Genomic DNA, 72,089 nt, shown 5'->3' on the forward strand with positions numbered 1-72,089 from the left:
TTCTATCCATTTCAACATCTCTCCAGCCAAGCTCATCGGCATGTGTAGCCCTTGCAATACAGTTTAGTAAAGCAGCTTGATTACTACTACCACAGCATTTAATGCAAGACAGGCTACACATCAGGGACTTGGAAATCGTTCATTTGCCTCTGATTCACAGGTCGCCATGCAAAACAGGTCGATGTAGGAAGCTGTCAGTATTCCTACACAACACACCTCTTATACAGGACAGCCTACATGCTGGGGGCCAGAAAACCTTTTCTTACCAGTGACATGTAGGCTGCCTGCAAAGCAGATTGATTTGACTGGACAATGCTGTTGCCACAAAATATGTCTATTGTGCTGGGCAGGCTATACATCATGTGTTGAAAACAAACACTTTTTTGACCGTATTTCTGCACATATTGGAGCTACTTGGTTATAATCCCCACAATGTTGATACCTATGAGGGATGCTGTTTTTGTGCCAAATTTGTTTGAAATATATTCAGAGATTTGGGATACAAACATATGATCTGCTTTATACAGGTTGGGTAGAAACTGTCTTAAAAGCTTGTAAGGGTGTTGCAGGGTACGTTGTGCTGAAATAATTGTTAAGAAAATTCGATAAATTGTGCTGTTACTGAGTTAATTAGCATTAAAGTTGGAAGTTGGCCAATCATGCTGTTGCACACACAAATTCAAATAATCTACTAGAGACAGTGTTGTCAAACATATTCTTTGTTTGGTTTCATAAAACTGAACAAGAGAGTGATACAAAAATTGAACATGGAATGGTAGTCAGAATCGCACCCAAAAAAAACACTGAGCAATCTCATGAGCTATCATCTATGCTTTTAGGACAACTGAACATATTGTATCCAGTGGTCCACTTGAAGCTGGACACATAACAGCCTAACTGGCTAACTTCAATGCTAATTATTATTATTATTATTATTATTATTATTATTAACTCAGAAATGACGCAACATATGGAATTTATAAATATTTCTCCGCACAATGTAAGCTGCAACACCATTACAAACTTTGATGTTTCTTTGTCAATCAAAGCTGCGAAGACAAAATGTGGTCTGTAATGTTCACTAACAGGTAAATTGAGGTGTGCAGGGGTACACAGGCTGGTCTCCCGTTTGAGAGGAGGGGAAGAAGGTATGAGGGCTCAACACTTCAACATGATAGTGTAGGTTTTTCATGTGTGGCTTAAGTCTTGTCAGACAAACCTTGGTGAGCCTGGAAAGCTCCCATCTAAAGGAAACGGTCGCATGCTTCCTCCACCCTACACACCCACAACCAAGTAAAGATCCTCAAGTCGACGAGACGGTAAATTTTGACATTTTTCTATTCACACGTAATTGTTGTCCTCAACTTGCTTTTCAGTTGTAAGTGCAAGTTTGTCTACACATATTCATCCTGAGGGTTTCTTAGTGCAATAGAACACTGTTTACACCAGTGTTTGTTTGAATAATTAAAAATATATATGTTTATTTGACCTTTATCAGAACACAATCTCTTATTGTTCACTATTTCACGTTAATATTCTAGTGTTGTTGTACGATACTCAATGGTAATGGAATTACTAGTATCAGAGATATTTCTTCTCTATTTCAGTTACAGTGGTTCATGTACGTCTTCTTGCAATATGGTATTATTATTGCATTAACTTCTTTTTAGAATTCAGGTTTCATTAGGTCTTAACATGTCTCTACGAAAGTGTTTCTGGTCACAGTACTTACTACTTGGTATGAAATTTTCAATAAGAAAAACATTAGCCTAATTACCCCCATTTTAATGTCATTAAACTCTTTCATACTGTACAACACACCCGTTGATATAATGTTTACAGTGCTCTTGTCCTTTAGCCATCTTGTTTTCTGTTTTCATTGATAGTTTTTCGCGGGCCGGAGTGGCCGAGCGGTTCTAGGCGCTACAGTCTGGAACCGCGCGACCGCTACGGTCGCAGGTTCGAATCCTGCCTCGAGCATGGATGTATGTGATGTCCTTAGGTTAGCTAGGTTTAAGTAGTTCTACGTTCTAGGGGACTGATGACCTCAGAAGTTAAGCCCCATAGTGCTCAGAGGCATTTTTGGTAGTATTTCGAACAGTGTCTTGACAGCAGAGTGTGATGTGTGTGTGTGTTTCTGTTTTTGTCTTTTATAGCACTATATCCTGAGTACACCAAAGAGCTAAAGATTTTTATACTACAGCTGCTTGGCCTTATTGATTAGCATCCGTGAAGAACTGTTACTATATTTAACAATTATCGATCTAAAAGCCCTCTACCTTCGTTATTACTCCAAATTCGGGGCTCACAGTAGAGAGAATCTCGCAAGAAGCCGAAAGTAGCTTCAAACAGTGTTCTTCGCTTGATTGACTTCAAGTCAACACACACTTCCTTGGAGTTGTCATCATTAACTCATATATGTAAACTGTAAACTTAGCTCTCATTGCATTAGGTCACCATCGATCCCATTTACAGGATGAGCTCTAGACTTATCATTCAAACTATGCAGTAAGGAAAAATGTGGACTGAAATACGACGTAATATACGTCTGAGGCTACATCCGATAAGGTGCCTGACACTGCCGTTAGGTTAAATGTTAATGAGAGGGTAGAACAAGTGCATTCTCCAAATAAATATTTATATCGAAACTGTGAAGTCTTCCCAGGGAGAAAACGGCGACATGCTTCATTTAGAATGGGCACCATCCGCAAAATGGAACAATGTATGCTGTGATGAAAACTAAGACCGCAGACTCGAGTAAAAAAATTCACTCTACGCGATGGTCTAACGGTTTTGGCCAAACATGTTTGCAAGTTGTCGATCTGAATTGCAACGTTTGTTTAAAATTAAGGAAGGTTTAGTCTTGATGAATCTGAAAATCATACTGCAGCGCGAGCGGATATAATTATCGTAGCTTTTCGTTCAGTGACATAACAGATCCACTTGATTGAAAATGCAATGTACTGTTGTATGTAGTTGTGTAACGCACGAAAGAGTTGTGTAGCAGCAGCAGTAGATATGAAATTTTGTTTTCTTGTCCGCTTATAGCCGATGATACACGCTGTAGCATTTCTACGAAGAGAACTTTCAATCACGAGGTTCACTATAGAAAGTTTTCACCAAAAATATTTTTCTTTATATATATATCAGACTTCTTTGTCAGCATTTATAAAACTTGCAGGCAAGTTAGTCTATAGGAACTTATGTTAACTAACCCACAACTTACCTGTGCACAACATTCTGTCGTACTTGTATTGGATCGTCTCTGTGAGAGCAATGCACCACATTCGCTGACCCATGTGGCACCTTTGTGTTAGGGATTACATCTGGCGCATTGCCCACCATAAACATAAACCTTTTGAGGCCGAAGATACACTGTCTGAGAAGTGATGTGTGACGTAGCATAGGCTTAAAGGGTTAGAGCCAAAGTGGATGCTGTGCTGGTTGTACATCTAGCGCTTGGTCGTAGTAAGTTGTTGATTTTTCCTGTTATACGGTGGTGATTGTTTCCACTTCCAAAAAGTCTTCTTCATACACACAAAATGAACGGCGAAATGCAGCTCCAACCCTATCTGCCGCGCGGGTTGGCCGCGCGGTCTTGGGCGTCATGTCACGGTCCGCGCGGCTCCCCCCGCAGGAAGTTTGCTTCCTCCCTCGGGCATGGGTGTGTGTGTCGTCCTTAGCGTAAGTTAGTTTAAGTTAGATTAAGCAGTGAGTACGCTTAGTGACCTATGACCTCAGTAGTTTGGTCCCATAAGATCTTACCACAAATTCCCTTTCCATCTGCTTCTATAACAAAAGTGTTTCCTTGTATCTCCTCCAAACACTCTAAAATTTTGTAAACGTCGATTTTGTACAGCCTTCATAATTTATCCACCACGTCGCGTGCTCGCAACACCTCCAGACTGTATTCAGTCTCGCTGCGGCCAGAGGTCGCAATTTTTCGGTTCATCGATGTGTGTTACTTGTCATATTCTAATTCACTATGAAATTATACACAATATGCAGCCTCAGCAATCCAATCAAAGACTGCTGTCTACTCATCTTCCTTCAGGCAAAATAAGTGGTCCTATGCTGTTGTATCACGAATACAACGTGCTCTGTGGAAGGAATTACCGAGACAGTGTCGCCATGACGCTAGAAATGGCGTGAGGGTATCTAATTCTCGTCAACCATTTACAAGTAATTTTCTCTGTGGCTACACAAAGAATATTTTTAAATTCTGGGAACGTCGCTCAAAGTGGGCAGATGTAAACTCCGTCCCTAACAAACTGGTGCAGGAAGAAATCTCTGTGGGAGATACAGGAAGCACTGTGAGTATCAACAGTAGGAGTCCCCTTTGGTCGATGTTTGACCACTCTAATAAATGAAAGAAGACGAGCTCCTCTGTTCCTTCCATTTGATCGTGTGGCATTAACAAATGTTCTCTGTTCAGATACTTTAGTCCCATTGCAGTTTGTAAGAAAAAGAATGCTGACTGAACTCACGTCGTTGGTAAGCAGTACAAAGCAGTTCTAGATTTTGGATATCACATGCAGTATCAGAGGCTACATGGGGTTTCTGGGCTCAGTTCACCCAGGATCTGTAGCTGTCTGTGTTTCTAGATACATGAAATAATACTACTTCCTCCCTCATGATGTTTCATTGTTACATACCATCATCCGTTTCCGCAACAGCTATGATTATTAAAAAAGCCTTAAGGGGACAACAGACCGAATTCCTAAAAATCTGGCAATTAGTAGGAGAAGCTGTGCTGACAGCTGCAACTGTTGGCTGACTCTTCACATAGATTTCTGTGATCATCGTACGAACTGTCACGTAGATCATCATTTACAACAGGTCGCTTTGGCGACCTTTTTTTGTTCGCAAATGCATATTCCGTATCAAAATTCTTCTAACCATCGTCGATTTGGTGTTGCGGTGATGACGTCCAAATTCCCTTGTATGTACTGAAACAATGGTGCTAGCTCCCATAGCAGCAGCAGTGAATCGAAGTACCGTGAACTGACACAGCTTCTTATAAGAAGGAGCTTAGTAGCTTTAGCTTCAACCCCTGTATTTCATGCCGAGATGTTGGCCGATTTGGTGACCCTTCGCTCACAGGTGTCATTAAAACAAAGGAGCTTTCCGCCTTGGCAGGATCTTCTCGTAAAATTTCAATCACAAACTTTCTCCTCAAAGTGTGAAAATGTTTCACTGGCGCCCACATGCATAGAGAGAGAAATGATCATCATAATAAAATAAGCGCACGAAAAATTTAATTGTTCGTTTGCCCCGCGCGTTGTTCGAGAGTGAGCCGTAGAGGAGCAGTTTAAAGGCGCTACGATAAACCCACTGCCAGACACTTAATTGTGAATTGCAAAGTAATCATGTATATGTGGCTGTAGATGAATTTCAGCAATATCGTCCTTTCTGACGAATTCATACTCATTCAGAACACCACTACATAGAGCGATCAGATGTTTTCCACTAAGGACACAAATCACTGTAGGCGCTAAAACAAAATTCGATCCTTGATCCCTGTCTCTGGTAAGCCATAGGCTACCAATTACGAAATGATAATACACGCATAAACTTACTCGTAGTCTAGGACTAGCATCTTTAGTTACTAACCAAAAAATCATCGGTCCTGGGTAAATTCTGACTAATAATCAGGATTGGCTAACGAAGACTTCCGGCATAAGAAGTCGCCCTCATTCTGGCAACGGCCTTATCAAAGAGAGCGGAGGAATGGACGGAGGTTCAGAACACTCTGTTGTCCTTGGGGTAGAAAGCTGCCCATAAAGGCGGAAGAATCAGAAATGATCAACTCCATGAGTATGCAGAGGGCAATGGAAACCACTGCATTAAAGACAAATAACGTGCATCCACAGGATATGTGGTCTCTAAATGAAAAAGTGTCATGATGATCTCTCCATTGGCAAAAGATTTCGGAATGGACCTTATTCGCATCTCAGGGAGAGGACTGCCAAGGGGGTGGTGACCATGAGAAAAAGATTGGATAACCAACGAAATGATAATATCCTACTTGTCGGGGGGTCGGAGGTGGAAAGTCAGAAACTTGAACGTGGTAATGCAAAGGCTCCCTCTAGATACGGTAGGGGTCTGTAAAGTGAAATGGAAAGAAGACAAGGATTTCTGATCAGATGAGTATAGAGTAATATCAACAGCAGCAGAAAGTTGTTTAAAAGGGAGTGGTGTTCGTTATGTATAGGAAGGTAGGGCAGAGAGTATGCTACAGTGAACAGTTCAGTGTTAGCGTTATTCCTTACCAGGATCGGCAGCAAACCAACACGGACGACGATAGTCCAGGTTTACATGCCAACTTCACAAGCTGAAGAGGTAGAGAAAGTATATGAGGTTATTGAAAGGGTAATACACTACATAAAGTTGCAGACCCTCATGAATCGAAACATGACTGCGTCGCGTCGTTTCATGATTCGAGGGTCTGCAACTGATAAAAAAAAAGGGGCCCCCGGGGTCCCAAGGTCGCGATGGCGGCGTCACTGTCCCGCCGAGATAATTTGTCCTTTTAGGACAATTATCTGAGCAAGCACCCACGCCAGCAAAAGGTTGCCCAACACGTGCTGTTCGGTAATGTAATCTGGAGTGATAGAAATGTAAGTATTGATAACTGAAATGCAGTTGTTGAGGAAGGAGAAGGAGAAAAAGTTACAGGAGGATGTGGGCTTGGGATAAGGAATGGGACAGAAGAAAGACTAACTGGGTTCTGTAATAAATTTCAGCTAGTAACAGCGAATAATCTGTCCAAGAATCACAAGAGGTGGAGGTATACTTGCAAAAGGCCGGGTGATACGGAAGATTTCAGTTAGATTACGTCATGGTCAGATAGAGATTCCGGAATCAGATACCGGATTATGATCTGTACCTATGAAAAGATAAGGATTCAGACCATAACGTATTAGTATGAACAGTAGGCTGTAGTTCAAGACAATAGTCAGGAAGAATCAATGCGCAAAGAAGTGGGATATGGAAGTACTAAGGAATGACGAGATACGCTTGAAGTTCTCTAAGACTTTATATACACCACTAAGGGATATCTCAGTAGGCAGTGCAGTTGAAGAGGAATGGACATTTCAAAAAAGAGCAATCGCAGAAGTTGGAAAGAAAAACGTAGTTTCAAAAAGAAACAGTGGGCAACAGAAGAAATACTTCAGTTGATCGATGAGAGGAGGAAGTACAAAAGAGTTCAGGGAAATTCAGGAATACAGAAATGCAAGTCACTGAGGTACGAAATAAATAGGAAGTGCAGGAAAGCTGAGACAATATGGCTACGTGAGAAATGAGAAGAAATCGAAAAAGAAATGATTATCGAAAGGACTGACTCAGCATATAGGAAAGTCTAAACAACTGTCGATGAAATTAAAAGCGAGGGTGGGAATATTGAAAGTGCAACGGGAATTCCACTGTGAAATGCAGAGAAGAAAGCGGATGGGTAGAGAGACAGTACGTTGAAGGGCTCTGTGAGAGGGAATATTTATCTCATGTGATAGAGAAGAAACTGGAGTCGATTTAGAAGAGATAGGAGATTCAGTATTACAATCAGAATTTAAGAGAGCTTTGGACGATTTAAGATCAAATAAGGCAGATGGGATAGATAACATTCCATCAGAATTTCTAAAATCATTGGGGGAAGTGGCAACAAAACGACTGTTCTCGTTGGTGTGTTGAATGTATGAGTCTGGCGACATACCATCTGAGTGTCGGAAAAATATCATCTACACATTTTCGAAGACTGAAAGAGCTGACAAGTGCGAGAATTATCGCACAATCATCTTAGCACCTCATTCATCCAAGTTGCTGGGAAGACTACTATACAGAAGAGTGGAAAATAAAATTGAAAATGTGTTGGGTGAAAATAAGTTTAGCTTTAGGAACGTTAAAGGTACCAGAGAGGCAATTCTGATGCTGCGGTTGATAATGGTAGCAAAACCAAAGAAAAATCAAGATACGTTCACAGAATTTGTCGTCCTGGAAAAAGCATTCGACAATGTGCATGCTGCAAGATGTTCGAAATTTTGAGAAAAATAGGCTAAGCTATGGGGAGAGACGTTAATACAATATATAATACCTGCAAGAGCCAAGAGGGAATAATAAGAATGAATATGCTCGGACTGAACAGGGTGTAAGTTAGGTGGTAGTCTTTCACGCCTACTGTTCAATCTGTACATCGAAGAAGTAATGATGGAAATAAAACAAAAGTTCAGGGGTGGAATTAATATTCAAGCTGAAAAGATATCAATGATACGATTCGCTGATGATATTGCTATCCTGAGTGAAAGTGAAGAAGAATTACATGATCTGTTGAATGGAATGAACAGTCTAATGTGGATTTAGAGTGATTCGAAGAAAGACGAAGTAGCAGAAATGAGAACAGCGACGAACTTAACATCAGGATTGAGAGCCAAAAAGTAGATGAAGTTAAGGAATTCTACTAGTTAGGCACCGAAAAAAACAATGACGAACGGACCAAGGAGGATATAAAGAGCAGTCTATCACTGGAAAAAAGATCATACCTGTCCAAGAGAAGTCTACTAGTATCAAACATAGACCTTAATTTGAGGAAAAAATTTCCGAGAATGTACGTTTGGAGTACAGCATTGTACGTTAATGAAACATGGGCTGTAGAAAAACCGAAACAGAAGCGAATCGAAGCATTTGAGATCTAGTGCTTCAGACGAATGTTGAAAATTAGGTGGAGTGTTAAGGTAAGGAACGAGGAGGTCCTGCACAGAATCGTAGAGAAAAGAATATGTGGAAAATACTGACAAGGAGAAGGACCGGGATGATAGGACATACGTTAAGATATCATGAAATGACTTCCATGGTACTAGAGGGAGCTGTAAAGGGCGAACACTGTAGAGGAAACAGAGGTTGGAATACATTCAGCAAATAGTTGAGGACGTAGGTTGCAAGCGATACTCTGAGATGAAGAGGTTTTCACAGAAGAGGAATTCGTGGCGGGCCGCATCAAACTAGTCAGAAGACTGATGACTCATAAAAAAAATAGTTCTCCCCACCATGCGACGTTAAATGTTAACTTGTCACAGCCTCATTTCGTCAAATACCATACTTGCAGTAAAAAAATTTATCATAAAGCAACTAACACATTACTCGTTACACACTATACGTGACTCATTTGTCGTTAAACGTTCACTGTGTACATTGTCATCGATCACCTTCCATACAGTGCCGACTTTACCCCAATTGATTTTCATCTGTTTCTGAAACTTAATGGATATCTTCGACGACTTCACTTTGCTACTGATGAAACTTTGCAAGCAAAGGTGAGGTTAGTGGTCCGTCAACAAAGTCAAACATTCTACAGTGACAATATCAACAAACTGCTCTCTCGCTGAGAGAAATTTGTTCTTCTTCAGGGGGTCAATGTTGAAACATAAATATGTAGGTATGAAGAGTCAAGATTTAGACAGTTAATAACGTTTGTTTTATTTAAAAACCTTCAAGATTTTTCACTTAAAAAATTCGGAGACAGTACTTTCCAGCACGCCCCCGTACAGTTGTTTATGTACGAGTAGCTAATACTTATGCTTCTGTCTTAAAAGATCAATTTTACTTAAAATTCTGCGTCCTAAATATAACAAACTAGCTTCTGTCCACAGCTTCACCTGTTACGCATATGTAGCAACCACGAAGTTCATACATATTCGTATTTAATACATGTATACATATTTCACCCATAATTGTACACATATTTCATCTGTATCTGTAGCGAATTAAGTTTCATGTGAATCTTCAAGAAATTTTTGCGTATACCTAGGTAAGCGTCACTCTATCTATTCCACACCTCCACCCCTAGAGGTAGTAGGGATATCTTACTGCAACAGTATTTTTATACAACCCCCTCCCGTCTTCTAGATGTGAAACATCTTGGGGACTATCACCAATGAACATATTAACCCCAAAAACTATGAATTTGATACTTCCTTATATCGACCGTTATCCAATATTATGGTGGACGTACATTACTCTATAGTCTTTTTATATGAAAAATGTGTGAGGTGTATCAAGAACGTTGACGTTCCTTACTTGTGCCTCTTTGTCACTTCCTTTTGACTCCCACCTCCACCACTATGAGAGGTAGAGCGTTTCTATCTCCACAGTATTTCTTTCCACATAGCAAGTGATATACCGTATATATCAAGTTTGGTTGATATCGATCCAGTGATTTACATACATGCAGTGTATTTGATAAGTACGAGTATATAGGTTTCTTTTTCTGATCCTGAACTTCCGAGGGACTAAGCCGCTATTATTCCTCTGTACAGGTGGTGACTCAGCAGAATAAGCCGGACTCTTATGAACCCGACCCGCACTCCCATCAGGAAGAGTACGGTGGTGATTCGTACTCCAACGTCGGTGGTGGTTATGATGGTGGTTATGGTGGTGGCGGCGGCGGCGGCGGCGGCGGCGGCGGCGGCGGCGGCAGCGGCGGTGGCGGCGATTGGGGGCGCAACGGAGCAGCACACAACATGGCCTACAGGGCTCAGCGTCGCAAACAGAACGGTGAGTGATAGACTAGCAACTAGCATCACGCTGTGAATGTGCTAGAAGCTGCTCTTCAGCTTTACGAAATGTTTTTCAGGTTCCCTTTACAATACTAATACGTTACCCCATTTGCATGTCGTTCACTATATATCTCTTCTTCTGTAGTGAAAGAAATGCCTTGTTGTTACCTCTTACCACCGATTTTTGTTATTGTTGAGTCTATGAGTTTTTGACTTAAAATAACTGTTATTTTTACTCACGGTGTCAAATTTGTTCATCTGGTTTATCCTCGAAAAATGACCAATGGCTACCGAAGATGTCTGCCATTAGCTACAATGCTGCCAACCCAAGACAAATGCCGAGCCTTACATCTTACACTTACTGAATCTTCTTCCCTCACTTTCCGGTATTGCTTGTTCATCTTGCTAGTGTGGCTCTGTACAGGGGTTATTCATAAGTGCCGCGCGGGATTAGCCGAGCGGTCTAAGGCCCTGCAGTCATAGACCGTGCGGCTGGTCCCGGTGGAGGTTCGAGTCCTCCCTCGGGCATGGGTGTGTGTGTTTCTCCTTAGGATAATTTAGGTTAAATAGTGCGTAAGCTTAGGGACTGATGACCTCAGCAGTTAAGTCCCATAAGATTTCACACACATTTGAACATTTTTTTTCATAAGTATCCCCGGAGTTTATGAAAACGACCCCTTGGAAACTATAATACATACAGACAACAGACAAACAGCAGTGGAAAAAGGCGTCACTTAATGTCCGCACATTATAGGCTCTCAGTATAGCTACTGTTAGCCCGCCCGGTTAGCCGTGCGGTCTAACGCACTGCTTTACGGGCGGGAAAGCGTACCGGTCCCCGACACGAATCCGACCACCGGATTAGTGTCGAGGTCTGGTACGCCGGCCAGTCTGTGGTTGGTTTTTAAGGCGGTTTTCCGTCTGCCTCGGCCAACGCGGGCTGGTTCCCCTTATTCCGCCTCAGGTACACTATGTCGGCGATTGATGCGCAAACACTGTCTCCACGTACGCGTAAACTACTGTTGTGAGTCGTTCCCGTGGAGGGAGGGGGGGGGGGGGGGGCTCCACTGGGGGACCGAACCGCGCAATAGCCCTGGGTTCAGTGCGGCGCGGCGGTGGGGTGAGTGGACTGCTGTAGCCTGCTGCGGGGTTGTGTACCACTGAGGACTGCGACGGGGACAAAGCTTCTTCGTCGTTTGTAGGTCCCCAGTTCAATACTATACAATGGCTACTGTTTGTGGCGTACAGAAGCAAATACGGGTGGAAAAACACTCTCGAACGGCGCGCGGGAAAAACGGACACTAAAATATTTCTATAAAAACTCTGATTTGTTTTCTTTCATTAGTTGATGATAATTTCTCTCTTTGTCGATGCGCGCCAACAGAATATTTTCTGTCAGTGGAGAAAGTTGGTGACTGAAATTTCGCGAAGAGATCCTGCCTTTGTTTTAATGATTGTAGTGCAATTCACGTATCATGTCCGTGGCACTGACTTTCCTATTTCGCCATAATACAAAACGAGCTGCCCTTCTTCGAACCTTTTTGATGTCCTCCATCGGTCCCATCTGATACGGATCCTTCATCGCACAGGAATACTCCAGAAGAGGGCGAACAAGCGTGGTGCCAGTAGTCTCCTTAGTAGATCTGTTGGGTTTTCTCAGTATACAATTCATAATTACGTTATTACTCTCTAAGAGCTACCGGATAATACGACTCTCTTATACCAAAATACTCACTGAACGACTTCCAAAATTTTATCGATCGAGCTAGGGTTCATCATTTATATATACTCAATGATACTATGATGTCTTAAGGAAAGGAATTCAGTTACAAATATTATGGGAGTTATTCGTGCAGAGGCAATTCTGATCGTCGGGAAGTAAAACAAATGCACATAAAAATAATAATTTTCCTTTCTAGAGGCATGGAATTTTTTTTTAAAGTGCAGTATTTAAGAAGGAACAACACTTGGTAACAATTTATGTAACGTTTCTGTTTGTGAAAGCACTTAGCTCTCGGATAGTTGATTCTTTTCTTAGTTGGAATTCAGTTTACTTGGTCGAAATGCGTACTATATGTTACTCATGGTTGTTAGGAAGATGCTTGGAAGTGAAGCCAGAAAAAAATCTGAGGCATCGTTCGAAACAAGTCACGTCCAAAAACAGAGCTTATGTTTAGAGGTAATATGATTTTTGTGTAGAATACTTTGTCGTAATGTATAAATAGAATCACCTGTGTCACTCGACACGGCTACAACTACAACTTATTGGAAACTACGATTTCTATCAGCTCAAAGTTAACTGTCTAGACTTTAACATATTTTTTTATACAGAATTCAATATTTTGTATGATTCTACAGAATTGCAGCACTCGATGTTATGCTATCTTGCTTCTTGAAAGGCTGATACAAACCAAGTTTCGACGAAACAACGAAAATTCTTAGATAGGGATTCGGCTAAAGTAGTTGTAGCTGTCATTTATCTAAATATTTGTCAAATATACCACGGACTTTGCAATGAAATAAAATAAAATGAAATTTTTTTAAAATGAAGCGCTAGATTCTGAAGCGATGATAATTTTATATACACAGAACTCAATCTTTTATGTCATAAATGGATTGTAACGTGCCCCAAACAGCAACATATACGTCTTATAAGCAATACACAAGCAAGTGCTTCCGCTACATAGATGAGTTTTTAATCCTGACATTATAACACAATGTCAGCTGACTACAGAAAGTATAATTTCTGGAAACAATTCGACTGAAAACATATCCTCTGGTAATCAGCACAATGGCATATTTCCCAATGATTATATACTTGTCTCCACAATACAATTTCCCAGAACCTTGTTTCCAATGTGGCGTTTTCATACATTTAGTGTGTACTAAATTATATAGGTATATGACTGGAATACTCAGACACAAATAAAAACGACGTCATTGGGTCATCAATTGTGAATCCAGATAAAGATTAGGTTATATGTCTATTGTAACCTGATAGAGAAAAATTGTTTTCATCTAACTTTGACTTACAAAACTTAAGAAATACTGAAAAAACAAAGAAGTTACACGAATATTTGCGAAATAGAGGTAATTATTCATCCTTAAATGAAAGACGAACACATCTTTTTATTCCAGGTATTCTTAGCTAGGATGTAGTTGCAAAGTAAATAATTCACCTGCTTCTGTTTCTTCCAGGTTAAATCGTCGACCATGTATCAAAGAGTAATGGATGCCGTTTATTGACCGAAGATCTCATTCCAGTGACAGAATCATGGACCTGTTCACAAGGTAACAACAGATAACACAGTGTTTTCCACCAGTACACCTCTTTTGTTGAGAAACAAATGAGCGTCAAAACATATTTACATTACAAGTGACTGTCAGCATTAATACAGCTCCACATGGACAATGGTGGAAGCCCAATGGAAAGATTGGCTATTGAACTAGACTCTCAATTCTCTATGCACATTCGAAGCAAACCTACAAGAAAGTGTGAAGTGACTGTCAGAGTGGGAGCTGTGAAGAAGCAACACTGTATGCAGAGGTATATTGATCTTCAGTTGTAATGTGTGAGTGTTTATTCATACACTCATATGGTAGTTGACACTGAAATGTATCACTCATCGCCACATTTCCATTGACATCATTATTTATTTATTCATTTATTTGTTATGAAACAGTTTTATATTAAACTGAAAAATACAAAGCATTTTAGTTCTTTTGAAAGAAGCAATTATTCACTGTACGCCGCATTTTGATAGCTACAATTATGTACTCTTGAAATTTGTAACATCTAAGGAAGAATACCACTGGAGAATGTTGGAATGTAAGCATAAAATGGCTAATCATACCGTAAACATTTACGTACCTGGTATATTTTTAACAGAGAACACTGCACCATATTTGCAGCTACAAAATATATTAGCTGACACGTTTTTAGAGAAACAAGAATGACTATTATTAGCGCAACGGAAAGCATATGACATGAAAAGCTATAAGAACAGTCTGTAAGTTGCAATTGTTAGAAACCACAAGGAATCATAACATAAAGTTACTTTTTAAAGGTAGCGGTGTTGCCTACGAAAATTACTACCACAGAAGAAATCGAAAGTAAATCCTGAACCTCCTGCAATTGAAAACGAGTTAAATCTCGTCTGTAGCTAGTAGTGCTTAATAAAATACCTATTTTAACGAAACAGTCTTGTGGAAATGATAACTTTGTCTGCTTTTGTGAAATGCGTCACTATTTGTTGAAGGACATTGTAATGGCCCCGCCTCAACTGTTGTTTACATGTATTCACTTGGTTTAGTTTCACATGAATGACCAGTTTGGACCATACAAGCCATAAAAAGGGTTATAGGTGCCAACATGTCTTATATCAAACTGTTTAGCGGCGTGCATTGAAGTTCCGAAATCGACGCATAATACATGCAGGCGTCAGATTTAAAATAGATTCTTTACTGAATACAGTAATGATCATCACTGTATCTATTACTACCTTCTGAGACACTGCATAAGCTCACTTTCATAGTTACAGCACTAAAAGTAAAACAAAATTGTAGTTGTGTGTACTAAGTAAAAAAAGCCATAATTCTTTTTCTGTATTCTCAACGAGCACTAATTAAAGAAACACGGATATTATTAGTATTTAGCGATGGAATTAGATAATTATTGAACATTATTTCCCTCAAACACGCACTAAGAAAATTGCTTGTTTATTGAAAATTATGTTACAGTAATTAGTCAACGGCACTGGTTTTGATTCTTTCAAACATATTACAAGTAGTGAACAAAGTTCAGTATCAGACAAAGACAATACATGCTGTATCCAGACGAAGTATGTAGTACTGTACTAACGAAGGCCCATACTACGTAATGACTCTTCGAAGTAGCTGTTTCGTTGCTTCTGTTTACTGGAATTAAATGTTATCTCAGGCCAGCTTCTGAACTGTGAGATGAGAAAAAATTACTCGATGATTAAATAAATAAATAAATGTTTAATCTAAAGACACTAGAGTGCTGCTCTTAACTGATGGCAGCCCGCCCAAACAACATAACGACTCTTTGAAGCAGATGTTTCGTTGCTTTAATTCCCTGGAATTAAATATTATCTCAGGGAAACTTGCTGAAATGTGAGGTAAGAAAAAGTTTACTCGATGATTAAATAAATAAATAAATTAATTAATAAATAAGTGTGTAAACGAAGGACTCAGAGCGCTGATGGGTCGCATCACGCAGACGTGTTCTCAACTGGCGGCAGCTCGTCCCGTGGACACCACCTTGCGGTAGACGACCACAGGCGCGTGGTGTGACTGGCTCTTGACCAGGGTGATGCCACCTGTAGGTACCGGCCGCACTGAAACGCAGAAACACACGTAATAATTTAGTGAGGGAACAGCATGTTTCCAAAAATCTAAAGGGTATTCAGTCTGTAAACTGCCCAGTAAACTAACAATGTTATGGCTAGTTGACATTACACCTAAGACATCTCTGAGGTACCCAGACAACCTTTAGATAGGGCAACCACAGTTATGCATAATCATCTTGGGTATTCAAACAACATACGGGTTTGCTGCCGGGTGACGTCGCCGACCACCGCCGATATTTCGACAGGAGCGCACCCTGCCATTCTCAAGGCACAACTGTAAGCAGGAAGCAATGTGCAAGGGAATTTAATTTGTTTTAATGCTGCTTGGAATCCGGCTCTGTCTCTCATCAGAAAAGAGAGGGACAGAATTAGTGCTACCTCACCTGTTGATTAATAGTCACTATCGACATTTCTGATGTTGGTTATCTTTGCTTGTGTGTTGACTCTGCAGTTACTTGTTCTGTGTGTGGTATCTTCCTTGTTTCTCCTCTGTGACCCGACGTATTAATTTCCCTTGCACAATGCTTCCTCCTTGCAGTTGTGCCTTGAGAATGGCAGACTGTGCTCCTGTCGAAATATCGGCAGCAAGCCCATAAGTTATTTGAACATTCAATTCGCCGGGAAAACTTAAGGTCTCACGTCTTGGGTATTACTAAACAGTTTCAGCTGTATTTAGTCCTTTAGTTTTAGATAAATAACGGTTTCGTGGCTCTAAGAATCACATCTTCTGGTGAAAATCTGCATAATAATAAGTCAAGAAGAAATAACTACCCTGAGACATCTTCCGATACGATAATTTTCTAAAATTGTTTAAAGATTTTTAAAATTTCAAAAACTTTAGAAAACGTTTGCATAAGAATGTTAAAATATACTCAAATATTTTCAGGTTCTACTTTCCGTCAAAAGCTGTTTGCTTGACTCAGTTTATCCAGATTACTTAGAATATCCCTCAATTTTGCTGTAAGCAATCTTAGATTTTTTAATCTAGTTTTTCACGTATTTTCACCTTAACAGTGGGTCAGTATGGTACAATTTGTTTAGGGCATACCCATCGTATTCGAGTGGAATCCATGCATCAGGCTGTTTTATTCATTGACATAGGAGTGTTTATTTTGACGGACAGCGAATGTTAGGTGCGAAACTCCAGGCTTCTTATCTCTAATGTTCTGATAATGTTAGTAGAGGTATTTTAATATTCTTATGCAAAAGTTTTTTAAAGTTTTTAAAACTTTAAAGATCTTAAAATAGTTTAAGAAAATTATCGTATTAGTGGATGTCTCAGGGCAGTTATCCTTCTTGATTTACTGTTATGCAAATGTTGACCTGAAGTTGTGGCTCTTAGTACCATCTCCGTTACCTTAAAATTTTCAAAGGAAGTACACTAAGCAACACTGCCAAATACTTTCTCCAAATCTGTAAGTGCTGTAAAAGTAAGCTGTGTTTCTTCAACCTGTCTTCGAAGGTAAGTCCTTGGTTCAGTGTTGCCTCACATGTTCCAACAATTCTCTGGAACCGAAACTGATTTTCCCTGAGGCCCTTCTTCTGGTATGTTTCTTCATTCCTTCACTAATATCCTGAAAAACAGATTCCATTACGAAGTAGACCGTTTCGCTGAAAATGTCTATACCTTAATGATGGAATAGTGAGGGTTCAGAGAGAATGTTGCGTAGCAGTTTTAGCAACGTTTATGCAGATATACGAGAATAGTCACCAGTAAGAAGTGGAAAAAACTGTAGGTCTCCCTTTACATGGTTGGTTTAATCCAGGGGCGGGAAAACGTTGCACGCGGCTCATGAGCACACAGCGCTGCACGTGTGCTGCTCGCGTGCAATCGTCGAACGGGACAGTGCCGACAGCCTGCAGGTTGCGGCAGTGTAGTACCAGCCTAAGCTGCGGACATTGAAGCGAAGCGACCACTACGTAGTGAACGTTGAATTTCAATAACCGGAAAATGCAGAGTGAATCAAGGAAACGGAGAATTGGAGATTTGCTACCTTTTAAAAAGGAATGGGAGAATCATTTGTTCTCTGTGGAAAAACGTGAAAATTTGAAATGTATAATATGTGGCAGTATTCTCGCTGGTGAGCGGAAGTTTAATATTGAACCCCATTATAATAAATTTCATTATGTTTCCGTTTTTAGTGCAATAAAAGAGGAATTTCTCAAGCGATTTGGGGATATATCTTACTTACCCCAAGGTTTTGAATAGTTCTCGAGAGAATCTGGTTTCTGTAGATGATATTCATCTCAGTTTGCAAATGGAATTAATAGATCTACAGTGTAATTCTCGTCTGAGAGACAAGTTCCTTTTGGCAAGACGTGTAATAGATTTTTATCACGACTTTCCACAGCAAGAGTTTCCTCGTCTCCATCGTGAAGCCATGAAGATAGTCAATGTTGGGCTCGACATCCTTTTGTGAGAGATTTTTTTTCTGTTATGGAAATTAATAAGTCTCGGTTAAGAGCAAACATCAGTAATGAAAATTTACGAAACTGTTTGCGTTTGTCTGTATGTAGAAATTTTGTTCCAGGCATTAAACGTATTGTAAACTCCACCCGTGATAATTAAATAAAACGTATCGTAGGTAATAGGTACTCTTTCAAACCATGATTACTTTCAAGCACTCCTACTAACCTTATTCCTTCATTTAATAAAGCAGGCCAGGAAACAAAACGCATTACAGGGGAAGAAGCGGAGAGATGGTATGGAGGGAGGGGTGAGAAGCGGGTGGCCAGCTTGCCCCTGTGTGCACGCAGAACACCTGTTAACTGCACACGTGCATGTGCACCGCACACGTGCAGAATTCCTGTCCGCCCCTGGTTTAATCAATTCATAGGTTGCAGGAAGGCAACCGCATACCACTAATAGAACCAATAAAGGACTGTGATGTTCAAGTGAACCTCAGGGCCAGTGATAGCTTCACTCTGTAATTGATGAAGTAGTGGCTTCTCTTTTTGTGGTTAAGGAATAAAGAACACATGATGTGGATCTCATGAGGAACTCATAGCGGTGACAGAGTGGTAGGAGCAAGCAAAGAAATGTGGGGATGGTTTATAGCTCACTCACCGTCCATCCTGGAGGTTGCATTCCGCGCTCCAGCGGCAGCTGGCGCCGTTGCCGCCACTTGATTGGAATAGTGCGCTTGAAGGTCTTCTTGCTCCACTGGAACTGCCTCTGGTGATCTTCCAACTGCGTGGTAGCCATAGTCGGGATAGCCCTCCATAGAGGGAGCGAAGTGGTGTTCAGCTGCGTAGGGGTTGTGGTGGTAGGGCGAGGGCTCCACCAGCGGCGGGTGTATCGGCTGCAGGTGCTGCAGGTGCTGCAGGTAGGGCTGGTGGGAGGGGTAGCCACCCCCGCCCACGGCGGACAGCAGCGACTTGGCGGCCAGCAGCAGCGCCGCGCCCAGCGCCAGCTGGCTCAGCAGCAGCGCCTTCACCAGGAACAGCTTCACCGCCGTCACGCCGCCCATCACCACACTGGCGAGCACGAAGCCCAGCACCAGTGGCGCGATCACCTTACTTGCGCGCCGCATGTATCCTGGAAGCAGCCACGCAGCATCAGCATTGAGGCAGCAATGGAAGTTAACACACAACTTGCCGAAAGAAGAAATAGGCTATATAGAGCAAATAACAGAGACATAAAATATACACTCCTGGAAATGGAAAAAGAACACATTGACACCGGTGTGTCAGACCCACCATACTTCCTCCGGACACTGCGAGAGGGCTGTACAAGCAATGATCACACGCGCGGCACAGCGGACACGCCAGGAACCGCGGTGTTGGCCGTCGAATGGCGCTAGCTGCGCAGCATTTGTGCACCGCCGCCGTCAGTGTCAGCCAGTTTGCCGTGGCATACGGAGCTCCATCGCAGTCTTTAACACTGGTAGCATGCCGCGATAGCGTGGACATGAACCGTATGTGCAGTTGACGGACTTTGAGCGAGGGTGTATAGTGGGCATGCGGGAGGCCGGGTGGACGTACCGCCGAATTGCTCAACACGTGGGGCGTGAGGTCTCCACAGTACATCGATGTTGTCGCCAGTGGTCGGCGGAAGGTGCACGTGCCCGTCGATCTGGGACCGGACCGCAGCGACGCACGGATGCACGCCAAGACCGTAGGATCCTACGCAGTGCCGTAGGGGACCGCACCGCCACTTCCCAGCAAATTAGGGACACTGTTGCTCCTGGGGTATCGGCGAGGACCATTCGCAACCGTCTCCATGAAGCTGGGCTGCGGTCCCGCACACCGTTAGGCCGTCTTCCGCTCACGCCCCAACATCGTGCAGCCCGCCTCCAGTGGTGTCGCGACAGGCGTGAATGGAGGGACGAATGGAGACGTGTCGTCTTCAGCGATGAGAGTCGCTTCTGCCTTGGTGCCAATGATGGTCGTATGCGTGTTTGGCGCCGTGCAGGTGAGCGCCACAATCAGGACTGCATACGACCGAGGCACACAGGGCCAACACCCGGCATCATGGTGTGGGGAGCGATCTCCTACACTGGCCGTACACCACTGGTGATCGTCGAGGGGACACTGAATAGTGCACGGTACATCCAAACCGTCATCGAACCCATCGTTCTACCATTCCTAGACCGGCAAGGGAACTTGCTGTTCCAACAGGACAATGCACGTCCGCATGTATCCCGTGCCACCCAACGTGCTCTAGAAGGTGTATGTCAACTACCCTGGCCAGCAAGATCTCCGGGTCTGTCCCCCATTGAGCATGTTTGGGACTGGATGAAGCGTCGTCTCACGCGGTCTGCACGTCCAGCACGAACGCTGGTCCAACTGAGGCGCCAGGTGGAAATGACATGGCAAGCCGTTCCACAGGACTACATCCAGCATCTCTACGATCGTCTCCATGGGAGAATAGCAGCCTGCATTGCTGCGAAAGGTGGATATACACTGTACTAGTGCCGACATTGTGCATGCTCTGTTGCCTGTGTCTATGTGCCTGTGGTTCTGTCAGCGTGATCATGTGATGTATCTGACCCCAGGAATGTGTCAATAAAGTTTCCCCTTCCTGGGACAATGAATTCACGGTGTTCTTATTTCAATTTCCAGGAGTGTATATGATATGTCCCTGTGTCAATAAAATTTACAACCCACAGGGATTCTTTGAGAAATGTGTGGGGAGACACTAATGCTTCCTTTCTATTTTTTTTTTTTGATTCATCTGTCTTCTGACTAGTTTGATGTGGCTCCCCATAATTTACTCTCTACTTTATTGTTATTTATTTTCTACATTATGATGTGTTGGGATGCTGTAAGATGCCTTTTGCTTGAGATGTTTTAAAAACCTATTCCTGCATCATACTTGTTTTTGCAGTTTCCATAAACTGCAGAATCCAGTGGACTGAGACCTGCTTTTTACTGATCAAGTCATAATGACTTCTAGCTATGCCTTGACCCCTGTGCTCTATTACACAATGCACTGTCACAACATTCTGATACAGGATGTGCAACGAAACCGACAGGAACTAGTTAAAATGCCAAGAACACCCTTGAGTTCCCAAGGCAGAACAAAAAGAGCTAAGTCAGTATGTTAACGTAGTTACGCCCTAAGCTCAACGCATTAGTCATCTCGTTTTTGGAAGTACTATATACGTCTTATGCTAATTACGAGGGCGGTTCTGAAAGTAACCTCCGATCGGTCACAGTGCGGGTTGTGGGGGGAGTAGCGACGCCATCTGTGCGTTCACGCACTCAACAAGTCAGTTGGCATCAAGCTGTGGTCGAGCGAACGTCGTACCTGCGCTAGTTTAGTTTTTGTGGCAGTTTGAAATGTGTGCTGCAATAGAAAACCCCGCCAAATGTGAAGTGCGTGCTGTCATAAGGTTTTTTACAGCCAAAGGATATTCTGCAGCAGCTATTCATCGTGAGCTTTGTGCCGTGTACGGACCAAGAGTTACGAGTGAAGGAGTTGTCCGTGAATGGGTACGTTTATTTAAAAGTGGACGAGAAAACGTTCATGATGAAGAGAGGAGTGGTAGCCATCATTGGTGACTGACGAACTCGTTCAGACAGTTGATGCAAAAATTCGTGAAAATCGACGTTTCTCAATGTCGGAGTTGTCTACTGGTTTTCCACAGATTTCTAAGACTCTCTTGTACGAGATAGTGACAGCAAGATTGGGTTACCGTAAGTTCTGTGCACGATGGGTGCCCAAAATTCTTACCGACCACCACAAAACTCAAAGAATGGCCTCTGCATTAGACTTTCTGTCACGTTATGAGGACGAAGGAGAACCATTGTTAAACAGAATCGTGACCGGTGACGTGAACCCTGAGACAAAAGAACAATCAAAGATGTGGGCACATTCAAATTCGCCTACCAAACCAAGAAAAGCCTAGCAAGATTTTTCTGCCAGAAAACTGATGGCAACGGTGTTTTGGGATGCCAAAGGGGTGTTGTTGGTTGAATTCATGGAACGTGGTACGACCATTAATCAAGACGTGTACTGTGAAACAATAAAAAAGTTACGACGGGCTATACAGAACAAACGCCGTGGTATGCTGACTTCCGGTATCGTTTTTTTGCACGATAACGCCAGTCCTCACTCTGCTCGCAGAACGACGGGCCTTCTTGAGTCCTTCAAGTGGGACGTTATCAACCATCCACCTTACAGCCCAGACCTGGCGCCAAGTGATTATCACCTCTTCATGCATTTGAAGAAATGGCTCGGGTCACAGCGGTTTGATGACGACGAAGAGCTCAAAGATGCGGTCACAGGCTGGCTCCAAACACAAGCGCGTGATTTTTATGCAGAAGGAATTTCAATGCTTGTGAAGAGGTACGATAAGTGCCTCAATCGCTATGGAGACTATGTAGAAAAATAGTGCAAACATGTAGTTGTAAGATGTATATATTAAAATATTTTTATTTAACTTGGTGTATTTTTTTAAATCAACCGGAGGTTACTTTCTGAACGGTCCTCGTATTTACGCTAAAGCGGCGAGGCAATGAACTGTTTCTGAATAAGAAAAAACCAATTACAATGGAGCAAGGTAAATGACACGCAACATCTCACCGTTGCAGTGCGTCACCACACAACTATCTCTCTGCCATCTCATGAGTGTCGATGATGAAATCTTGCTTGGCCACTGCTCCTGAATGTCCAGGGCCAAGAGTACTTCTTAAGCGGTATCGTCAGCTGACTGGTTGTTACAACAAATGTTTGAGTCAAGCAGTCGTGGTCCAGTACCTCACTCCACATTACTTTGGTTCTTAACGTCATTTTATGGTAAACGCATCTTTGAAAAGGTAATTAATCTTTGCAGATGGTTTGGTCAGTTGTGTGAAAAATTGGCATTAGCAGGAACAAAGGCTGTGAAGTGGAAGTGGCTAGAATTTGTGAAGATGTAATGATGATTTAACAGTAATAGCGATTATTAACAACTCAGCTATTGAACGCCATCACTAAACTATTAAGTAATTTGTCCTAAAAATCAATTTCAAAAAAAAAACATTAATATAACTTTATTATTAATGGTTCACAGTAAATAATAATAATCCCTAAAAAACAATATAAAGTATTCTGTGAGAGGAATACTAGTATCAATAGTTCAAATAGTTCACTATCAGTAGACTAGGTAACTGTGCATGCTTATTACAAGTCTCACAACCCATAAGGAGATCTAGCTCAATAATACTCAAAATCCTTGGTAAGAGACTAAACAACAAGCCAGCATTAAAACCCTAAACTAAAAAGGAATAGTATTACAATTAAAAGTGAAATTACACATAATAAATACGTTAACATAACTGATGTGGTACATTTCAACGCATTCTTAAGCTAAAATATTACACGAATTCTAAACGTTCCTTGCAAACAAACTTGTTATATGGCAACATGAATAATATCAGAGCATAAGAATTTCACTAGACCTTAAGATAGCTAAATCTCAGTTCTGGAAGGTATCATAATACAAATATTAAAATTTGAGAATTTAAGAACAACGTTTTTACGGGGTAAAAACTAATTTTCCGTAAAACCTTCCCACAAACAGTAACAAAGAGACTAAATAAAGTAAGTAAGTTCACTGTGTTATCGATATTTCATCTGCAGTCTCTTGTAGTAGATAGTGAACAACCACCAGCACAATTTCTAAACACAACGAGCACACAACTAAACCAACTAACTGTGGTAAGTCACGAAATACATAACACGTATCAAAGTTGCTAACCACACACTGCAATAGTCCCTTCAGGAATATTGTGTACAGAGTACTCAGCATCAAATACAGCAAGTCTCTGTAAGTCTATCTTTATAGAGATGGTTAAGAGACCACGGCTGTTCAATATACACACATTAAAAAAAGTTTTGCATCTGTACAGAAAATTGGAATAGAGATCAACAAAAACATCATTTCCGCCCTTTTCATTGCTCATGAAAACCACACATTGGATATTGTATTACCACACAGCGAGAACTTCAGAGGTGGAGGTCCAGATTTCTGTACCCACCGGTACCTCTAATATGCAGTAGCACGTACTCTTGCGCTGATGCATGCCTGTATTCCTCGTGGCATACTATCCACAAGTTCATCAAGGCACTGTTGGTACAGATTGTCCCACTACTCAACGGCGATTCGGCGTAGATCCCTCAGAGTGGATGGTGGGTCACGTCGTTCATAAACAGCCCTTTTCAATCTATCCCAGGCATGTTTGATAGGGTTCATGTCTGGAGAACATGCTGGCCTCTCTAGTCGAGAGATGTCATTATCCCCCAAGGAAGTCATTCATAAGATGTGCATGATAGGAGCGCGAATTGTCGTCCATGAAGACGAATGCCTTGCCGTATGCTGCCGATATGGTTGCACTATCGGTTGGAGGATGGCATTCACGTATTGTACAGCAATTAAGGCGCCTTCCATGACCACCAGCGGCGCACGTCGACCCCTCATAATCCCAAAAAACAGCAGGGAACCTCCACCTTGCTGCACTCGCTGAACAGTGTGTCTAAGGCATTCATCCTGATCAGGTTGCCTCCAAACACGTCTCCAACGATTGTCTGGTTGAAGGCATATGCGACACTCATCGGTGAAGAGAACTTGTTGCCAGTCCTGAGCGGGACATTCGGCTTGTTGTTGAGCCCATCTGTACTTCGCTGCATGGTGTCGTGGTTGCAAAGATGGACCTCGCCATGGTCGTAGGGAGTGATGGTGCGCATCATAGAACCTATTGCGCACAGTTTGAGTTGTTACACGACGTCCTGTGGCTGATAAAAAAGCATTATTCAACATGGCGTTGCTGTCTGGGTTCCTCCGAGTCATAATCGGCAGGTAGCGGTCATCCACTGCAGTTGTAGCCCTTGGGCGGCCTGAGAAGCATTTCATCGACAGCTCCTGTCTCTCTCTGTATCTCCTCCATGTCCAAACAACATCGCTTTGGTTCACTCCGAGACGCCTGGACACTTCCCTTGTTGAGAGCCCTTCCTGGCACAAAGTAACAATGCGGATGCTATCGAACTGTGTTATTGACTGTTTAAGCATGGTTGAACTACAGACAACAGGAGCTATGTACCTCCTTCCTGGGGGAATGACTGGAAATGATTAGCAGGTGGACCCCTCCGTCTAGTAGGTCATGCATGGTTGTTTAAATCTTTGGGTGGGTTTAGTGACATCTCTGAACAGTCAAAGGGACTGCGTCTGTGATAAAATATTCACGGTCAACGTCTATCTTCAGGAGTTCTGAGAACTGGGGTAAAGAAAAATGTATTTTGATGTGGGTAAAATGTCGAATCAAAACATCTTCAGTCATTTTCAGGTGTTTTGATTCGATATTTTAATCACAGCCATGTCTGTGCCCTGCAGGCACAATCTATCTGGGATCGAGCAAAATACTATCCGATTTACTATTCCTGTATCCAGCATAGCTCTCTCGATATCGCCAGCCATCAGTTGCCACTCAGATCCGCAAGTGTATGTTTTCAAACTAGGCTGCACCGTTGCTCTCCAATGTACTCTTCCTGTCACCCAGATTACGGGGGCTGGTTTGTCCTCCTGGTATACGGTTATGCTACCACAATTTGTCAGGAGCCAATCGCCACCTGTCATCGCAGCCACACACTCCAAGTCTACAGAACCACTGCTCCCCGACATACTGCGGACAGAAAGACATTTGCTGGGCCCCTGCTCCTTGCATACGGGGCCGCTTAATTATGTTGTTAGTCACCAAACGCGACTCATCCAACAAGCGCATACCCAAAACCCAATCTCATTATGAGTAAGATTCACTGTAAACTTATTTGTTCGCTGATGCGACAGTTCCCTAGCAGGCTTTGCCGTCTGCTAGCCTGCTATATTACAGGAAGCTGTGGATGTTTTCTGTCACAGCTCCGTTGCTGTGTTCCTTGTAAGGTTCTCTAAAAGCTTCCTTTGCCGGCCAGTCAGGAATCCTACTTAGCTTCTGATGCCACAGCCTACAGCGTGGGAACTCACGGACAACGCTGGTTAACCCTCGAGACGAAACGAATGCCACATGCCTGCTGGTCAATCTCCAAGCTTTCTCAAACGTCTTTACAGAAACTACACAGTAAAAAAATTGGTTCTAACACATTTCAGAGCTTCATTTGTGAGTTTCTTGACGAACTGTCTATCATTTCGTTAAAGGTCACAGATATTGTGATATTTTGAGTATAAATGAAGTACTGCAAGAATTTCGGAAAGTTCACATTGAAAAATAGAAGTCGCTACGAATTTGCGTTTGTTGCATGTTATACGATATATTGTGCATATTAATTGTACTTAACTCATTCAATTATTCATTGATCTTGAGGAGGATATCGCTATCTGCTTCTGATCTAAAGAAACTGGCACGTGTGTATAGCCCAGAGTTCCACTCAGATGTGCTAGAGTAAAAGTAACAACTAATTAATCTCCAACATGCCTTGTATCTCATAAACGGTTAGAGAAATTGAAACAAGACTTTGTCAAACGATAACATGCAAAGATAATTGTATTTTACCATATAAATAATATGCAAAATTCCAATATCCACAACGATATTCGACCAACTACATACACTTTCAGTGAAAGAATATAGCTTTTAATGGCCATCGATAGCTGGTGTAACCAGAATTACTGTGGTGTTTGCAACAGTGTAAGTGAAGAAGTTACATAATTATTTTTAATCTCTGATTCAGCTTAGTCATAAACTAGCAATGTTCCTTGTCCTCTGTTCATAGTTTAATAATACACTGTTTCAGGATTCTAAAGCCATTTAAACTTTATTAGATTGTTGGTGAGATGAATAGTTGTAAGTATACTACGTTCTGGCGAAAGAAGCAGATTTTAACATGATAACAAGAGAAGTCAAGTATTACTCAAAGTTCATCGCTGAAGAAAAAAGGCATAAGAACTCCAGGGAAATTGTCGCTACTTCTGTTGATACTTCGGGGAAATCCTGTACCCGAATGCATTTTTAATAATGAATGACTGTTGATGAGTCTGGCCAAAGCATTTCAATTCTGTATCTCAATCACCTGAGAAATTCAAAAATAATCAACATCCTATAGTAAACCGTCCTTCTGTTCCCACTCACATTCGAATGAAGGACTGTACCTTTCCACCACAAACATCTTTTACATTGCCAAAGATACTGAGTCTGTTTACACATTACTGAGTAGTATAGAGGATTCTGCAAACTGAAACATTTTCATATTTCTCAGAGCATTGAGATACAGAAACGAAATCCCCTGGTCAGTTTCAATCCCAATCATTCATTATAAAAAAAAAACCAACAGAATACAGAATTCAAAGTCTTTTACGCAGAATTTTAGCAGAAGCAGCGATTTATGATCCCCAGATTTCTTATTTTCTTTTTTTTTTTTTTTTTTTTGAAAAATAAATGTTGTCATTGATGAGTTTCAAGAAATGTGTAACTTATGTCCTCATGATGATAAAATCTACTTCTTTTGACAAGATATAATACACTTTACAAAGATTCGTCCAATCAGCGTTCTAACACAGTGGAAATCCAGCAATAGTATATTATTAAATTAGCAACTGAGGGTAAAGCCCATCAGTAGTTTATGAAAATGGCCATAAAAAGAAACGTCAGTTCCCTCGTGTATATTGTTCAAACTCAATGCAAATTTCATTTCACCAGCTATTAGTGGCCCTTAAAAACTACATTATTTAATTGAAAAAAATCAATCTATATTTACTTTCATATTGCCCTAGATATGTCAATTTGTCACATTAATCATATAGCAAAATACTCTCCTGTTTGCTTGTTATCATCTGCAAAATCTTCTTTCGATTTTTCAAACTGTTTATGAGATACGAGTGTGTTGTTAATATTTCATTCTGGCTGTTTCATTGGAGCATGTGACCAGAACAAAGTGAATTACGTACAATCCATTTTCCTTAAATTGGTAATAGACAGTAAATCATTCCAAGTTTAAAGAATAATTACAGGGTATGAATTCTCAGATAACGCCAGTTAACCCTCAAGGCGAAACAATATGTCACGCCCCCGGCAGTCGATCTTCAATCTTTCTCAAAGTATTTTATAGAAACTGTTTGATAAAGAAAATTATTATCACATATCTGAAAGCTTCTTTTGTCATTTTTATGATGAACCACTTGTCATTCCGTTAATGGCCATAGTTACAGCAAGAAATTCGGAAAGTTTGCATTGAAAAATGAGTGTCACTATAAATTTTCATTTGGTGCAAATGCATATGCATGTGCATATGAAATGTAGCTCATATGTGTAATTATTCTTTAAGGATTTTAAGGATAAAGGGGACTTTTCTGGCTCAATATTATCTAAAAATCAAGACCTATTTCTTTCAGGCACTGTTTATAATGTGTATGTTTTACAGATTTTTGTGTTGATAACAGGCAATGCAGCACACTTTCTAAACAAATTAGAAGTATTTTGAATATTTTTGAACCTGCTTAGTGTTATTCCCCCCCCTCCCCCCCCCCCCCATGAACAATGAACCTGGCCGTTGGTAGGGAGACTTGCGTGCCTCAGCGATACAGATGGCCGCACCGTAGGTGCAACTACAATGGAGGTGTATCTGTTGAGAGGCCAGACAAACGTGTGGTTCCTAAAGAGGAGCAGCAGCCATTTCAGTAGTTGCAGGGGCAACAGTTTGGATGATTGACTGATCTGGCCTTGTAACACAAACCAAAACGGCCTTGCTGTGCTGGTACTGCGAACGGCTGAAAGAAAGGGGAAACTACCGCTGTAATTTTTCCCGACGGCATGCAGCTTTACTGCATGGTTAATAATGATGATAGCGTCATCTTGGGTAAAATATTTCGGAGGTTAAATAGTGCCCTATTCGGAACTCCGAACGGTGACTACTCAAGAGGACGTCGTTATCAGGAGAAAGAAAACTGGCGTTCTACGGATCGGAGCGTGGAATGTCAGATCCCATAATCGGGCAGGTCGGTTAGAAAATTTAAAAAGGGAAATGGATAGGTTAAAGTTAGATATAGTGGGAATTAGTGAAGTTCGGTGACAGGAGGAACAAGACTTTTCGTCAGATGAATACAGGTTTATAAATACAAAATCAAATAGAGGTAATGCAGGAGTAGGTTTAATAATGAATAAAAAAATAGGAGTGCGTGTAAACTACTACAAACAGCATAGTGAACGCATTATTGTGGCTAAGGTAGACACGAAGCCCATGCCTATTACAGAAGTACAAGTTTATATGACAACTAGCTCCGCAGAGGATGAAGAAATTGATGAAATGTATGATGAGATAAAAGAAATTATTCAGATAGTGAAGGGAGACGAAAATTTAATAGTCATGTGTGACTGAAATTCGAGAGTAGGAAAAGGGAGAGAAGGAAACATAGTAGCTGAATATAGCGTGGGGCTAAGAAATGAAAGAGGAAGCCATCTGGTAGAATTTTGTACAGAGCATAACTTAATCATTGAACTTGGTTCAAGAATCATAAAAGAAGGTTGTATACATGGAAGAATCCTGGAGATACTAGAAGGTATCAGATAGATTATATAATGGTAAGACAGAGATTTAGGAACCAGGTTTTAAATTTTAAGACATTTTCAGGGGCAGATGTTGACTCTGACCACAATCTATTGGTTATGAACTTTAGGTTAAAACTGAAGAAACTGCAAAAAGGTGGGAATTTAGCGAGATGGGACCTGGATAAACCGATTAAACCAGAGGTTCTACAGAGTTTCAGGGAGAGCATAAGGGAATAATTGACAGCAATGGGGGGAAGAAATACAGTAGAAGAAGAATGGGTAGCTCTGAGGGATGAAGTAGTAAAGGCAGCAGATTGTCAAGTAGGTAAAAACACGAGGGCTAGTAGAGATCCTTGGGTAACAGAAGAAATATTGAATTTAATTGATGAAAGGAGAAAATATAAAAATGCAGTAAATGAAACAGGCAAAAAGGAACACAAACGTCTGAAAAATGAGATCGACAGGAAGTGCAAAATGGCTAAGCAGAGATGGCTAGAGGACAAATGTAAGGATGTAGAGGCTTATCTCACTAGGGGTAATATAGATACTGCCTACAGGAAAATTAAAGAGACCGGTTGAGAAAGGAGAACCACTTGTATGAATATCAAGAGCTCAGATGGATACCCAGTTCTAAGCAAAGAAGCGAAAACAGAAAGGTGGAAGGAGTGTATAGAGGGTCTATACAAGGGCGATATACTTGAGGACAATATTATGGAAATGGAAGAGGATGTAGATGAAGATGAAATGGATGATACGATATTGCGTGAACAGTTTGACAGAGCACTGAAAGACCTGAGTCGAAACAAGGCCCCAGGAGTATACAACATTCCATTAGAACTACTGACGACATTGGGAGAGCCAGCCCTGACAAAACTCTACCATGTGGTGAACAAGATGTATGAGACAGGCGAAATACCCTCAGACTTCAAGAAGAATATAATAATTCCAATCCCAAAGGAAGTATGTGTTGACAGATGTGAAAATTACCGAACTATCAGTTTCATAAGTCACAGCTGCAAAATACTAACGCGAATTCTTTACAGACGAATGGAAAAACTGGTAGAAGCCGACCTCGGGGAAGATCAGTTTGGATTCTGTAGAAATGTTGGAACACGTGAGGCAATACTGACCTTACGACTTATCATAGAAGAAAAATTAAGGAAAGGCAAACCTACGTTTCTAGCATTTGTAGACTTGGGGAAAGCTTTTGACAATGCTGACTGGAATACTCTCTTTCAAATTCTAAAGGTGGCAGAGGTAAAATACAGGGAGCGAAAGGCTATTTACAATTTGTACAGAAACCAGATGGCAGTTATAAGAGTCGAGGGGCATGAAAGTGAAGCAGTGGTTGGGAAGGGAGTGAGACAGGGTTGTAGCCTATCCCCAATGTTATTCAATCTGTATACTGAGCAAGCAGTAAAGGAAACAAAAGAAAAATTCGGAGTAGGTATTAAAATCCATGCAGAAGAAATAAAAACTTTGAGGTTCCCCAATGATATTGTAATTCTGTCAGAGACAGCAAAGGACTTGGAAGAGCAGTTGAACGGAATGGACAGTGTCTTGAAAGGAGGATATAAGATGAACATCAACAAAAGCAAAACGAGGATAATGGAATGTAGTCGAATTAAGTCGGGTGGTGCTGAGGGAATAAGGTTAGGAAATGAGACACTTAAAGTAGTAAAGGAGTTTTACTATCTGGGGAGGAAAATCACTGATGGTGGTCGAAGTAGTGAGGATATAAAATGTAGATTGACAATGGTAAGGAAAGCATTTCTGAAGAAGAGAAATGTGTTGACATCGTGTATAGATTTAAGTGTCAGGAAGTCGTTTCTGAAAGTATTTGTATGGAGTTTAGCCACGTATGGAAGTGAAACATAGACGATAAATAGTTTGGACACGATGAGAATAGAAGCTTTCGAAATGTGGTGCTACAGAAGAATGCTGAAGATTAGATGGGTAGATAACATAACTAATGGGGAGGTATTGAATAGAACTGGGGAGGAGTTTGTGGCACAACCTGACAAGAAAAAGAGATCGGTTGGTAGGACATGTTCTGAGGCACCAAGGGGACACCAATTTAGTATTGGAGGGCAGCGTTGAGGGTAAAAATCGTAGAGGGAGACCAAGAGATGAATACACTAAGCAGATTCAGAAAAATGTAGGTTGCAGTAAGTACTGGGAGATGAAGAAGCTTGCACAGGATAGAGTTGCATGGAGAGCTGCATCAAACTAGTCTCAGGACTGAAGACCACAACAACAACAACAAAAACAACAACAACTAGTGTTATTAAGGAAATTACAAGGAAATAGATGCAATTTTTTCCAAAATGCTTCCTCAAATTGAGGTACCATTTAATCCAATGTTAAACATTTGAAGGAGAGCAAATTTTTACCAGATATGTTTGACAAGATGTCTGATGTACTAGACCCATTTAATTCCACCTATTATGTATATTACCAGGACAAAATATATCGTATCTCACATTTTAATTTTTACAGTTTTCTTCCTAATAAAAACGTTATTTTTCTAAAATTTAGTTCATTCTCCAATAAAGCTTAGGTCTGCTACATAAGTATGGACTACTGAAAGTTACAGAAAAAAAATTAGAACAATGCTTTATAAACTTTAGGAAATATTTGTACCAGAATTCTGAAAAATACAGCTTGCAGGAAATTGCGAATTGAGATATGAGTCCAATTAAACTGTGTCTCAGAACATTCCTGTAACGTAGTCTTCATCTTCAAGCTTCCTCTTGGCATTCCTTTTAGGACTTCTTGTTTCTTTCGTAACTTGAAGAGTGAATCTTTCAGCTTCATGCAAACATTGTCTGTCACACACAAGCAATTGATCTTCCATATTAGAGCCACATTTTATGCCTAAATTTCTCAGGACTTTCAATCTTCCTACCACTCCATCACTGAAGCATATCACTGCATGTAGTACACCAACGTTTAATGCATTTAGTCCTAAAAAAAATTCTTGGGTAATCTTTCCGATATACAATGGTTGAAACTTTCATTTGTATTCTGAGTGCCCCCATGAAGGCGTTTACTAAGCAAAACAGGGTCACTGAGGTATCTAAAAATAGATTTTTCTTCATTCATAGCAGGCTCAGGAAGAGAATGCTTATGATAGCATATTTAACCACTTTCTTTTGCTTTTTGGTAACCACACCAAGAATCTGCTCCTTTAGGGCAATGTCCGTGAACAGGATGGTCATCTGTGGACAACTCATGAAAGTAGGTGGCTTATACAGCTTTTCTAATTGCTGTAACATCTTTTAGAGGTAGAGTTCATCTACTGGCCAGTTTATAATAACCGTGAATAACCGTGAAGAAGGTCTATTTCAGTTTCTGTCAATCAGCCGCTGCCAAACAGAGATTTTCCATCAGATAGCAACTTTCCTTTCATTTCTCTTCATAGCATTCTCAATCTAGCACCCATCCTCTTTTGGACATGTCCACAACACTACAGCTTTGTTACCAAAGTATCACGATAAACATTGAACCCATTAATTTTATTGAAAGCTTTAGAGTCCTCATCGCCTAGGTACCTCGTATGTCTAATGTTTTAAACGGGCAACGACCTCTGAAATATTTGTAGAGCTCCATCACATTCCATACTTCCATTGTAACCATCATAATTCTTAGAACACTGATGTTCAATATGTCCTCCAGTGTTACCATGGCAGTTGTGGCAGTACTTAGATAAGCACTCAACATTAACAACCTTTCCATTGTCCAGAGAAGCAGCACTTATAACACCATTCAAGGAAAAATATCCCCGATGTCGCCATGTTCCATCAAGCGCAACAGCAGTTTCCCTGGTTCCACTAATACTTACAGTTTCTTCTACGGCATATTTCATAGACGTTTTAGACACAACAGTCAAGGTACCTAAAAGTGTTTTTGTGTACTTGCTGAACCTACTGGGAGGAGGAGGAAAGTCCATCACGCCATAAAGCGTTTGAGCAGCCTTTTTTCCTCTTCCTGTTGCACGTACTGCATACGCTAACTTCAAATTCTTATCGTATGAATTATACACAATGTTCGAAATCATTTTCGAGGTACATTTATTGCAGGATCTACACAGAACAACTAATTTTGACGCTAAACCCTTCCTGCTACTTTGTTGTTATTTCCAGACAGAATATACCATCACATTGTCTACATTTCGTCACTTGCTGTATCAAAAAAGATAAGATGCCCACATCAACAACAACAAATCCACTACAACCAGCGTCATTGTTAACACAAAATTTCGAATCACCAGGAGGTGTCCCACGTGTGAGTTTCTTCCCTGAATAGCTGACACATTGGTTACTTTCAACAGAGTGGCTTGCTTTGTTTGTGAACTGATTACCATGGAATTTCGTTTAATTGAATTTCTTGATGCATGGCCGAGTTCGTAATTATTGCACACTAAAGGACATGTACTTCTACAAATATATGTAGCACTTGGACAACAAACAGTCAGTAACACATGAGCAAACTGCTTCAGCGAAACAAAAGTAAATATCAGCAAAAATAATCATTTACAGACACTAGAAACCTGCACTGTTACCAACATATACAACGTATCGTACGTATAATCGCTGGAAACCGGAAGTTCACAGTTCTTTTCGAAATAATACTGGTTTCTGTAATAGGAATAAAGGGGGCATGGCGGCATACATGACCATAACTTTAAAATTTGGTATATATAGGTCATTTTTCATTTGAAACCCTATAATGTATAAATCAATGTAATCAGGAAAGACTACAGAATTTAATAAAGTCATAAAGGAATTTCGTTTTTTCCACCATTTATAAGTATCTGTATCCTTAAACAATGGAAAGTCCAGGATAAAATATCAGCTCTGTTCGGAAAAGGATAGATTACTACTCACCATAATGATGACATGTTAAACTGCAGACAGGCACGACTAAAAGATTCTTATACACTTAACTTTTGACCAAAGCCTTCATCAGAAAAGAAAACATATACACGTTCACACAAGTCAGCGCAGCTTACGCCACGTGACCGTTGTCTCTTGCAGCTCTATCCAGGAAATATTCTGATTGGGGCTGCTGGAAATAGCAGTCATGTGTTTGTGAAGTGTGCTTGTTTGTGTAGATTTGGGTATGGCCGAAAGCTAAACGTGTAACAGTCTTTTCGTTGTGTCTCTCTGAAAATTAATGTTTCATTTTTACACTGACTAGCAATGTATTCTTTTCCTAGTATTATTGTACATATTGCATCTTGCCTGTCTTTCCTTATAGTTTATCCCCATTTTGCTTAGTATTTCGAACATCTTGCTCCATTTTATATTGTCGAACACTTTTTCAGGTCGACAAATCCTAATAATGTGTCTTGATTTTCCTTCAGTCTTGCTTTCATTATCAACCACAATGTAAGAAATACCTATGTGGTGCCTTTACCTTTCCTAACAGCACACTGATCGCCGTATAACACATCCTCAATTTTATTTCCCATTTACCTATTTATTATTCTTATCAGCAACTTGGATGCTTGAACTGTTAAGCTGACTGTGCGACAATTCTCACACTTGTAGGCTCTTGCAATCTTGGGAATTGTGTGGATAATGTTTCTCCAGAATCTGATTGCATATCGCCAGTCTTAAAGATTCTACACGCCAAAGTTAATAGTAGTTTGTTTCCCCTCCCCTTAATTATTTTAGAAATTCTGATGGAATTTTATCTGTCCCTTCAGTCTTATTTGATTTTACGTCTTCCAAAGCTCTTCTAGACTCTGGTTCTAATAGGGCATCCCCTATCTCTTTACTATCGACTCCTGTTTCTTTTTCTGTCACATCAGATAAGTTCTTCCCTTCATAGAGTCCCTCAAAGTACTCTTACCACCTATCTGCTCTGTCTGTATTTGACATTAGAATTCCCATTGCAGTCTTAAGCACTTTGCTTATAATTTCACCAAGGATTGTTTTGACCTTTCTACGTGGTGAGTCAGTGCTTCTGACAATCATTTCTTTTCGATTTCTGCACATTTTTTTATGTAGCCATTTCGCATTAGCTTTCCTTCACTTCCCATTTATGTCATCCCTAAGTGACTTGTATTTCTGCATTCCTGATTACAGTTGCAAAATAAATATAATAATTTTGAAAGTATGCCATTTCTTAATGTTTGCTTATATTTAATTTTTGCATTAAGATAATTTATTTCTGAAGATGTTGAATGTGTTTCTGAAATGAAATAATGATTCTCAGTTAGATAAACAATAAAGTCCTGTTTGTCATTATGTAAATTATATTTGGAAAGTAATCATGTCTATGTGTCATTAGTCACAAATGATGTAAAAAAAATAAAAATCAGACTATGTTTTGCTTAGGTACATACTACTCTTTGAAGTTTGATCAATATAATGTGAAATTTGTAGATAGTTAACTTTTGCAGGACAACATTATTACACAGAAACAAAAAGATTACTGAGAAAAATGTGGGCTCGCATACTTTGGTTGAACCGGGAATTTGCCGTAAATCTTGGTTTGTTATCGTGTGCAGTGCGAAACAAATCAAGCATTCAAAAGTATGTCGGTTTGCAGTTATTTCTTCAGTGATATTTACGAAATCAGCCACGTGTTCACCAACAATCATGGATAATACAATATGTTTGAGTCCACACAACTAAAACAAATTATTTAATATAGTGTCTATGCTAGATTGTCTAACTGCTGAGAGATACAATTCTTTGTCGATGAATACACTATAACTTGTTACTGATGTATTTATATAAATCAAAATTATAGTTGTCTATACTACGTTACAACAAACTCAAAATTAAGTAAGCACTGTGCTATGTCAGTCATTTCATCCCAGAACAGCCTCTAACATGCATAAAATAATTTATTCATTCTTTAATACCCATCACAGTGTGCTGCACAGTCATAAGAAGTAAATAATAATTTCTTACTTGTCTTTACTCATCCAAGGATCGACTGACAATCATATACGATTTGTCAAGGCAGATGAATAGGTCCAGATGTACAACACAGCCTACATAAAGTGTTGTATGAGTATAGAACAAGGACAGGTGGTCGGCCGTGGCTTTGATTGACGAACCAACCCGATACTTGCCTCACTTACCTTAGTGATTCGGAAACCCAAATCAAGACTAACATACAGAAAAATTCCATCCTTCCGAATATGAGTCAGTGTCTCACCACCTGCAGTGCCTCATCTAGTAAGACTCTATTATTTAAAGTGCTTTGATTTACACAATTTGTTCCAGGTTACGTGTTGTATATATTCCAGTCTCTGTTTCCCCATGGACTTTTTGCTGTCTGTGGTTTTTGTAATAACTTCAAACTTTTGCTATCATGTCTTAACACAAGGTCGTTCATCTGGTCTCTTCTTAGTGTTTTCCACATATTCGTTTACTCGCCGAACCTACTTAGAGATCCAGTATTTCTTATATCATGGATCTACCTAAATTTCAACATATTTCAGTAACACCATATCTCAAACGCTTCGATATTTTTCTGGGTTTTGTACAGTCAATGATCCACTTCAATGCTCGGAATTAGATGCACATTCTCAGAAACATCTTTTTAAATTGATTTCTGTTTATAATACCAGCAAATTTCTCTATGTCAGTGGTAGTCTGTTGCTTATGTTCTCTGAGGATGAGGATGTTTGGTTTGTGGGGCGCTCAACTGTGCAGTCATCGGCGCCTGTACAAAGTTCCAATTTATTCACAGTCCATTTTTGCCACTGTCACGAATGATGATGATGAAATGATGAGGACAGCACAAACACCCAGTCTCCGGACAGAGAAAATCCCCAACACGGTCTGGAATTGAACCCGGGAGCCGGTAATCCAGAGGCAGCAACGCTATCCACTAGACCACGAACTGCGGACTTAAGATTTCTGAATCGTCCTTCATGTGTTATTTTGATATATGATATAACAGCTCCCCCATTCCTTCACTTAATAAGACAATAAATTTTACGATAGTTGCAGTACTAAGCAGGAACTTTTCACGTACATTCTTAAATTTCTTTTTAAGTCGAAGACGTCGCTGAAACTGAAATACTTCGATGAAGCATCTACCAGTAATTTGTAGCTCCGACGTCGACTGTTGGTGGAAGCTACAAGAAAGCACTGCTTGTAACGAAACACGATTGCACAAGAAAAACGATTGCACATCTACTAAGGAAGGGTATAAGTTACGACAAACTGATAACAACAGTGATAACTGAGGCATTTTTCAATGTATGTGTGATGTCCTTAGGTTAGTTAGGTTTAAATAGTTCTAGGTCTAGGGGACTGATGACCTGAGATGTTAAGTCCCATAGTGCTTAGAGCCATTTTGAACCAATCACACTTTCATTACTGTCCATTCGTTGTCCAGTTTGTCCAGCAGTGAGAATAAATTGCAACCCTACCTTCCACCCTCATAAACTTGTTTTTCTTGATCATTCACTATTCCTCGTCCCTGTCAGAGTTTGTTGGTTGTCCGTTTCTCCCCATACCTTGTTCTCACGATTGCAAGTATTATTACTGGATCATAAAGATAATGCTTACCTGGAAACCCGACTGAAGTCTCAGGCTTCATTGAATTTTCATTTCAGATAGAATAGTTTACAAAAACGAATACTTCACTCTGCAGAGGTAAGTGTGCTGATACGAAACGTACTAGCTGGTTAAAACTATGTGTCGGACTGGAACTCGAACCCAAGATCATTGATTTTTTTGGGTATGTGCTCCACCGACTGAACTATCCAAGTAGGAGGAGCACTTGCCCACGAAACGCAAGAGTCTTCGAGTACACACCCAGTCTGACACACAGTTTTAGTATGCCAGTAAGTTTTATATCAGCGCAAACTTCGATGCAGAGTGAAAAATTCGTTCTTTAAATATCCCCCAGGCTGTATCTAAGCCATATCTCCGCAATATCGTTTCTTCCAGGAGTGTTGTCCTGCAAATGTCGAATAGGAACTTCCGTTTAGTTTGGAAGGTTGGAGATAAGGTTATGGCGGAAGCGGGGCTATGAAGATTGGTAGTCAGTCCTACTTGGATAGTTATGTCGGTAGAGCACTTGCCCATGGAAGGCAAAGTTCCTGCCATCGTAGATAAATTTTATGTAGTTGCGGACCATAACATCTCTTCTTCTACACTGAACAGAAGTTTAGCAATTGCAACCCTTACTTATCTGTCCTCTGTGACGATCATATCTTTCGGAAAGTTTTACATTTCTTTGTCATCCATTGTGATTAATCCACTTTACACATCCTGTTAGTACCAGCTCTAAGAAACATGTACCGCCACCTTCCGCTCTCATATCTTACGATTTTATTGTTTCATCGATAAGTTAGCGTCTTTCCCACATTATCCATGTCAGCTAATTTTGGCTCTATGTCACAGTGCTCACGACCAGTTGTCCGTCTTCATTATTTTTTCTTTAGTGCCATTCATTTCCATCGGTTACCCTTGACACGTTTATTTGTGGTCTTCGTTACAAACTCCAAGAATGTCGACGTGTTTAATTTTCTTATAAATTTTCAGTATCTAACTTAATCGTTTATTTTAAGTCTTCAGCTTGCTAGTAATCACTGCTACTCTACGTTCTGGATGTGTGTTATCATCTACATGCAGCTCTATTTCTTCGTGTTTCTTTCTCTCGTATTATCGGCAAAGAATGGTCCCTCCGACCACATGAAACATTACGGAACTCTAGATGCTTCTCTACCCACTTCATTTCCTTCCCTAAACCCATACCCAAGTCTTCCACACCTTTCCTCTCTACAGCACTGCAGTTACTTAAGATTATCGTCATTCACACATTTCATAAGTCCTTTAATTAAAAAAAAAAGTATTATCTGTTCCTTCATCAGCATGTGCGTGCGTATGGAAATCCGCAGTTGGCTTCCTTTCTGGCTCTAAGAGAATGACTCGGTCGGACGCAACTCATAGTACCTCCATCTGTTAGTTAACATCCTGATATTAAGATTACCAACGCTCGTTACGTCTTTCTACGCTGCTGTTGTTCAACTTCGAAGTATCGGAGAAAATTACTGGCCTTAAAATCTTCCATTTTTGGTCAACTCTCACTTCAGACCTTGCATTTTTAACGAACATTCAGACGTCTAACATAACACGCATTTCTTACTAGATCATTAACCCTACTAGTGCTGTCCTTAATAACTCTACCCTTCGCAGTCTTCACGTGTAAATACGGACGGCGCTCAAACTTACAATTACTGTATTTTGCTGTGGAAGTTATTATCAAGACAATAATTCAGAAAATATATTAGGTACATGTTTTAGGTGATAAAACTGTTCGTTTCTACATATATGCGTCGGTACTCACTGTTCAGTCTTCTGAGATAACGAACAAAATCTCACAGAAAGATGATGAGGTGTCGCAACTGATGACGCAAAAAGCCAGGACACTGTGATCTTAACTAAGAGTATCCTTGTTTCGGAAAAGGGTAAACACTGGTGTGTACAAAATAGATTACGGAAAGTACAAGCATCAACTGTCAAAATGTTTGCACATGATAAAATTATTGAATGGTAACTATGGAGTTACCAGTGAGAAGAGGCAGTGCTCAGATTTATTATGCTCACAACTGGTTTACCTCGTTTGAGTCGATGACGTTTGCACGATGGTTTACATTTGGTATAACAATGCAGAGTTTATACACGAGGTGAGACAATTCATGGGTTAGCGACATGCACAGACACAGATGGCGGTAGTACCGAGTATACAAGGTATAAAAGGGCAGTGCACTGGCGGAGCTGTCATTAGAACTCAGGTGATTCATGTGAAGAGTATGCGACGTAATTATGGTCGCACGACGGGAATTGACAAGCTTTGAACGAGGAATGTTAGTTGGAACAAGACGCAAGGGACATTCTATTTCAGAAATCATTACAAAATTCAATATTCTGCGACCCATAGTGTCAAAAGTGCGCCGAGAATACCACATATCAGGCATTACATATCACCACGGACAACAACATGGCCACTTAACGACCGAGAGCAGCGGCGTTTGCTTATAGTTGTCAGTGCTAACAGACAAGCAACACTTGAAATAACCGCAGAAGTCAATGTAGAACGTACGATAAACGTATGCGTTGGGAGTGTGGCATGAAATTTGCCGTTAATAGGCTTGGTAGCAGACGACAGACGCGAGTATCTTTGCTAACAGTTCGACATCTCCTACAGCGCCTCTCCTGGGCTCGTGACCATAGGCGTTGGCCCTAGACGACTGGAAAACCGTGGCCTGGTTAGATGCGTCCCGATTTCATTTAGCGAGAATTGATGGTAGGGTTCGAGTGTAGCGCAGTCGCCCCCGAAGCCTTGCAGCCAAGTTGGCAACAAGGCGATGTGCAAGTTGCTGGTGGCTCCATACTGGCGTGGGCTATGTTTACATGGAACGGACTAGGTCCTCTGGATGCTCGGCTACTTGGAGACCATTTTCAGCCATTCATAGACGTCATATTCTTAAAACAACAATGGAATTACTTATGAATGGGAATGCGTCAAGTCACCAGGCCACAATTGTCCACGATTGTTTAGAAGAACATTGTAGACAATTCGAGCGAATGATTTGGCCATCAAAGTGCTCCGACATAAATCCAGCCAAATCTGTTTGGGACATACTCGAGAGGTCAGTTCGTGCACAAAATCTTGCACTGAACCTTTCGCAGTTATGGACAGCTACAGCGACAACTTAGTTAATTATTTCTGCAGGTACTTCCAACGACTTGTTAAGGCCATGTCACGTCGAGTTTCTTCAGTACGCCAGGCGAAAGGAGGTCCGATACGACATTACGAGGTCTCTCGTGACTTCTGACACCTAAAAGTATTTACTGATGCCCCAAAACAGTAGTATATAAACGGAGCAGAGCTGCTGGGGATAGAATTATGCTTTGATGGACATTCACGTGGACTCCCACTGGACTTGAAATAGTAATCGAAGGCACAATGACAGCTGTGGACCACGTCACCATTATTGCGATTATGATATTATCAGATTCATAAGTTTATTTAACATGACAGAGAAAATCTCTCCCGTTTTCAACTGAGTGGTCGAAGTCACGGAAAGGTTTGTCCCATTTGAAGACGTGCCGTGTACTGCGTCGGTTTGTTCCGGCGTACGGTGTGAATGCAGATGCGATATCTGAGCAATCTGTTCATTGAAATAACAGCACGTCACGAGATATGCGACTTTCGGCGTGAAATGATAATCAGTGCTTTAGCTTTGGATCACAGCATACTCGGGTTTCTTAGGTCAGTAGTATCTAGCGTTGCACTTAAATCTCACCGAGACGATGTTTCCACACCTGTAAATCGCTCGAGGTATCTGAGGAAAGAAAGCAGATCACCACCGATTCGAACGCGTAGCTTGAGAAACCCATCGGTATTTCTGCAGGCTTAGACCTCTGCATCCGGCGACCACCTTGTGTCCTAATTTTTACCCTTGGCTTTTGGCCACTCAGTATATGATATCTGGGTAAAGGAATTAGTGAGATTAATTTTAATACGGCAGTAAAAATTACAAACAGGATAACAGAAATCATAACTGGTGAATAGGACGCTTTCCAGGAGGCGCATGAGATGCATAACGCTTGTCTGTTACGTACAGAGGACCGAAGTGGACTCCAATACCGCTAGTCTGAATGTGATGAGTTTCTGCAGCGCTATTACTGTAACGCCACACACAACCTTTGTGTAAGTTGATTTTTCGAAATTATTTCAATTTTTTGATGCTTCATTATTGAACTAGCTCTCTTCCGTAACGCTGTCCTATAAGAAACAGAGGAACTCAAGTGGAACAGCTATAACGTCACACTCTCAGCGTTCATCTAAAAACGTGCTATAGTACAATAAAAACCAACAACAATCACTCAGTATGGAACAATCAAATGTCTCAGAATAGCGTGTAGAATATTGCCTTGCATCTTCATTGAAATTACATAGGTCGCTCTTTGTGTTTCTATACGGTGTTTCTTAAACACAACGTATTCGTGGACTTCACCAGCGGTTGGAGGAATGTGGAGGTGTGAACCTTTGACAGTGCCAACCACATGTGCTGGCGAAAGTCAGGAAATTCGCGAAACAATCGTCGACCGTAGCTCTTCAGACAGAAGCCAACAGGCATAGGTCAACAAGTGGCTACGAAGGCCTCAACAATCTTCTTCAACAATTTTGATTATACTGTGGGTATGGATTTCTTGAATTTAAGTTAGACATCCCATTTAAAATAATTTTACGATGGTCCTACGGTATATTTACAAGTAACGGAACATATTTTCCCATACAATCTTTGTCGTATAAAATATGTCATTTTCGTTCATAATTCTGAGAACGTACATTCGGAGAACAGTTAAGCAGTATATTACTTTTTCCCGTGTCTACCTTTGGAAATGACCTTGATGCTGCAATCAAAGAAATTAGAGCCGAAATAAAGTCTTACCAGCAATCTTTCTTCCGAAACACAATTCGCGAATACGGCAAAAAAGTGGAAGTAATGGTGGTACATGAAGTATTCTCTTCCAAACACTATATTAGTTTGATACATATGATATGAAAAAGAATCGCCGTTTACGTATTTCACTAACAAGAAACTACGAACGAACGAAATTATCCAGGAAGATGACTGAATCCGTTAACACGAATCTAGTAACTTACTATGAAGTGAATCATCGATTTCTGAAATGTGACCTCGATCTCAATGGAGCCTATAACAACGTTATGGCTTAGTTTATGGTTTTCAGAGAGACCGTCGAGGGTGATGCAAGCATGAATGATACCAAACTAAACTACTCATGAAAACTGCAAAGAAATAGTAATGCCGCGCGGAGTAGCCACGCAGTTTAAGGTGCCTTGTTACGGTCCATGCGGCTCCCCCCGTCAGAGGTTCGAGTCCTCCCTCGGGCATGGGTGTGTGTTGCTCATAGCGTAAGTTAGTTTAAGTTAAATTAAGTAGGGTGTAGGCTTAGGGACCGATGAAAAATGGCTCAAATGGCTCTGAGCGCTAAGCGACTTAACTTCTTAGGTCATCAGTCGCCTAGAACTTAGAACTAATTAAATCTAACTAACGTAAGGACATCACACACATCCATGCCCGAGGCAGTATTCGAACCTGCGACCGTAGTGGTCGCTCGGCTCCAGACTGTAACGCCTAGAACCGCACGGCCACTCTGGCCGGCAGGGACCGATGACCTCAGCAGTTTGGTCCCATAAAACCTTACCGCAAAATTCCAAATAGTAATGCATTTATTATCAGTTTCAACTGTGATACGGCACATTTTCATGATTAAGTTTATTGGCAAAGTCACAACTACGCCTTGAGAAATCATGCACTCCAGAACTTGTTCCACGTGATTCCTGATTACCACATAAAACTCGAAACGCATAGTACAACAAGAAGCCCAGATACGTAACGAATGTGTCACTGCACTGTCTTGAGCATCGAAGGAAGAAAGATTTGTCTTCATTGTCCTGTCGACAATCAGGCCATTAGACCTCTTTTTGGACGATCATTGAAAAGGATATCGGCTGCGTCCGTTCAAAATCTTAATCGATCTGAGGAAACCATGGAAGATCTAAGATTAGATGGATGGGTGGGGATATGAGCAACGCTCCTCCATAATAAAAATTCAGTTTCGTAACCAATACGCCACCTCAGACTGTCCAGTATTGATATTAACGCAAAATTAGGGGAAAAACACAGTCAATTACCTACGAATACTTATAACCAATAAAATAATTTAAGATGACATTTTACTGATTTCCGACATAATTATAACCTACTAGCTAAATATGTAAAAGGAAACACACAGAGGTAATTAAATGTCAACAATTAATGTATATTTATGTTTGCTACACTGAATACTGTGTTGTTTTTTGTACACATTCATAAAATTTTGTTTCAGAATGCTTACGTCTACAAAGCTGAGGACGCTTCCAGTAGTTCAAAAGCTTAGGCTGTTCGAACAGAATTTAGGAACATAATTATCTATTTTAATATAGTCACGAAGGGCTCTGTGCTTTCCATGACCTTGTTAACTCACAGGGATAGAAAAACTGAATTCTGTTAAAGTTTGTACACTAATTACCTCAAGATGGGCTTTGATGCTTACTCTTAGAAACCAAATTATATAAAGAGCGAACGCGTTCATGGAACATGTATGGAACTTCGCTAGAAATTTTTGATCTTAATGCATATAATTTGTAGACAATTTCTGTTGCAGATACTATCCATTAGGGGCAATATTTTTTCTTGGGGAAAATGTAATTTGACTGCGCAACATTTACAAAAAAATTCGAGATCTATACGACAGATCTACAATATAAACCATGAGCGTACTTTGACTACTTTTTAGTAGACACGAGGAGCAATGTTATCGTTGTGAGAGCTATTGCAAGGTGGACCAGGAGGCAAGAAGTTACATTAAAGTCCATGAAAAAATTAACGCTTATCCTTTAGAAATCAAGAGAACTACTCTAAGTGGTGTGGTGAGTGGCAGCTAGCTCTACATGCAGAAAAATGTAAGGTAATGCAGACCAGTAGGAAAAACAAATCGCAATGTTCGAATACAACATTATTAATATGCTGCATGACAAGGACTCGCTGATTAAATATTTAGACGTAACTTTGCGAAGCGATATGAAATGTAACGAGGATATAATGACTGTAGCAGGGAAGGCGAATGATCGGCTTCGGTTTACTGTGATAATTTTAGGAAATTGTGGCTCATCTGTAAAGGAGACCCCATATAAGTCACTAGTAAGACCCATTCTTGAGTACTGTTCGAGTGTTTGGAATCCAAACCAAGACTGATTAAAAGAAGACACTGAACAAATTTAGAGGCGTGCTGCTAGATTATTTACAACGAGCAAGTATTACAGAGCTGCTTCGGGAACTCAGATGGAAATTCGTTGAGATAAGGGGACGTTCTTTTCGAGGAACACTACCGAAAAAATTTAGAGAATCGGCTTTTGAAGATGACTGCAGAACGATTCTACTGCCGCCAACATTCATTTCCTGTAAGGACCACGAAGATGAGATAAGAGAAATTACAGTTTTTGTGGAGGCACGTACACGATAGTTTTGCCACGGCTCTATTTGCGAGGATATCAGGAAAGGAAATGACGAGCAATGGTGCAGGGCGCCCTCGGCCATGTACCGCACGGTGGCTTGCGGAGTATATATGGAGATGTAGATGTAGATCTAGAGCCATTCATTTCTCCGCGAACATAGTTTAATCAGAATAACGACGCTACTGAAAAAGCTTTTAATGTGACTAGAAACGTTATTTTTTATACTTGCATGGGATCAAATGGGCTTAGGACGTCCCTGTAAGTGATTATGCGTCCATCGACAACATGTGTATAAAAATTGATCGTTGCTCTGTTTCCCGTGAAGTATCACTATATTATGCTAAGGCGCAAGGATTTCTGCAGACTCTGAAGGTGAATTTTTAATGAAACAAGTGTATGACAAACCTCTTGTTTCACGAGCTACGGATGTTTCTTCGGCATCGTCGTTGCTGGCACCTCTCTCGGTCGTCGATACTGTTGTTCTGTCTCTAAACACTGGCGAACTGTTTTCCTCAAGACTGCGGCCCATCAGTCCATCGCTGCTCCCGAAGCTTTCGTCACTGTTCAGTCTACCAAAGAGACACGGCACATCCACGACCTCGTTTTCCGCTGCGTCAACTTCAGACGCGTTGAAGGCGGGAATCGGTGAGTTGTTAGCTGACTTCAGCAACAACACAACAGTCAGTACCGAGACATACCGAACACTATGGCGCATGATTCAAACGTAACTGTGTTTTGGTGATTTTTTAAAAAAGATGCCGGTGTTTTTGTAAGCTACATACGGCAAGCGGTGTCGCGTGTGTCTCACTGTGAGGATCTGCGTCTGTGTTGTGGGACGCGGCAGCAGACGCGTGTATCTTTTATGGCAGTCACACAGCAGCAGCCAACCCTGGCGGCGCAGAGCCTGGGAGAAGTCTGCAAGCCCAGCACGCGTAACGAACTTCCTCCCCCCTGCCTCCGTGCCTGTGTTTCTGTGAGGAATGGTCCAAAAATATAACGTGTTAATTGGCTAGTGGAAGGAAGCACGCGCTATTGACTCCCGGCTATCGCGTGCGCACGGAGGTACAGCCGGTTCCGCACGGGTTTTCAGAGCGTGCCTAGAAAACACGTGGCTGCTGCCCTAAGGGGCGCGTTCTTGTTGTTGTGCCTACTGCGACTCATGGATATTAGCCGTAGTTTAATCGTTTAGTATTCATCGTCACACTGCAAGTACACAAGATGTCTATGTAGCAGGGTGTAAGGGTACAAATATCGACCCTGTACTTCACGGATCGAATTAACCCTTTGTAGTTTTTCCGAATAAAAAAAAATGATATGTTATAATCTAAATCTGTACTGGTTTCCTATAGGTAACTCTTCGTTGCTGTCTTATTGTCCTGAACAATGTAAGTGGTGTAATTATGAAAACACTACCCGATAAAGTAATTCGCCTAACTATCTGAAACTGTATAACTGTATACCAGTACTGCAGTTAGCTGCTGCTAATTTAATTAGAAAACTAAAACTGTAAACTAAAGAAACGATCCTGTGTAAGTCTGTATTACGTATTGCAGTGATCAGCCTTACGATGTGCGACGTCGCAATATGTGACTAGCAAATTCATCACACAAAACTAACAGAATAGAAGATGCTACATAAAATTACCGATCAAATTTTGAAAGAATAAATAACTAAAATGCTTCTATTAAAAAGTCCTGTGAATTTACTAGTGCGAACTGCTTAAACAAATTTCAAAACGCTGCATGTTACACACGCAAATGAAACACTGCACTGTGAGAATGAAACTGTCTGCATAAGAAATGACATCTGAAACGAACTTTCCCTCATATGACCCTGACATTAATTTTGAAATGAATTTTGAATGATTTTATTGTTTCATAACTGATGTAAGTAGCCTGTCTGTATGTTGGTAGCGCTATCGATTGTGTTAATATCTCTGACAGCGCTCTGCGCCCTCGTCAAGAGATTCTGTGATTGGACGGACTAGCAGTTAGCGAGTGGATAGGGAAGTGTATAGACATGATATTCTTAGCGCAGACTCTGTGTTGGTGGGATATGCATTGTAAAGTGAGATGAAATGATGTGTTTATAAGAAAAAACGCAAGGAAATGTATGATGATGGATGTTGTTGGTAATGTTTGGGTAGTGGAATTATTGGCACCTATATAAATTTTGGAACTGGTTGGCACATGAATAAAGTAAAGTTTTCTAAATACATCGTTTGCTCTTCAACAAAATCTTTATTTTTGGTAACCATATGCCTCCTAGTGGTTAGAGTCTGTAGTAGTTAGAATCTTTTTGTTTAGCTACCTGTTGTTGCTACTTGTGTAACTGCTGTAGATCGTGTTATGAAGATTTTCTGCGAGGTAAGTGACTTATGAAAAACAATGGTATTTCCACTATCGGGATTTGTAATTGAAATGAGTTTAGGCAATTAACAGACTTGGAGGTGGTTCCATATTTCTTTAATTTCATATTTTTTATTTGTGTTATTGTTAGGATTTCTTGCAATTTAGGGCCATTCTTTTGTGTTAACTATTGGAAGTCATGTTGTCAACGTATAGCAGTCAGACTGCATTGGGCTTGTATATTGTGGGTAATAAATAAATAGCTTAAGTTTGAATTGTCTTTGTCAGGTAAAATTCAGTAGGTCAGTGTTTGATAAAAAAAAATAATTAAAGAGGTAGTTTCAATGTAAAACTTCGTCCGAACTGTCCTCTGCAAACCCAGCGGTAACGACCGTCCGCCGTGTCATCCTCAGGATGGCGTCACTGGATGCGGATATACGCTCATGCTCACAAATGAAGGATAATGCTGATACGTTTTGAAACAACGCCCTGGCGGTCTGTCGGTTTAAATCACCTCGGGAAATGACCTTGCGGTGTATCTCACGGTCGGTCGTCGAACGGTGGCGCTGGCAGCAGCCAACATACTCAGATGTGTGTTGGTGCATGTCAGAGTACGGTACAGCGAGTAAGTGTGCAGACGTTTTCAGACGTGCTAATGGTGACTGTGTGTTGAATATGGCTCAAAGAACACATACTGATGACATTATGAGGGCAGAATACTAGGGCGACTGGCGGCTGGTCAAACACAACAGGTCGTAGCACGGCCCCTCCGTGTGCCACAAAGTGTGATCTCAAGATTATGGCAACGATTCCAGCAGACAGGAAACGTGTCCAGGCGCTACAGTACGGAACGTCCACAGTGTACAACACCACACGAAGACCGATAACTCAGCATCAGCGCCGGCAGACGACCACGGAGTACTGCAGGTAGCCTTGCTCGGGGCCTTACCACAGCCACTGGTACAGTTGTCTCCAGACACACTGTCTACAGAGGACTGACCAGACATGGTTTATTCGCCCGGAGACCTGCAAGGTACAGTCCACTGAACCCTGGTCACAGGAGAGCCCGTAAAGCCTTTTGTCAAGAACATAGTTCAAAAAATGGTTCAAATGGCTCGAAGCACTATGGGACTTAACATCTGAGGCCATCAGTCTCCTAGACTTAGAACTACTTAAACATAACTAAGGACGTCACACACATCCATGCCCGAAGCAGGATTCGAAACTGCGACCGTAGCAATTGGCCTCACAAGGGCTGAGTGCGCCGCACTTGCCAACAGCGCTCGACAGAGCTAGACTGTCACCGATCTAAGTGCTAGCCAAGCCCGACAGTGCTTAACTTCGGTGATCTGAAGGGGCCCAGTGTTACCAAGGGGGAAGCCTGCTGGCGATGTAAAATTGACCCTAATAAATTTATACGGCTTGTCTGCGGCTACAGGAAGTCGATGCTGCTCGAAGAGATGAACACAAATAAAATACCGCTCAGTGGCAAGCTAGTTGAAAGGAGAGGAAATCCGGCAAAATGAAATACAAGGACATGCAACTGTTCTTATGTAGATCATGTTTTGACTTTGTTCAATGTATTCCTCAATTACAATGCGGAAACACGCATAATAATTTAAAAAAATATTTCGTTAGAAGGCGGTGAAATTTAAACTTGCTAAATGATTGAAAAAATTTTAATTTTTTAAAAAACTGTATTGCGGAAACTAAAACTCATCTTTTGAGAATTACAATCTTTACAAAAGTTACTTTTCATGAGAAACTCTACCATGAAATTAATATTATTGAATGAGTAAAGGAATGGTAAACTATAACCCCTGAGTGGAAGCCAAGTGATAAGATAACTTTGCTAAATCACGTCTGAGACATTGTGGGTGTCTCTTTATCAATTCTTCACCTACGTGCATGGTTTCTGTACGAAGGCGTGGTAAACGGGTGCTGGCGCGTTCTAGAGGCGGCTGGGGGAAGCTAAGAGTTAGGCCCCGTCGCAGTGAAGACGAGAGTATGCAATCGTCACGGAGATAAATGGATCGCTCCGTGGTTGAGAGAGAGAGAGAGAGAGAGAGAGAGAGAGAGTAGTTGGTCCTTTACGTCACTCAAGGAATGCTGTTGATTTCAGTAAGATTGCCACATGTGAAGCTGAAGCCACGCGTTTAGGTGCTGGTGATTGCCTCTGTTTCCAGTGACGTATATTCTCGCCTGCGAAATTACAACTGCAGTGGACTTGTGTCTAACATAATCGCAACATTTTGAATAGACCGATAGTTGTATGTTGCGACGGGTAAAGGAAGTGAGTTTTCAGTTAGCCTATTCCCAAGCAGTGACGTCATGTGATCTGTAATAGAATTAAATTTCTGCTGGTTACATGCTGTCATTTATGTGTTATATTTTACGAATTCCTTTGTTTAAGTGTTTTTTTCTCTTAAGCCTTGATTTAGTTGTTGCAGGCTATTTTGTGCAGTGAGAAGCAAGTGATATATTTGTTAATCTGTTTCTCCTCCGCAGGATGTTACAATGTTTGACTACGGTCTCTCCCTTTGTGGACAGTTATAGTGTGTAACATTTAACATAACGGTTTAAGTGTATATGCATTCGATTACTCGAAGTTCATACGTAAATTTGGTATTAGTGTGATTCTGAAATAGGCCAGGATAATAATCAATCTGGTCACTTAAGTGTTTTTAAAGTTTGGTTTTAAATTTATGTTTATATTTATAAATGATTGCCAATTTGCACTATATTAGGTCAAGTAGTCTCACCTGGGGTTATATTCAATGTTTCATTCCGTTCGCCTTAGCGCGGAAGTAGCCTTTCTTATTAAGTATAATGTGGTTCTTGTGTGTACGTGTAAATACTTAATGCTTCTCAGGTGTCGGTTTGCATTTGTGATCGGTTACAAGTCAGTGGAACAGGGTGGCCGCAAGTGCTGAATCCTATGATAAATTGTCTAGTGGATTCCTGTTTGTTACATCTGAACTTTTTATGCTAGCTTTAACCTTGTTATTTCAATGTACTGATCGGTGGTTTGTATGCCAGGTAGCCGCCTTACGATTACGTTAGTCCTCTCTCGGACTGATGGTTGCGCATCGCGCCAGCAACATTCTCTGAGCATTTCCTTTCCTTATTGGTCTTTCGTGGACGGTCGAACGGAATTTTAATACCACGTGGACGCTCTAGAGTTTCCGTGGTCCGGTGTTCGGTCGCGGCACCTGGGACTAACCCATGCTGTATCGTCCAGCAGTTCCGAGACAGAAGTTCCTTACCGGATCTTTACCAGATAATTTGGCATCAGCCACAAGAGTCCAAACATCCCAAGGTTTCGCTGGTCCTAAACTATTTAGAAATCAGTTATTAACTTGGCCATTAGCTTGTATACCTTTAATGGCGTCATTGTCTACTTTGTTCTGCCTGTACATTTAAATTCCCTTTGTGGGAGCGGTATTGGTGATCTTGTTACTCTGCTCATTAATAGCAATGTAATATTCATATACTGCTGAGTGTTTGTATACCGGAAATAGTTCGTCCTTACTGCTTATGTTAAGTTTAGACCGTGATATTTTCTGTCTCGGCTAGAAGCCTTAAGGTCTGCTTTTTATGATAAAATTCTGTTCCAGATGCTTGTCGAAGATTAAATTAACATTATAATTATAGTTCACTAATTGGATTTTTTTCATTGGTTTTTAAATGCCTTCCCTGTTAACTGAATTTTTCTTCACTTACAACACGCAAAATCTCTGTTTGTAGTTATTAAAATTGTAAACTGTTTGGTGACCATTTTTCCAAAAATATTTCATCGCTGGGTAAATTTTTAAATTTAATGGTGAATAAAACTGTGTAACAAAATGATGAATGAACGTCTGTAAACTCATGGTTCAGTCTTTCCCGAAGTGTCCGGCAGTCACCATTCAATGTTTGAACAATGAAACTAACTAACCGGAACCAATCAAGAAAATTCCATTAAAACCTTCTGTTATTCAAACACATCATAAGTATGTGCAAGCAAGCAGTGCAGCAACAACATTATCTCAAGTCTTTATTTATCAAATTATTCTTTACCAATAAAAATTGCAAAATTCATCTTCCTCTGTATTTTTGTTTTCTGCAAGCTATTTCAGACCACTCAGTAGCGTAGCCAACATCCGACTCCCTCACTTGCTTATTTCACTTATCTTAGATTGCTACAGCAACGACGATGCCGTTAGCAACCAAAGCTCACATCGCTTGTACTCAGAAACCTGTGGCATAACATATCGATTACTGAAAACCTCTTTTTGAAAAATATCCAGTGTGCAGATATCGAGGATGACACATGGAATGAAAATAGAGCTAATCACTTTTCTTGGATACCAAAAATGAGCTAGAAACCGTACAGCTTACACTTCTGTACTTCAGCGAAGCGGCATCGCTGACGTGAATATTCTATCGTTCTAGAAGGGACAATCTGGCACCTGGGGATAGTTTGGAGAGAAAGAGTGAACCAGTCGCGCCAGAGTCACGACGCGTGTAGGGCGCGTAAGTATGTGAGAAAACCTTCCGTGCTTAAAACAATAATTTTGAAGCTCAGGACTAATTTCGTATAGGGGGAGTTGATATGAAATTAAAACGAGGGACCGTACTGTAAGGAATCGGCAATTACCGTACAATATCGTGACAAATGAGTGACTGTAATTGTGGTGTGAGTGTAGTCGGAAAAAGTGAATTGGAATATTGAGAAACCCCCCACGTCCATTTATTGAAAAAATTGATTTACCTATGATTCAGTACTTTAAACTTTTAGCCCACTCGTGGTATAGAGAAATTCAGTACGTACTGGCATTTTTTTGTATTGTTATGTAGCCACGGTATAACCTTAGGTGAAGAGAAACCCTACAAGTACAAAACATACGGGTTTTCTCAAAATTTTAAGTTATCAGCACTGTTTTAAACAGAGACAAGAGTCGACATTTCCTCTTATACTTTGGTTTAATTTGTCTATATTGTTATTGTTGATAAAATGGCGGACAGTAATGATGCTAGTGACAAATGTCAGGAAGTGTTAAGAAAGAAAGAATGGAGTGGAGTTTCCGAAACATACAGTCATAAAATGAGCAAGAGTGAAAAATTTAGCAGTTACAAATTGGAAAGCGAATACAGTTCAACCAAAATATCAGTATTATGACTGCAGGTGAGTTCTGACCTGAAACTTAGTACTGCTTCTAAAGAAAGGTTTAATTATCACAGCGAACATAATAATGTAGAACATTATACATGTAACAGAATTCAGGACCACGCTAAGCGACAGTTATTAACACTACTATGTAGGAGAATCCTGGTTGTTTTGTACTACGACTCTATCTTAACCGATCGAGGTTGCGGATATCCCGTGGTTTTCCCTAATTTTATGTGCAGGTTATGAACGATCAAGGAGAAGCTATACAAATTTCTAACGAACATATTTGAATACATTGTGAGTAGGAGCCTCTTAAGTGATGGATATCAGTTTAAAAATTTTTAGCCGTACTTGAAATAGTGTAGCTTGTATAACTTTCCAAGCTGTTTGAACAGTTAGCACTGCGCTGCACTGAAAGTCGTCAGTAGATAGTCTCGCGAAAAAAATTTCTCACTTATTTATGTACCTTAATCTCGTAATGTTGTCAAATAGGACACACTCCTTTTGTGACCCTGTTATATAACATCTTATGAACGTGTTATCACTTTTAAGTTTATATTTTGTGAGATACGTGGGGCTAAAGTTAAACAAAGCCTTTAAACCCAGGTATTGCGGAAGGAATCACCTGATAAATGTTGAGAACAGTCAAATGAAAACGAAACAGACGGAAAAATGTAAGAATGTCGTTTATTATTTCAAAAGTAATCACCATAACCTCCTCTTCCGAAGCAAATCGATAGCAACGAATGTCTTTCTTCAGGATTCCAAAAATGTGTAAGTCGCATGAGAAGAGATCGAAACCGTATGGAGGGTATGTAAGGGCTGTTCAGCGAAACTTCCCCAGCATACTTGAAACAAACTTACCAACGTCTGGGCCGGCCCAAAATCAGGGTTCCGTTGGCAATCACAAACATTTTTCCATAAAGGCATTTACCACCTAGTCTCACAGTGGAATAAATGTACTAATTGCTATGGCAATTGCTTTTGAAATAATAAATAGTTCACTTACTTTTTATCCATCTGTCTCGTTTTAATTTGTCTCGTCTTTATACTTTCGTTACGTTGCACTGAAAGAGCATTTTTTCCTACAAAATATCAGCTCTTCGTGATTGACTGTTTCAGGGAAGGTCAACAATAATCCAGTAATGCTTCCTACGCAAATCGATGTTATGGAGCATCATGGAGCATATTTTTTTTTAAAGAACTGCCATTCACAATGAAATTAAAAGCTTGGGATCGTACATCGCAGCTTTGAATACTATCAAATAGTAAAATGTGTTATACCTACCAACAAGGGATTGTTACTAATAGCTAGTGAAATACAGCAGTCGATGGGGAATTTTTTGCTGTTCCTAAACTTGCTGTTTGCCAGTGGTTCTCTTAATGGAGATAGTAAGCCTTATGTTAGTTTCTTAAGAGGGTCCCCAAATCTTTGGGGTAGTCAGTAGAGTCTGGAATATGTTGACGGCTATGAAACCGATATACTGACATTCACGAAACAATAGACTTAGTTTTGCTACAATTAGAACTTTTCGTCAGTATTTGTATTAATTACATCTGGGAAACTGTAGTGTTGACCCGATGATATTGTAGAAGACAACAAAGGATTAGTAATAATATGACAGATAGGTATGTAGCACGTCTCATCTTTGACTGGCTCTTGGAATTATACCGCATGTCATTCATGACACGTAAAATTTATCTCTGTGTCATTTTTTCCAAATACATTGCCATACGTAGTCAACCCATCAGCTGTTGCCATACTTGCATGAATGTTACATACTGTCTTGGTTATAGGGCTAAAACCTCAGATTATGAGGGTCATCAGTTGCTCATGATATGCTGACAATAAATGACGAGAACTATGACACCGTTTTCATCTTAATTCTGTTTCTGAAAATTAATTAGAACAATTAAGTGATATTAGTTAATTCCGCTAATTCTTGAAGCCGAAGCAAGCCTCACTTCCTGAGAATCTCTGGATCTTTCAGTTTGGATTTTAAAATTTAGTTAGCAGAAAGACTACAAATTCAAAAGCGTAAGGATTTAGTTTTTCTTTGCGCTCTGTAAGCTAGCTCGTGTAGCAAAGTGGTTTACAGTGCCTCAGATTGCATCCCATGCAGATTTTTCATGACGTTCCAAAGAGGTTCCACCAAAAATTTAAATCAAAATCTTTGAGGTGACAGCATATACTGCTAAAATTGTTGAAATTATTGTATTGGGCCTGCCGCTGTGACCGAGCGGTTCTAGGCGCTTCAGTGCGGAGCCGCGCTGCTGCTACGGTCGCAGGTTCGAATACTCCCTCGGGCATGAATGTGTGTGATGTCTTAAGGTTAGTTAGGTTTTATTAGTTCTAAGTCTAGGGGTCTGATGACCTCAGATGTTAAGTGTCATAGTGCTTAGAGCCATTTGAACTATTTTTGTTGTATTGGAGCGAAGGTACATTACTGAAATACACTCCTGGAAATGGAAAAGAGAACACATTGACACCGGTGTGTCAGACCCACCATACTTGCTCCGGACACTGCGAGAGAGCTGTAAAAGCAATGATCACACGCACGGCACAGCGGACACACCAGGAACCGCGGTGTTGGCCGTCGAATGGCGCTAGCTGCGCAGCATTTGTGCACCGCTGCCGTCAGTGTCAGCCAGTTTGCCGTGGCATACGGAGCTCCATCGCAGTCTTTAACACTGGTAGCATGCCGCGACAGCGTGGACGTGAACCGTATGTGCAGTTGACGGACTTTGAGCGAGGGCGTATAGTGGGCATGCGGGAGGCCGGGTGGACGTACCGCCGAATTGCTCAACACGTGGGGCGTGAGGTCTCCACAGTACATCGATGTTGTCGCCAGTGGTCGGCGGAAGGTGCACGTGCCCGTCAACCTGGGACCAGACCGCAGCGACGCACGGATGCACGCCAAGACCGTAGGATCCTACGCAGTGCCGTAGGGGACCGCACCGCCACTTCCCAGCAAATTAGGGACACTGTTGCTCCTGGGGTATCGGCGAGGACCATTCGCAACCGTCTCCATGAAGCTGGGCTACGGTCCCGCACACCGTTAGGCCGTCTTCCGCTCACGCCCCAACATCGTGCAGCCCGCCTCCAGTGGTGTCGCGACAGGCGTGAATGGAGGGACGAATGGAGACGTGTCGTCTTCAGTGATGAGAGTCGCTTCTGCCTTGGTGCCAATGATGGTCGTATGCGTGTTTGGCGCCGTGCAGGTGAGCGCCACAATCAGGACTGCATACGACCGAGGCACACAGGGCCAACACCCGGCATCATGGTGTGGGGAGCGATCTCCTACACTGGCCGTACACCACTGGTGATCGTCGAGGGGACACTGAATAGTGCACGGTACATCCAAACCGTCATCGAACCCATCGTTCTACCATTCCTAGACTGGCAAGGGAACTTGCTGTTCCAACAGGACAATGCACGTCCGCATGTATCCCGTGCCACCCAACGTGCTCTAGAAGGTGTAAGTCAACTACCCTGGCCAGCAAGATCTCCGGATCTGTCCCCCATTGAGCATGTTTGGGACTGGATGAAGCGTCGTCTCACGCGGTCTGCACGTCCAGCACGAACGCTGGTCCAACTGAGGCGCCAGGTGGAAATGGCATGGCAAGCCGTTCCACAGGACTACATCCAGCATCTCTACGATCGTCTCCATGGGAGAATAGCAGCCTGCATTGCTGCGAAAGGTGGATATACACTGTAATAGTGCCGACATTGTGCATGCTCTGTTGCCTGTGTCTATGTGCCTGTGGTTCTGTCAGTGTGATCATGTGATGTATCTGACCCCAGGAACGTGTCAATAAAGTTTCCCCTTCCTGGGACAATGAATTCACGGTGTTCTTATTTCAATTTCCAGGAGTGCATTTGATAGTATGCAGGTTTCTCACTTTTTGTTTCAGTAAATGAACTAGTTATTCCAGAAAGAGGTATACTGACATTATATCATCCCTTGGGCTGTCTCAAATAATGCAAAATCTTCTGCACCGTATTTGCTAATTTCCAACCGCACCGACAATGATAACCTACACAGAAACTGTACTGCTTTCCCGGAGAAAATCTTGGACAGCATTTTGGGCAAGAAATGTTCAATTTTATGCTGAATCGAGAGTTCAAACACGAGTTTTGAGATACTCGTAACGTGTTTAACTTTTCTAAACACTGTAATGGATGATCAGATCAAAGAGTTTTAATGCCATCCCTGAGAAAAAAAATGTATTGGGTGCTATTTGGTTTCGTATGGTCTGCTTGGATTCACTATTTGCACTCCACAGTTTCTTCAGGACCAATGTCATTGTGAAGACCAGCAAAGCGTGCATGGAGTGCATTTCTTCGTGGTAAGTTCTCATATTGATGCAAAATGAAAGGTGTCTTTAGTACTGCACTGAGGAGCCAACAGTGAGACTCCAGTTTGTTCTGACTTTAAAATATTTGTTGGCCATGTTTGTGACGATAGCCGAAAATCAATTTTTTCAAACTGTTCAGCAACAGTTGTTTTAGTTACTCAACTTTCGGTAGGAACACAGTCCTTCATGCCAGGGAAGAACTTGTTGAACTCATTATTCTAAAGACATTCAAGTTATTGATTTCTTACTGCGTCAAAAAGAGGTTATTCTTGCTTTTTCCATGGCGTTGCAAGCAAACTTTTTCATTTTTCAATGTTCTTGCTGTTTTAGCTGTCTCCTGAGACATACAAATCTTGGCTGATATAGTTTTTAATGGACCTGTCCCTCGGTGCACCCTTGGTCTAGGGGCAGTCTCGCCGCGTCAGCCGTGCTATGCGGACGTGTCCTGAGTTTCGTGCTCCGCGGTCTGCTTTGCTTCGGCGTGGTAAGTCGCAGCACTTCTTGCAGCGTTCCAGAAATTCTACGCTTATTGAAATTTGAAATATGATACCGTGATGGCCTACTTGAACAGAAAAGATACATTGAAACTATCGTTTGATGGTAATTACGCCCGACCTAAAATACACGAAATCGAAGATTGGTTGGAATACGAAGTGAAACTTGATTCATAGGATGTCATTGGAATGCTTCTTTCGATAATGAGCAGTGTTGTATTTGTCAAATTCAAGAATACTGCCTTATGCGACAAAATACACTCCTGGAAATGGAAAAAAGAACACATTGACACCAGTGTGTCAGACCCACCATACTTGCTCCTGACACTGCGAGAGGGCTGTACAAGCAATGATCACACGCACGGCACAGCGGACACACCAGGAACCGCGGTGTTGGCCGTCGAATGGCGCTAGCTGCGCAGCATTTGTGCACCGCCGCCGTCAGTGTCAGCCAGTTTGCCGTGGCATACGGAGCTCCATCGCAGTCTTTAACACTGGTAGCATGCCGCGACAGCGTGGACGTGAACCGTATGTGCAGTTGACGGACTTTGAGCGAGGGCGTATAGTGGGCATGCGGGAGGCCGGGTGGACGTACCGCCGAATTGCTCAACACGTGGGGCGTGAGGTCTCCACAGTACATCGATGTTGTCGCCAGTGGTCGGCGGAAGGTGCACGTGCCCGTCGACCTGGGACCGGACCGCAGCGACGCACGGATGCACGCCAAGACCGTAGGATCCTACGCAGTGCCGTAGGGGACCGCACCGCCACTTCCCAGCAAATTAGGGACACTGTTGCTCCTGGGGTATCGGCGAGGACCATTCGCAACCGTCTCCATGAAGCTGGGCTACGGTCCCGCACACCGTTAGGCCGTCTTCCGCTCACGCCCCAACATCGTGCAGCCCGCCTCCAGTGGTGTCGCGACAGGCGTGAATGGAGGGACGAATGGAGACGTGTCGTCTTCAGCGATGAGAGTCGCTTCTGCCTTGGTGCCAATGATGGTCGTATGCGTGTTTGGCGCCGTGCAGGTGAGCGCCACAATCAGGACTGCATACGACCGAGGCACACAGGGCCAACACCCGGCATCATGGTGTGGGGAGCGATCTCCTACACTGGCCGTACACCACTGGTGATCGTCGAGGGGACACTGAATAGTGCACGGTACATCCAAACCGTCATCGAACCCATCGTTCTACCATTCCTAGACCGGCAAGGGAACTTGCTGTTCCAACAGGACAATGCACGTCCGCATGTATCCCGTGCCACCCAACGTGCTCTAGAAGGTGTAAGTCAACTACCCTGGCCAGCAAGATCTCCGGATCTGTCCCCCATTGAGCATGTTTGGGACTGGATGAAGCGTCGTCTCACGCGGTCTGCACGTCCAGCACGAACGCTGGTCCAACTGAGGCGCCAGGTGGAAATGGCATGGCAAGCCGTTCCACAGGACTACATACAGCATCTCTACGATCGTCTCCATGGGAGAATAGCAGCCTGCATTGCTGCGAAAGGTGGATATACACTGTACTAGTGCCGACATTGTGCATGCTCTGTTGCCTGTGTCTATGTGCCTGTGGTTCTGTCAGTGTGATCGTGTGATGTATCTGACCCCAGGAATGTGTCAATAAAGTTTCCCCTTCCTGGGACAATGAATTCACGGTGTTCTTATTTCAATTTCCAGGAGTGTAGTTGAGTCTTGCGGAGGAAACATGAAGTTTAAACATTGTGATGGAAACTCAGGCGAAGTCATCAAAACACACGCAGGGTTTGGAATACGGACGATCAGGATATTCGAACTGCCATTCGAATTACCAGCGGAACAGATAAACGCAGTGATAGCGCCGTACGGGAAAGTTCTCAGTAATGTTGCCGAACGGTGGTCCCACGCACGCAAATTCCAAGCGCTCAACGGAGTGAGACAATTAAAGGTCGACTTGAACAAGCATGTACCATCGTACATCAGTGTCTGTGGATACCGAGGCGTGGTTATATACCCGAGGACGAGGGCGGCGTGCAGCTCTCCCGGCCACGTCCGCGCTGAGTGTGTACAGCGGCGAGTGGCGCAGCTGCCGGCTATCGAGTCGCCGAGACCTCCGGCTACGACTGCGCTGCCAGCGACTTGCGCTACGGCTGCCCGCGGCCAAGTCCTGACCCAAAGCCCTAATGTGAACACGGAGCACCATCCCACCCGAGCAGAAGCCCAGGTTGCCACCACTAACACTACAGAAGCGAGACCACCCGAACAGCTGTAACGGTTTCAACACAGCAGACCCCGAAAGATATTGGCAACCACCGCAAATTCTCCGAATCCTCCGCTGTTGAGAATGACGTTATGCAAGAACCAACCCTGAATAAACAACCTCATAGTGAACCGATTTCTCTATTGACACCATCATCCACTAAGATCACGGGTGACATTTTAGCTCGAAACACCACTCTCTCAGAAGATTTGAAGAATACTGAGAAAGACAACATCAGACGGCAGCCGGTGAAACCTAAACGACAAACACGAAAACAGAGCACTGAAGAGATTCAAGAACTGGAGAAAAAACTCTCACGTACCAAAAAAATTCTAAAAACATATCCAAGCGTGGTAGACGTCGGAAAAGCAGACATCCCAAACACGAATAAGGACGTATATATGAAACTCGCCCCTCCAATTGAAGAACCTATGGAAACGGTTGACCACCGTGGACCTCATAAGAGGACAGCATGGTCTGACGACACTGAACGCGATTAGTAGGACTACCGAATGACGCAGGCGTATAAAGTTGCCACGCTCAATGTTAACACAATAGTTTCGGACTTAAAGTTACAATCTGTGAAGCACTACTTATATGCCGCCGACATTTACATAGCAATGATACAAGAGGTAGTTACGACGAAAATAGCGGACGTGTACGGATATGAGGCAATGAATGTGGAACCGCAATATTGTTCAAACACGGCATACCATGTACATCACAAACTATACTTGAATCTGGACGAGGCATAACTGCCAAAATATATGATATACTTCTTGTTAATGCATATGCTCCCTCTGGATCCATCGGAAAATGAGCAAGGAGCAACCTGTTTCGGGACGAAATTGTCCCATTAATAACGGATACTCGTTTACACAAAATTTTGGGTGGAGATTTTAACTGCGTATTGCGACCAGAAGATCAAGTCCCGAACTTCAACTTTTTCTGGGAGCCGTTGTTGTTAACTAATGAACTAGATATGATAGATACTTGGTGCCGTCTTCGTCCGCACACCCGAGGATACACGTACGTATCCAGTAATTTGGCAAGGAGACTAGACAGGCTGTATGTAACGAATGGCTTTATCCATAATGTAATTGACTGCAAAATTTGGCCTCTTAACTTCTCGGATCACTGCGCGTTTCATATAACCGCGCAGCACACTGAACAAAAAACATTCCTGGGAAGGGGCGTATGGCAGTTAAACCTGTCACTTTTGGAGAACGCAGAACTGAAACAGGAGATCCATCATACATGACAGCGATACCTTCGGACGCAATCCAGATATCCAACACGCATCATGTGGTGGCTACATTCTGAAAACCGCAGATAAAAACATGAGTCGCACGATATGGTCGCATGAAAGCGTATTGGCGAAAACGCACCTTGGATTATCACTTTCTTTGCCTCCGCGAACTATATGAAGACCCCATGGGATTAGTAGCAAACAGCTCTAGAATAAAACGCACTAAAGCAAGAATAACAGCGTTGGTACGACAATCTCTAGAGGGGAAAAGAGTTCGAGCGCGTCCTCCGATTGAACAGACGCAGGAGAATACGTCCATATCTCACGTGATCCGGGACGCCAAGAGAGGTAAACAAACGTTACTCCATAGTCTCAGTGATGAACAGGGGAACGAATACGATCAACAAGTCACAGTAAAAAAACTACGTGGTGCAACATTATACAGATTTTTACTGTGCGTCGGCTACTGATTCGACGGCAAGTGAGCCGCTTTTATCCTACATTCAACCCACGGTCCATCCGACTCACACCGCCGACCTTGTAGCCAAAATAACTGAGGAAGAAGTATTTACCATAATCAAAGATTCGCCTACACAGAAATCGTCTGGTTTAGATGGCCTACCCATAGAATTTTATGCTTGCTTTTGGCACGTCATAGGACCGCAGTTCACGAAAATAAGCAATGAATTACTGGGAGACGTGCAGATGCCATCTCAGTTTACGGTAGGACTGATTGTCCTGATCACAAAAAAAAAAGAAACACGTAGCACTACGCTGCGGAATTTTCGACCACTAACTCTGCTCAATCCCGTCTATAAAATATTTACCCGACTCAGAAATAGTAGAATGAAGACGGTACTGCCGAAGGAGCTTGGCTCTTACCAAATAAGTGCTGTGCCAGGGAAATCTATGTCAAATTCATTATGTGAATATCGGGATGTTATATATTTGTCGTGACTATGTAAATGCAATGTTGGTCTCATGTTATTAGACTTTGATAAGGCATTTGAACGCATCAATCACCACTTTCTATTAACTATAATGCAACGGATGGGATTCAGTGCTCATTTTATTCAGATCATACGCAAATGTATAGTCGGAACTTCCCCTCGAATCAAAATTAATGGCCAACTCAGTTCACTAGTCCCGATCAAGCAGTCAGTGAGACAAGGCTGCCCCTTTTCTATGACGCTGTGCGCAATTGCTGTAGAACCGTTACTGTTAAACCTGCTTCACAGGTCACGGGTTACAACGTCTACAGGTGTTGGGCACAAAAACAGTGTGTCACGCTGATGCTGCTGACATCAGTGTAACAGTTAACACGCAATCAGAAACTGAAATCGTTCAACAAATAATCCATGCTTAAGCTACTTCTTCTGGAGCCAAGCAAGCTCAATGAACAGAAATCGAAAATTTTACCTGTCGGACCCCATATGGAGAACATTCAAATAACGTGGCTACCAAGGACAGAGAAGAAGAATCACATAGTTATGATTTTAATGTCCAACCCACGAGAGATGACGGTTGCCAACTGGGACCATAAACTACATGTATTTAGGGCTACTCTCTGTGAACTCAGAACTAGAACGCCAAATCGGATACAGAGAGCTCTCTTGATTAACAGCTATCCCCTAAGCAAAATATATCACATCGCAGCAATGTTACCAGCGCCCAAGGATATAGCGCACAAGCTTTTGGCTGCAGCGTATTGGTTCATCTGGAGTGAAATATCTTTGCAGTCACCATGCCAACCATAGTGTCAACCCGTCCTGCTGGTGGTTTGGCCGTCAAAGACATCTAGAAACAATGCACTGCCATATATATGGACCGTATCCGCAAAATACTGCAGACACCCCATCCGACAATTACAAAAACGTCATTCAACAGAATGGTTCAAATGGCTCTGAACACTATGGGACTTAACATCTGAGGTCATCAGTTCCCTAGAACTTAGAACTACTTAAACCTAACTAACCTAAGAACATCACACACATCCATGCCCGAGGCAGGATTCGAACCTGCGACCGTAGCGGTCGCATGGTTCCAGACTGAAACGCCTAGAACCACTTGGCCACACCGGGCGGCGTCATTCAACAGATTAGCCCCAACGAGCAAAAAGGCTCCAGTCGATGTTGGTCGCATCAGCGCTCAACTCGACTACGTCCGGACTCACTACCTAGAAATGAGTTATATTCAAGATACTCAACAGAAGCTTAACACCAGAAAGACTTATTAACACCTCACGAGACACCATAGGCAAAACCCCATGGAAGTGAAATATCCAGAGGTCAACTGGAGAAGCGTCTGGAAAATTATTAACAATCCCATCCTCCACACAAAAGTAGTGTCCACATGGTATGACATTGTAAACGAGAAGGTCCTCACAGGTGAAAAACTGCACAATATCAAATTGAAGCAGAGTCAGTACTGCGATCATTGCCATACTGTAGATCCCTTGGCACATATCCACATCTGCCGAGACCAATACCACATATGGAACTTGACTAGAAAAAAATTCGCAATAATTCTTAGAACTACAGACTCTGCTATAACACTTAAAGAAGTACTTCAATCAGACTGACATTTCTTTCCTGAAACATAGAACAACAACAACACTTGGATTATCGGCCAGTTGTCATATTTACAAATTACGAATAAACATGCGAGTGTAGACAAGAACCTACAGTATGTAATAGAAGAGCACCGTAATCTTAAAAAGAGTTGGAAGTACAAAGCTTTGTTTCAAAATGTCTTACTTCACACTTTGCCATTATGAAGGGGTAATTTTTAGTTGGTGCACAACACTACAGCGAAATGGCTCTAAGCACTATGGGACTTAACATCTGAGGTCATCAGTCCCCTAGACTTAGAAATACGTAAATCTAACTAACCTAAGGAGGATTCGAATCTGCGACCGTAGCAGCCGCGTGGTTCCGGACTGAAGTGCCTAGAACCGCTCGGTCACTGCGGCCGGCGCCACTACAGCGAGCCCCTACTAAGATTGCATCATTTTAATTAAGTTGGAACTTTTTTAGTAAGCCAATTCAAGGTGCCTCAGGAAAACAAATTTTGCCAGAAGTCATTAAAAAAATCAGAAGTGTTGGATTTCGTTTTATTTTGTTCTACGGATAATGGACAGTTAGTTAAAAAAAGAAAATTTGTTTAGTTTCCGTTACAAATAATAAATAAATGAATAAATAAATTAAATAAAATAAAAAATAAAAAGCGATGGCGTAATGGTTACCGGCACTTGTCCGGTAAACAAGAGATCTCGTCTCAAATTTGAAAAAAAAATGTTGGTTAGGATGAAAAGTGGCGGCGGCACTAGATTTGTTTTTATTTTTAGGTTGGATAGGATTTTGAGGGTGGTATGGGTGATAAGGGCCAACGACTGAAGTGGAAGAGGTCAAAGGAAAAAAAAAAGAATTACGCAATGGTAAAAAAAAATAAAAATAAAAAAAGCAGTTTTTAGAGTTTGAAAAAAAATGGTAGAAAAAAGTTTAGAAAAATAACCCAGAGGTCCGTGGTTCGAAAAAAAGTGGTGTAGCGGTAAAAATTTATATAAAAAATAACGGTTAGTATTAAAAAAAAGGGTAGCGTCTTTGATTCAAATCGTCTTCGGGCGCGTGTTGCTTAAATTTTGGTTAAAAATCAGCATTGGCGGCCAAACACTTCCGGCTTAAGAAGTCACCCTCATTCTGCCAACGGCCTTATCAAAGAGGGCGGAGGAGCGGACAGAGGTTCAAGGCACCCTCTTCACCTAGTGGTGGGAAACTGCCCCTAAAGGCGGAAGAATCAGCAATGATCAACGGCATGAGGGTGCACAAGGCAATGGAAACCATTGCATTAAAAACACGTAACGTGTATCCACAGGACATGTGGCCTGTAACTGAAGAAGTGTCATTGGCAAAAGATTCCGAAATAGTCCCCCATTCAGATCTCAAGGAGGGGACTGCCAAGGGAGAATGGTTCAAATGGCTCTAAGCACTATGGAACTTACCATCTGAGGTCATCAGTCCCCTAGACTTGAACTACTTAAATCTAACTAACCTAAGGACATCACACACATCCATGCCCGAGGCAGGATTCTAACCTGCAACCGTAGCAGCAGCGCGGTTCCGGACAGAAGCACCTGGAACCGCTCGGCCACAGCGGCAGGCCTGCCAAGGGCGAGGTTACCATGAGAAAAAGATTGAATAATCAACTAAAGGATAACGTTCTACGAGTCGGGGAAATGCAAAGGCTCAATCTAGATATAATAGAAGTCAGTAAAGTGGAAAGAAAACAGGGATATCTTGAGGATGAGTATAGGGTAATATCAACAGCAGCAGACAATGGTATTACAGGATCAGGATTCGTTATGAATAGGAAGGCAGGGCAGAGGGTGTGTTACTGTGAACAGTTCAGTGACAGGGTTGCTCTTATCAGAATCGACAGAAAAGTAATACCGACATCGATAGTTCAGGTATACATGGCGACGTCGCAAGCTGAAGATGAAGAGATAGAGAAAGTATATAACGATACTTAAAGGGTAATACAGTATGTAAAGGGGATGAAAATCTAATAGTCATGGGGGACTGGAATGCATTTGTAGGGGAAGGAGTAGAAGAAAAAGTTACAGGAGAATGTGGGCTTGGTAAAAGGAATGAGAGAGGAGAAAGACTAATTGAGTTCTGTAACAAGTATCGGCTAGTAATAGCGAATACCCTGTTCAAGAGTCACAAGAGGAGGAGGTATACTTGGAAAAGGCCGGGTGATACGAGAAGATTTCAGTTGATTACATCAGGGTCAGACAGAGATTCCGAAATCAGATACTGGACTGTAAGGTGTACCCAGGAGCAGATATAGACTCAGATCACAATATAGTAGTGATGAAAAGAGTAAGCTGAAGTTTAAGACATCAGTCAGGAAGAATCAATAAGCAAAGAAGTGGGATAAGGAAGTACTAAGGAATGACGAGATACAGTTGAAGTTCTCTAAGGCAATATATAAAGCTATAAGGAATAGCTCAGTAGGCGGTATAGTTGAAGAGGACTGGACATCTCTAAAAAGCGTCATCACAGAAGTTGGGAAGAAAAACATAGTACAAAGAAGGTAGCTGCGACGAATCATGAATAAAGGAAGAAATATTTCAATTGATCGATGAAAGGAGGAAGTACAAACACGTTCCGGGAAATTCAGGAATACAGAAATACAAGTGGCTGCAGGAAAAATGTGAAGACATCGGAAAAGAAATGACTATCGAAATGACAGATTCAGCGTACAGGAAAGTCAAAACGACCTTCGGTTACGTTAAAAGCAAGGGTGATAACATTAAGAGTGCAACGGGAATGCCACTGTTAAATGCAGAGGAGAGAGCGGATAGGTGGAAAGAATACATTCAATGTCTCCATGAGAGGGGAAAATTTATCTGATGTGATAGAAGAAGAAACAGGAGTCGATTGAGAAGAGATAGGGGTTCTAGTATTAGAATCAGAATTTAAAAGCGCTTTGGGGGACAAGATACAATAAGGCAGAAGGTATTGATATACATTCCATCAGACTTTCTAAAATCATTGGGGGAGTGGCAACAAAACGACTATTAATGTTTATGTGTAAAATATGTAAGTCTGGCGACATACCATCTGCCTTTCGGAAAAGCATCATCCACACAATTCCGGAGACGGCAGGAGCTGACAAGGGCGAGAATTATCGCACAACCAGCTTAACAGCTCATGCATCCAAGTTGCTTGCAAGAATAATATACAGAAGAATGGAAAATAAAATTGAGGAAGCGCTAGATGACGATCAGTTTGGCTTTAGGAAGGGTAAAGGCACAAGAGAGGCAATTCTGACGTTGCGGTTAATAGTGGAAGCAAGACTAAAGGAAAATCTAGGCACGTTCATAGGATTTGTCGACCTGGAAAAAGCGTTCGACAATGTAAAATGGTGCAAGATGTCCGAAATTCTAGAAAAAGGAAGGGGTAAGCTGTACTGAGAGACGGGGCGTACAATATGTACAACAGCCAAGAGGGAATAATAAAAGAGGACGATCAAGAACGAAGTGCTCGTATTAAAAAGTGTGTAAGACAAGGATGTAGCCTTTCGCCCCTATTGTTTAATTTGTACATCGAGGAAGCAATGATGGAAATAAAAGACAGGTTCAGGAGTGGAGTTAAAATTCAAGGTGAAAGGATATCAGTGATACGATTCGCTGATGACATTGCTATCTTGAGTGAAAGTAAAGAAGAATTACATGATCTGCTGAACGGAATGAACAGTCTAATGAGTCCCGAGTATGGGTTTTGAGTAAATCGAAGAAAGAAAAAGGTAATAAGAAATAGGAGAAATGAGAACAGCCAGAAACTTAACATCAGGATTGATAGTCACGAAGTAGATGACGTTAAGGGATTCTGCTACTTAAGCAGTAAAATAACGAGTGACAGACGGACAAGCAGGACATCAAAAGCAGACTAGCAAAGGCCAAGAGGAAACTACTAGTATCAAACATAGGCCCTGATTTGAGGAAGAAATTTCTGAGAATGTACGCGTAGAGCACTGGAATGTATGGTAGTGAAACATGGACTGTGGGAAAACCGCAACAGAAGAGCATCGAAGCATTTAAGATGCAGTGCTAGAGACAAATGTTGAAAATTAGGTGGACTGATGAGGTAAGGAATGTGCAGGTTCTGTGCAGAATCGGGGAGGAAAGGAATATGTGGAAAACACTGATAAAGAGAAGGGACAGGATGGTAGAACATCTGTTAAGACATGAGGGAATGACTTCCATGGTACTGGGGGGGGGGGAGGGGGGGAGCTGTGGAAGGCAAAACAGTAGCAAATAATAGAATACGTAAGTTGCAAGTCCTACCTGGAGATGAAGAGGTTAGCACAAGAGAGGACTTCGTGGCGGGCCGCATCAAACCAGTCAGATGACTGACGAGAAATAAAAAAGTCCTTGGTGCCAATATGAGGATCTGAATTTTCTCAGAATGAGTAGAGCGGTGCATATTCTTTTCGAGTCTGACAATATTTGAATATAATTACACCAGCTCATGCATTCCAATTACCTAAAACTGCTGACTGTGGTCACTTCACAGCTTCTTTAGGTGGATTTGAAGCTGTGACACAAGCTTATTTGTTACTGACTTGTGCATAACAGTTTACAAATACATTTGTCGTAAATGTGTCATGCTGATATGCCAGAATTTCAACGATCAGCCATACTTTTGTTTCGAAAGTGACGATTCTTCTTTGTAAAAGGATTACAACATGATCGCCATAGAAACACAAATTTTGTGAGGAAAATATATTTATAGTGAACTCAGGTTGTAGATACATCATAGAATCTCAGGCCTGAATGACCGACGAAAGTTAATTTTCTTTCAGAAGAAAATTCTGCAACAATTGACAACTTTCTGCTGGCATTTTATGTCAACAAATGGCAACCTGAATCATCCAGATGTGTAGATTGTGGCATGTTTTTTTCACTTTCTAAATAATATTTTAGAAGCAACGATATGAAAATTCACCAGAGAGTCGATTACCTTCTTTTTATGTAACGCAGTTGCAAACAGTTGAAAAATTACAGAACAACGCGTACTCGTATTGTGAAAGTATTTGCTACTGCTTTTCAACAAATTTTGTGATATATCTACATGATGCTACGAAATGATGATTTGCGTTGGTAACTTCTCAGAAATTTCTTCCTCACATTAACGCCATTAACATCTCTTGGCCAGGAAATCCCCTTTTGCCTGTGCTTGTATCTTTTTATGTCTTCCGCCCTCCGTCCGTCATGCGTCATTTTGTTGCCTAGGAGTTGCTGAACTTCGTCTACTTACTGATCACCAATAATTTATGTTAAGTTTCTAGTTGTTCTATTTTCTGCCAATTCTCATTACTTTCCTCTTTCTTCGATTTACTGTCGATGCATTTTCTGTACTTATTAGACTGTTCATCCCATTTAAAAGATATGGTAAGTCTTCTTCACTTTCACTGAGGATAACAATGTTATCAGCGGATCTTATCATTGATATTCTTTCACGCGTTATTTACAGGTCGACAAATCCTATGAACGTGTCTTAAATTTTCTTCAGTCTTGCTTCCATCGTCAACCGCAACGTCAAAACAGCCTCTCTGATGCTTTTACCTTTACTAATGCCAAACTGATCGCCATTCGACAGATCCTCAATTCTCTTTTCCATTCATCTGTAAATTTGCTTGTCAGCAACTTCGACGCATGATGTAAGCTGATTGCGCGGTAATACCAGCATTTGTTCGCACCTGCGATCTTCGGAACTGTGTGGATGATGTTTTTCCGAAAGTCAGATATTATGTCACCAGTCCCATTCATTCTACAGACCAACGTGAATAGTCGTTTTGTTGTAACTTCCCACAAAGATTTGAGAAATTCTATGGAATGCTGCCTATCCCTTGCTTTCCTCAATCCACTATGTCTTCAATGTGCTCTTTCAACAAATCCGCTCTCTCCTTTTCATTTAATAGTGGAATTTCAATTGCGTCCTTAATGTTATAACCATTGTTTTTAATTTCACCCAGGGTTGTTTTGACTTTTCAGTTTGCTGTGTCAGGCCTTCTAATAAGCATTTCTTTTTGATTTCTTCACATTTTTCAGGCAGCCGTTTCGCTTAGTTTCCATGCGCTTGCTTTTCGTCTCGTTCCCAAGTGACTTGCATTTATGTATTCCCGAATTTCCTTGAACATTTTTTTGTATTTACGTCTTTCGTCGATCAACTGAAGTATTTCTTTTGTTATCCATAGTTTCTTCACAGTTACTTTCTTTGTATCTATGATTTTCTTTGCGACTTCTTTGATCGCTCATTTCAGATATGTCCATTCATTTTCAACTCAAGTGCCTACTAGCTATTCCTTATCGCAGTATCCATAGTCTCAGAGAACTTAAAAGCACTTTCGTATACCACTTCTTTCCGCATTGATTCTTCCTCACTTTTCTCTTGAACTTCAGTCTACTCTTCGTCTCTACTAAATTATGATCTGATTTTATATCTGCTCCATGGTACGCCTTACGATCTAGTATCAATTTTGGAACCCATGCCTGAGCATGGTGTTATCTAATTGAAATCTTTCCGTGTCTCCCGGCCTTTTCCAAGTATACCTCCTCCTCCGCGCTTGATGCTTGAGCAGTGTTCGCTGTTACTAACTGGAATTTATCGCACAACGCAATTAGTCTTTCTCCACTCTGATTCCTAGTACGATGACCATTTTCTCCTATAGCCCCTTCTTCTAATGCCTCCCCTACAACTGCGTTCCAATCCTCCATGATTTTTAGATTTTCATCTCCTTTTACATAGTGAATTACCCACTCAATATCCTCATATCCTTTCTCTATCTCTTCAATTTCGGCTTGCGACGTCGGCATGTATACCTGAACTATCGTTGCTGGTCTTGGTTTGCTATTGATTCTGATGCTGAGAACAACCCTTTCGCTGAACTGTTCACAGTAATTCACTCTATACACCATTTTACTATTCATAACGAATCCTATTCCCGTTATTCAACTTTGTACCGCAGTTGATATTACTCTGTACTGGCTGACCAGAAATCTTTGTCTTCTTTCCATTTCACCTTACTGACCTCCACTATATCTAGACTGAGCCTTAGTATTTTCCTTTTCATGTGCTCTAGCTTCCCTACCACGTTCAGGCTTCTGACAATTCACGTACCGACTCGCAGTCCTTTCAATGGTTACTCGATCTTGTTCTCGTGGTCACCTCCGCTTTACCAGTCTCCTTAGATCCCAGTGGGGGCCTAGTCCGGGATCTTTTGCCAATGGAGAAATTATCTTTAACAATTACAGGCCTCATGTCCTGGGGATACACATTATGTATCTTTAAGGCAGTGGTTTCCTTTGCCTTCTGCATGCTCATGCCGTTGATCATTGCTGAACTCCCGCCTTTTAGGGGTAGTTTTCCACTTCAAGGGCAGCAGAATGGCCTGAAGTGTTGAAAAACAGGTGGACTGATAAAGTAAGGAATGATGTTCTCCAGATAGTCAGCTAGGAAATGATTATACACACATCTAAAAAAGTTTTGCATCACCCCGGTTCCCAGAACTCCTGAACACGTTGACTGTGGATATAGACACAGTTCCTTTAAGTGTTCGGAGGTGTCACTAAACCCGCCCAAAGAAGTAAACAACCATGCATAATCAGCACCTATTAGACGGAGGGGGTCCGACAGCCGATCAGTTCCAGTCATTCCACCAGGAAGGAGGTACACGGCTCGTGCTGTCTGTAGTTCAACCGTGCCTAGACGGTCAATACCTCGGTTCGATCGCGT

General features: G+C 41.6%; 1 protein-coding gene across 1 annotated transcript; it reads right to left on the bottom strand.

The window, feature by feature from the left end:
• Positions 1-14,297: 14,297 nt before the first annotated feature.
• On the bottom strand, positions 14,298-46,772 carry LOC126176049 (uncharacterized). The gene is made up of 3 exons (XM_049923181.1): positions 46,358-46,772; positions 18,990-19,460; positions 14,298-15,910 (listed from the first exon to the last, which is right to left on the bottom strand). The coding sequence occupies exons 1-3, from the start codon at positions 46,665-46,667 to the stop codon at positions 15,801-15,803; spliced, it is 891 nt and encodes a 296-aa protein (XP_049779138.1). The 5' UTR covers positions 46,668-46,772; the 3' UTR covers positions 14,298-15,800.
• Positions 46,773-72,089: the final 25,317 nt, after the last annotated feature.

Source organism: Schistocerca cancellata, chromosome 3, assembly GCF_023864275.1.
Source record: "Schistocerca cancellata isolate TAMUIC-IGC-003103 chromosome 3, iqSchCanc2.1, whole genome shotgun sequence".
Lineage (NCBI taxonomy): Eukaryota > Metazoa > Arthropoda > Insecta > Orthoptera > Acrididae > Schistocerca > Schistocerca cancellata.

What these genes read in the sequence shown, in the direction of transcription:
- LOC126176049 (XM_049923181.1), bottom strand. Translation starts at nt 46,667, where the DNA reads ATGCGCCATAGTGTTCGGTATGTCTCGGTACTGACTGTTGTGTTGTTG. An exon ending in CGTAGCTCGTGAAACAAGAG is followed by an intron (nt 19,461 to 46,357) that starts GTTTGTCATACA and finishes GGCTGCTTCCAG; the next exon opens with GATACATGCGGCGCGCAAGT. An exon ending in TGCAACCTCCAGGATGGACG is followed by an intron (nt 15,911 to 18,989) that starts GTGAGTGAGCTA and finishes TCTGCGTTTCAG; the next exon opens with TGCGGCCGGTACCTACAGGT.